The 72089-nt window shown below is 42.8% G+C and overlaps 3 protein-coding genes across 8 annotated transcripts; 2 read left to right on the top strand and 1 right to left on the bottom strand.

The window, feature by feature from the left end:
• The first annotated feature begins 27886 nt into the window (after positions 1-27886).
• On the top strand, positions 27887-35163 carry LOC125539025 (DEAD-box ATP-dependent RNA helicase 6). Of its 5 annotated transcripts, XM_048702384.1 has the most exons (12): positions 27890-28397; positions 29411-29471; positions 30141-30375; positions 30518-30756; positions 32201-32452; positions 32554-32734; positions 33237-33325; positions 33625-33698; positions 33779-33931; positions 34592-34759; positions 34833-34929; positions 35005-35042. In XM_048702384.1, the coding sequence occupies exons 1-9, from the start codon at positions 28096-28098 to the stop codon at positions 33855-33857; spliced, it is 1512 nt and encodes a 503-aa protein (XP_048558341.1). In that variant the 5' UTR covers positions 27890-28095; the 3' UTR covers positions 33858-33931; positions 34592-34759; positions 34833-34929; positions 35005-35042. The 5 variants fall into 5 exon arrangements, with proteins under 5 accessions (XP_048558342.1, XP_048558341.1, XP_048558339.1 ...); XM_048702382.1 differs by having other exon boundaries at positions 34592-34929; positions 35005-35163; XM_048702383.1 differs by having other exon boundaries at positions 34833-35042.
• Positions 35164-35294: 131 nt separating this feature from the next.
• LOC125539027 (putative germin-like protein 2-1) lies at positions 35295-36694 on the bottom strand. Of its 2 annotated transcripts, XM_048702388.1 has the most exons (3): positions 36531-36694; positions 36187-36414; positions 35295-36075 (listed from the first exon to the last, which is right to left on the bottom strand). In XM_048702388.1, exons 1-3 carry the CDS (start codon positions 36640-36642, stop codon positions 35879-35881), a joined length of 537 nt encoding a protein of 178 aa, XP_048558345.1. In that variant the 5' UTR covers positions 36643-36694; the 3' UTR covers positions 35295-35878. The 2 variants fall into 2 exon arrangements, with proteins under 2 accessions (XP_048558345.1, XP_048558344.1); XM_048702387.1 differs by having other exon boundaries at positions 35295-36414.
• A 7352-nt stretch (positions 36695-44046) lies between these two features.
• On the top strand, positions 44047-45791 carry LOC125533726 (transcription factor MYB17-like). The gene is made up of 3 exons (XM_048697089.1): positions 44047-44319; positions 44445-44574; positions 44803-45791. The coding sequence occupies exons 1-3, from the start codon at positions 44184-44186 to the stop codon at positions 45389-45391; spliced, it is 855 nt and encodes a 284-aa protein (XP_048553046.1). The 5' UTR covers positions 44047-44183; the 3' UTR covers positions 45392-45791.
• The last annotated feature ends 26298 nt before the right edge of the window (positions 45792-72089 follow it).

Genomic DNA, 72089 nt, shown 5'->3' with positions numbered 1-72089 from the left:
CATACTAGCACCAATCCCGGACTTGGAGACAAGAATTGGATACAAGAGATGAACTAGGGTTTTGAGATGAGATGGTGTTGATGAAGATGTTGATGGAGATTGCCCTCTCCCGATGAGAGGAGCGTTGGTGATGACGATGGCGATGATTTCCCCCTCCGGGAGGGAAGTTTCCCCGGCAGAACAGCTCTACCGGAGCTCTAGATTGGATACGCCAAGGTTTCGCCTCGTGGCGGCGGGGTTTCGTCCCGAAATGTTGCTTCTTATTTTTTTTCTCCATGAAAGACTTCATATAGCAGAAGATGGTCATCGAAGAGCCACCAGGGGGCCCACAAGGTAGGGGGCGCCCCCACCCTCATGGAAAGGGTGTGGGCCCCCTGGTCTTCATCTTTGGCGAGGATTTTTCATTATTTATTATAAGGTATTCCGTGGAGTTTTAGGACTTTTGGAGTTGTGCAGAATAGGTCTCTAATATTTGCTCCTTTTCCAGCCCAGAATTCCAGCTGCCAGCATTCTCCCTCCTTATGTAAACCTTGTAAAATAAGAGAGAATAGCCATAAGTATTGTGACATAATGTGAAATAACAGTCCATAATGCAATAAATATCAATATAAAAGCATGATGCAAAATGGACGTATCATACGTCCTCTGGCCGGTTCACACTTCAAGCCCCTACCGAGTCGTTTCCACCCTCACGGCTGTGTGTGGTTCATCTCTGTCACATGAGTCGCAGCCCTGATTTACTTCTGCTGGGAGTCATCGCCTCACCGCCACCTCCGAACAGCCGTCGTGGCTCGTTCATTTCTGTCGCGGGCCATGGGAGTAGGCCTTACACATTTTTAGTGTAAAAATATGATAGTATGGAGACGCATAAGTTGGATGATGCCAAATGTGTGATGGGTTCTAGGGAAAAATCCATGTGAAACTACACTGGCTCGGTTCCCCAAGAAAAAACAAAAATGAACATGGGCAAAACACGTTGTCGGATTGCATCAACATGCCAGATGGATCTATCACACGTTGCGTTACCCAAAAAATTATCCGGTGATATCTGTCCTAGTTCTTTTATGCAAACATATTTGATTCATCCGAGCATGATTACTCGGCCCTGTATTATTTCTATATGTGCAGGTTAAATTACCCACTACACATGTGAAATTATACTGCACCATGATGCCCAATGGACGTGCGCAAGACGCCGCCCTTGCGGCCCGGTCTGTATCAACTTGTTGGGATCACGCTTGATTGTTGCTCAATGGACGTGCGCCAGACGCCGCCCCTGCGGCCCAAACTACTCTGACTCACCCGAGATTGATCTCAGCTTCGCTAAAGTAATCATTAAGCTCCATGGCGAATAAATTCCGTCTTAACATATCCGGTGAAATCTATCCAATATTTTATATATTCCATGTTGCTTTCTTTAAAAGAGCAATTACTCCGGCTTGCAAAGTTATCTAATGCATGACCTTAAACCGTCATATTGGTGCAAATTTAAAGGCCGTCAGAAAATTGCCGGCTTAAAAAGAAGGATTTCGGTTTAAAATCTGGCTCAAGGGAAAGCTGTCTCCCACAAAGCTTTGAAGCTCTCAATATCCGATTTAAAAAATCCGGTTAAAAAGAATTCATCTCTCGCAAGTTTGAGTTCTCAGAAAAATTACAGGGACCAAAGAGAGTTTGTTGCACAGCATAACTCAAACATAGGCACCCGGCGAGCACAACTCAGAAATATATCACTTGGGGGCTTCCAGCTTATTGAGCTAGGCTATAATTACCCATTGATCCGGCTTATATGCCACATAAAAAATCACTTGGGGGCTTGGTCGTATTCGAACCATAGCTACACCTCTTGATCGGCGTAAGGCCACCAGGGAAATCACTTGGGGGCTAAAGAGAGTGTTGCAAAAGCACAACTCGAACATAGGCACCCACTGAGCACAACTCAAAATATTGCTCGGGGGCTCTTTGCTTCTCAAAGAACAAAGAGTCTACACCCTTGTAATAGGCTATCAAGCCAGGCTTGGAAGCCAGGTGTATTCACCTAAAACCCCGGGTTATCACGCCTTCTTTAAGTAAGCCACTCCGTCCAGGTAATCCTGGTATGACCCGCCGAACGTTTGGCAAGTCAATCTTATACAGACCCTGAACTTGTCAAATTTAAAACGACGATTGGTTAATGTGAGGTCCGTCTTAAAAGGCTTTGTAAAATGGTTTAACTCAGTGGCCTGCCAGCCCATGAAAAGCCTCGCATCTTCCCATGCTTGTATTCGACAAATTTTCTATTTTTGAGGTTTACAACACTTTATGATAAACCGGTGTTTATTAACCCGGCCTGGCCTTCGACTATAAGTCGCCAGTATATATTTGGATTGTGCCATTGGAATCATGCTCTTATAAATCATTGAGTATATTATTCAAATCTTTAAAATAGCCAACATGGCTGGATTTTTATTATGGTTATCAATAACCAATATTATGATTGAGGTTTTCAAAGTCGCTTTAGCGCAATGACTATTATTTTATCAATAGATATGATTCATTCTATAATGGAAGGAATAGTCCTGAGTCGCTGCAGGCTTACGACCTGGCACTTGGGGGATACATCATTCAAGTTAAGATCACATCAAATATGCAAGTCTCATGTCACTGCAAGCATGCACCATGACACTTGGGGGCTAATGCAAAGTCATTTTTACTAGTCTTATCGCAGACCCGACTCATCATATCATAATGAGCCGGCCCTTGGGGGCTACCAATTGCTCCTGTTAACAATTCAAGGTACACAAGTTTTCATCCATTATATTGAAGGATCCACTACTCAGTTGGTAAAGCACAAAGCTCTCAACCTTGTGGACGTGGGTTCAAGCCCCATGATGGGGGTTACATCATATAATGTTATTCTCAATGAAGTATATATAAAGTCCCAGCTCAATATTATCTTACTGAGCCGGCCCTTGGGGACTACATGTTGTTGTTCAAAGTCTACATGATTATATTTACAAAGTCCCTGCTCATTATTGCATAATGACCTGGTCCTTAGGGGCTACACTGGTTGAAGTTTTTATGAGCATAAAGCGATTTCAAGTCCCGGGTTGCTGCAAGCATGACAACCTGGCAGTTGGGGGCTACCTATGTGGAATACTCAGTTTATGACTAATGACGGAGATGAACAAATCGGTTTTCTTCAAGGCAGTGACATTTATATTGAAGCAAGTCTTAAGTTGTTGCTACGCTACCTTCTTACGACTTGGGGGCTACAAGTGATAGGCATATAAGAGTTATATTTTCAAGCTTGATGTTAACTAAAATTATGACCCGGTGCTATCAATATTTATAAAGCGGCAATTTTGGCAATGATAAACCGGCAAGTTCTACATCCTTAAACCGGCTGAAGATCAGATGGGTATTTGAAGGACCAATATTTTTGTTAAGCATTTGGAGCTGAGTCAATGAATTATTCTTCATAATATTTTTATGTGACAAACCAATGTCAGCAAATTGATTATGAAGCTGGTCTATTGACCCAGATTTTCTAGAAGAAGGAAATGACAAGGACTTAAGGATGATCAGGATCAGTTTAACATGGATAAATCCAAATTAAACTGGAGGCTAATGTCGGGGATATACCCCGCGGTATGACCCGGCCGGAGTTATAACCCGGCTGGGACCTGGTAAACCGGCAGGTGTTAAGTCAGATGATAACCCGGCAGGTGTTAAGTCAGATGATAACCCGGCAGGTGTTAAGTCAGATGATAACCCGACAGATGTTAAGTCAGATCATAAACCGGCAGGAAGTCATAACCCGGTAGACCATCATAAACCGGCAGACCATCATAAACCGGCAGACCATCATAAACCGGCAGACCATCATAAACCGGCAGACAGTCATAACCCGGCAGACAGTGATAATTGGTTGACAGTCATAACCCGGCAGATAGAGTCGCCTGGGGTTATGAAGCCCGAGACGTTATGAAGCCCATGAAGAGAAGTCAGAATAGTTTAAGTCTTAATCCGAGTTGGACTCTACATGTAACCATCCCCTTCAACATATATAAGGAGGGACAGGGCACCCCAAGAGAGAGGAGAAAATAATCTTAGGGCTAGACATAACTGGGAGAGCCGGTTTGCGGCAACTCCCTCGTGATGATAATGAGACCTAGCCACAAAACAGCATGTAGGGTTGTTACCGGATGATGTTTCCCGGGGCCCGAAGCTGTCTAAACCCTTGTCTTGTGTTGCGTCTCTTGATTCCGCTCAACCCCTCTCAAGCTACCACATAGATGCGTTGGCCTCACGACTAAGTCCTCACACAAGGACATCTGCTGTGACTAATCCACGACAATTAGTGTGCTATCAAACGTCACAATGTAACTGGGTGATTATAAAGATTCTCGACAGGTGTCTCCAATGGTGTTTGTTGAGTTGGCATAGATCAAGATTAGGATTTGTCACTCCGATTGTCGGATAGGTATCTCTGGGCCCTCTCGGTAATGCTCATCACTATAAGCCTTGCAAGCAATGTGACTAAAGAGTTAGTTACGGGATGATGCATTATGGAACGAGTAAAGAGACTTGCCGGTAACGAGATTGAACTAGGTACGAGGATACCGACGATCGAATCTCGGGCAAGTAACATACCGATGACAAAGGGAACAATGTATGTTGTTATGCGGTTTGACCGATAAAGATCTTCGTAGAATATGTAGGAGCCAATATGAGTGATACGTCTCCAACGTATCTATAATTTTTGTTTGTTCCATGCTATTATATTATCCATCTAGGATGTTTTATATGCCTTTATATACCATTTTATATGATTTTTGGGACTAACCTATTAACCTAGAGCCCAGTGCCAGTTTCTATTTTTTCCTTGTTTTTGAGTTTTACAGAAAAGGGATACCAAACAGAGTCCAATTGACGTGCCAATTTTTGATGATTTTTTTATGGACCAAAAGAAGCCCCTGGAGTAAAAGAGTTGGGCCAGGAGAGTCCCGGGCCATCCACGAGGGTGGGGGCGCACCCTACCCCCCGAGCACGCCGCCCTATCTTGTGGATGATTCGGAGACCCCCTAACTTGTTCCTGACGCCAAAAATTCCTATAAATACAAAAACCTCCAAAAAATAACCTAGATTAGGAGTTCCGCCACTGCAAGCCTCTGTAGCCATCGAAAACCAATCTAGGCCCGTTAGGGCACCCTGCCAGAGGGGGAATCCCTCTCCGGTGGCCATCTTCATCATCCCGGTGCTCTCCATGATGAGGAGGGAGTAGTTCACCCTCGGGGCTGAGGGTATGTACCAGTAGCTATGTGTTTGATCTCTCTCACGCGCGCGTTCTTGATTTGGCACGATCTTGATGTATTGCGATCTTTGCTATTATAGTTGGATCTTATGATGTTTCTCCCCCTCTACTCTCTTGTAATGGATTGAGTTTTCCCTTTGAAGTTATCTTATCGGATTGAGTCTTTAAGGATTTGATAACATTTGATGTATGTCTTGCATGTGCTTATCTGTGGTGACAATGGGATATTCACGTGATCTACTTGATGTATGTTTTGGTGATCAGCTTGCGGGTTCCGTGACCTTGTGAACTTATGTATAGGGGTTGGCACATGTTTTCGTCTTAACTCTCCGGTAGAAACTTTGGGGCACTCTTTGAAGTTCTTTGTGTTGGTTGAATAGATGAATCTGAGATTGTGTGATGCATATCGTATAATCATACCCACATATACTTGAGGTGACATTGGAGTATCTAGGTGACATTAGGGTTTTGGTTGATTTGTGTCTTAAGGTGTTATTCTAGTACGAACTCTATGATAGATTGAACTGAAAGAATAGCTTCGTGTTATTTTACTACGGACTCTTGAATAGATCGATCAGAAAGGATAACTTTAAGGTGGTTTCGTACCCTACAATAATCTCTTCGTTTGTTCTCCGCTATTAGTGACTTTGGAGTGACTCTTTGTTACATGTTGAGGGATAGTTATATGATCCAATTATGTTATCCTTGTTGAGAGAACTTGTGAAAGATCGTGGATGTCGCCTAGAGGGGGGGTGAATAGGCGTTTTAAAATAATTACGGTTTAGGCTTGAACAAATGCGGAATAAACCTAGCGGTTAATTTGCCAAGCACAAAGCCTAAAACAACTAGGCTCACCTAAGTGCACCAACAACTTATGCTAAGAAAGATAAGCAACTATGTGATAGCAAGATATATGACAAGAAACAATATGGCTATCACAAAGTAAAGTGCATAAGAAAAGGGCTCGGGTAAGAGATAACCGAGGCACGAGGAGACGATGATGTATCCCGAAGTTCACACCCTTGCGGATGCTAATCTCCGTTTGGAGCGGTGTGGAGGCACAATGCTCCCCAAGAAGCCACTAGGGCCACCGTAATCTCCTCACGCTCTCGCACAATGCAAGATGCCGTGATTCCACTAAGGGACCCTTGAGGGCGGTCACCGAACCCGTACAAATGGCAACCCTTGGGGGCGGTCACCGAACCCGTACACTTTGGCAACCCTTGGGGGCGGTCACCGGAACCCGTCAAATTGCTCGGGGCAATCTCCACAACCTAATTGGAGACCCCGACGCTTGCCTAGAGCTTTACACCACAATGATTGAGCTCCGAACAACAACAACCGTCTAGGGCGCCCAAGCACCCAAGAGGAACAAGCTCAAGGGTACCAAGCACCCAAGAGTAATAAGCTTCTCAACTTGTAACTTCCACGTATCACCGTGGAGAACTCAAACCAATGCACCAAATGCAATGGCAAGGGCACACGGAGTGCCCAAGTCCTTCTCTCTCAAATCCCACCGAAGCAACTAATGCTAGGGAGGAAAATGAGAGGAAGAACAAGAAAGAGAACATAAAGAACTCCAAGATCTAGATCCAAGGAGTTCCCCTCACATAGAGGAGAAAGTGATTGGTGGAAATGTGGATCTAGATCTCCTCTCTCTTTTCCCTCAAAAACTAGCAAGAAACCATGGAGGGATTGAGAGTTAGCAAGCTCGAAGAAGGTCAACAATGGGGGAAGAACACGAGCTCGAAGGATAAGGTTCATTGGGGAAGAAGACCCCCTTTTATAGGAGGGGGAAAATCCAACCGTTATGTGCTCAGCCCGCACACGAGCGGTACTATCGCTCAGGCAGAAGAAACAGGGAAAAGGAGCAACAAAACATGAACCTTGGGGCGGTAGTACCGCAGGAGACAGCGGTACTACCGCCGGGTTAAGCGGTACTACCGCTCCCTTTGGCGGTACTGCCGCGCAGAACAAAGGGGAAAGGGAAAGAGGGAACCGGGCGGTACTACCGCGGAGGACGGGCGGTACTGCCGCTAAGGAGCGGTACTGCCGCACTACTGCCACGGCGAGGTACCGCACAATCCGACACAGAAAAAGACCCCTCGAATCGACGCGGTAGGGACCTGGTAAGCCAGTGGTAGTACTGCTGCGGAGTCACCGCCGGTACTACTGCTGCAGAGCGATACTGCCGCTTGTGACCCCTCAGTGGTACTACCGCTGGGTACCACGGTACTACCGCTGGGACCCTGTCAAAAACCACACTCAAGAAAACAAGAACTGCCATAACTTCTGCATATGAGCTCCGAATTGAGCAAACTCAAGCTTGTTGGAAACAAGACGACAAGTAAGAAGAGGCAGGGGAGGTATGCCTAATAGAAAGAGGAGTGAAACCTCCAACCGAGAAGAACCGGCAAAACCTCCAACATCGAAAACATCATAGAAGATGCAAGCGAACTCCGTTTTCGATGAACTCAAGCTTATCAACAAGATGACCGTAAGCTCTAAGACTCACAAAGAGAACCAAACAAGAACCAAGAAAGATGATGCAAGGATGCAATGGTTTGAGCTCTCAACGAACGATACGATCAAGCTACTCATTGAGAGCCCCCCTTGATAGTATGGCAATCGATCCTATAACCCGGTCTCCCAACTACCATATGAGACCGATAAAATAGAAAACCTATCAAGGGCAAACCTTTGCCTTGCACATGGTCCACTTTGAAGGAAATATGCCCTAGAGGCAATAATAAAGTTATTGTTTATTTCCTTATTTCATGATAAATGTTTATTATTCATGCTAGAATTGTATTAACCGGAAACATAATACATGTGTGAATACATAGACAAACAGAGTGTCACTAGTATGCCTCTACTTGACTAGCTCGTTAATCAAAGATGGTTATGTTTCCTAACCATGGACAAAGAGTTGTTATTTGATTAACGGGATCACATCATTAGGTGAATGATCTGATTGACATGACCCATTACATTAGCTTAGCACCCGATCGTTTAGTATGTTGCTATTGCTTTCTTCATGACTTATACATGTTCCTATGACCATGAGATTATGCAACTCCCGTTTGCCGGAGGAACACTTTGTGTGCTACCAAACGTCACAACGTAACTGGGTGATTATAAAGGTGCTCTACAGGTGTCTCCAAAGGTACATGTTGGGTTGGCGTATTTTGAGATTAGGATTTGTCACTCCGATTGTCGGAGAGGTATCTCTGGGCCCTCTCGGTAATGCACATCACTTAAGCCTTGCAAGCATTGCAACTAATGAGTTAGTTGCGAGATGATGTATTACGGAATGAGTAAAGAGACTTGCCGGTAACGATATTGAACTAGGTATTGAGATACCGACGATCGAATCTCGGGCAAGTAACATACCGATGACAAAGGGAACAACGTATGTTGTTATGCGGTCTGACCGATAAAGATCTTCGTAGAATATGTAGGAGCCAATATGGGCATCCAGGTCCCGCTATTGGTTATTGACCGGAGACGTGTCTCGGTCATGTCTACATTGTTCTCGAACCGTAGGGTCCGCACGCTTAAGGTTTCGATGACAGTTATATTATGAGTTTATGAGTTTTGATGTACCGAAGGAGTTCGGAGTCCCGGATGAGATCGGGGACATGACGAGGAGTCTCGAAATGGTCGAGACATAAAGATCGATATATTGGACGACTATATTCGGACTTCGGAAAGGTTCCGAGTGATTCGGGTATTTTTCGGAGTATCGGAGAGTTACGGGAATTCGCCGGGAGAAGTATTGGGCCTTATTGGGCCATACGGGAAAGAGAGAGGGGCTGCCTAGGGCAGGCCGCGCGCCCCCCAAGGCCTAGTCCGAATTGGACTAGGGGGAGGGGCTGCACCCCTTCCTTGTTTCCTACTCCTACTACATGGAAGGACTCCTAGTTGGACTAGGAAAGGGGGAATCCTACTACCGGTGGGAGTAGGACTCCCCTAGGGCGCGCCATAGAGAGGGCCGGCCCTCCTCTCCTCCACTCCTTTATATACGGGGGCAGGGGGCACCCCATAGACACACAAGTTGATCTTCATGATCGTTCCTTAGCCGTGTGCGGTGCCCCCCTCCACCATATTCCACCTCGATCATATTGTTGCAGTGCTTAGGCGAAGCCCTGCGACGGTAGAACATCAAGATCGTCACCATGCCGTCGTGCTGACGGAACTCCTCCCCGACGCTTTGCTGGATCGGAGTCCGGGGATCGTCATCGAGCTGAACGTGTGCCAAGAACTCGGAGGTGCCGGAGTAACGGTGCTTGGATCGGTCGGATCGGGAAGACGTACGACTACTTCCTCTACGTTGTGTCAACGCTTCCGCTTCGGTCTACGAGGGTACGTAGACAACACTCTCCCCTCTCGTTGCTATGCATCACCATGATCTTGCGTGTGCGTAGGAATTTTTTTGAAATTACTAAGTTCCCCAACACACTTGAGCTAGATGATGACGATCTAGACTCCCTCAAGTTGAACCACCTTTCTTGATTGTGTTGGCTCGATGAAGACTAGTTGATTGCTCCCCCATACTCCACTATGGGTGAGCCTTTCTTCCGCACATCTTCACAAGTCCATTGTCACCACAATGGACGGCAAGCTTCAAGCATTTGATCTCTTCGTGATGCTCCACTTGAACTTGCACAGCAACCTTTCTTGATTGTGTTGAGTCGATGAAGACTAGTTGATTGCTCCCCCATACTCTACTATGGGCGAGCTACTCTTCCGCACATCTTCACAGGTCCATTATCACCACAAAGGACAACAAGCTTCAAGCATTTGATCTCTTCATGGTGCTCCACTTGAACTTGCACATCGCAACCTAACCCCACAAAGAACCCTCACGAAGATCATGGGTTAGTACACAAAGCGTAATTGACAATGCTTACCATACCATGGGATCACTTGATCCCTCTCGGTACATCTACGCTTTGTGGGTTGATCATCTTGATTCACTATTTAACTTAGTCTTGATCAACCTCTCACAAGACCAATCTTTAGGTAATTCCTTGAATAGCACCTTGGTCGACACAAACTCTCCTTGAAACCAACACATGTACTCCAAGAAAAGCATATGGACAAAACCTTCAAATATAACTCAAGGCAACCATTAGTCCATAGAGATTGTCATCAATTACCAAAACCAAACATGGGGGCACCGCATGTTCTTTCAACTTGCACTAGTGAAAGTATGAACCCTAGGCCTTGTTTCAACGCATTGCAATACCGTTTTCGCTCACTTTTATCATTAGTTACCTTGCTGTTTTTTATATTTTCAGATTACAAAAACATATATCTACCATCCATATTGCACTTGTATCACCATCTCTTCGCCGAACTAGTGCACCTATACAATTTACCATTGTATTGGATGTGTTGGGGACACAAGAGACTCTTTGCTATTTGGTGGCAGGGTTGTTTGAGAGAGACCATCTTCATCCTACGCCTCCCACAGATTGATAAACCTTAGGCCATCCACTTGAGGGAAATTTTCTACTGTCCTACAAACCTCTGCACTTGGAGGCCCAACAACGTCTACAAGAAGAAGGATGTGTAGTGGACATCAAGCTCATTTCTGGCGCCTTTGCCGGGGAGGTTAGCGCTTGAAGGTATATCTTTAGATCTTGCAATCGAATCTTTTAGTTTCTTGTTTTATCACTAGTTTAGTCTATAAAAGAAAAGTACAAAAAATGGAATTAAGGTTGCCTCATATGCTTCATCTTTTTAATGTCTTTTGTGAAAATAAGGATTCCAATAATTGTGCCAAAGTGTTAGAAGAAGAATGCATTAAAATGTTTGGCACTAAATCTTTGGATGACGAGCATGATTGCAATGTTGTTAGTATGAATTCTTTGAATATCCATGATGCTAATGATATGCAAAGCCACAAGCTTGGGGATGCTATGTTTGATGAAGATGATGTTTTTGTCCCCGAAGTTTTGATGAGAAAATTTATTATGATGAAAGCATCCCTCCTATCTATGATGATTATTGTGATGACACATATGCTATAAAGAATAATGATAACCATAACACTTGTCATCTTGATTTTAATTTTCAATTGGATTATGCCTCACATGATAGTTATATTGTTGAATTCATTCATGATGCCACTGAAAATTATTATGAGGGAGGAATATATGCTTGTAGGAATTGCAATAATATCAAGTTTCCTCTCGTGCTTAAAGTTTTGAAGTTATGTGTGTTTTGCTTTCCTATGCTAGTTGATTCTTGTTCCCATAAATTGTTTGCTCACAAAATCCCTATGCATAGGAAGTGGGTTAGAATTAAATGTGCTAGTCATATTCTTCATGATGCTCTCTTTATGTTTCAATTCTTATCTTTTATGTGAGCATCATTGAAATCATCATGCCTAGCTAGGGGCGTTAAACGATAGCACTTGTTGGGAGGAAACCCAATTTTATTTTTGTTCTTTGCTTTTTGTTCCTGTTTAGGAATAAATAATTCATATAGATTCTGTTATGATTGTGTTTTTTATGTTTTAATTAGTGTTTGTGCCAAGTAAATCCTTTAGGTTCTTCTTAGGTGATTGTTGTTTGATCTTGCTGATAAAAACAGAAAGTTTGCGCTCACGAAAATAGTTTTCATTTTTTACCAGAGAGCGATAAAATACCAATTCCAACTGCAGTAGATCAATATACAAATTATTTAGGTCTTCCTAAGTTTTCAGAATTTTTGGAGTTACAGAAGTATTCGAAACCTCCAGTTTGCTACAGACTGTTCTGTTTTTGACAGATTCTGTTTTCATTGTGTTGTTTGCTTATTTTGATGAATCTATGAGTAGTATCGGATGGTATGAACCATAGAGAAGTTGGGATACAGTAGATATTACACCAATATGAATTTATAATGAGTTCACAACAGTACCTAAATGGTGATTTATTTTCTTATACTAACGGAGCTTACAAGTTTTCTGTTAAGTTTTGTGTTGTGAAGTTTTCAAGTTTTGGGTAAAGATTCGATGGACTATGGAATCAGGAGTGGCAAGAGCCTAAGCTTGGGGATGCCCAAGGCACCCCAAGGTAATATTCAAGGACAACCAAGAGCCTAAGCGTGGGGATTCCCAAGATGGCATCCCCTCTTTCGTCTTCGTTCATCGGTAACTTTACTTGAGGCTATATTTTTATTTACCACATGATATGTGTTTTGCTTGGAGTGTCATTTTCTTTTCTTTTTTTGCTTGCTGTTTGAATAATATACCAAGATCTGAAATTCTTAAATGTTAGAGAGTCTTCACATAGTTGCATAATTATTCAACTACTCATTGATCTCCATTTATATCTTTCGGAGTAGTTTGTCTTTGCTCTAGTGCTTCACTTATATCTTTTAGAGAACGATGGTGGTTTTATTTTGAAGAAATTAATGAACTCTCATGCTTCACTTATATTATTTTGAGAGTCTTTAGAACATCATGGTAATTTGCTTTGGCTATAAAATTAGTCCTAATATAAATAGGCATCCAAGATGGGTATAATAAAAACTTTCATATAGAGTGCATTAAATACTATGAGAAGTTTGATACTTGATAGTTGTTTTGAGATATAAAGATGGTAATATTAGAGTCGTTCTAGTTGAGTAATTGTGGAATTGAGAAATACTTGTGTTGAATTTTGCAAGTCCCGTAGCATGCACGTATGGTAAACGTTGTGTGACAAATTTGAAGCATGAGGTGTTCTTTGATTGCTTTCCTTATGATTGGCGGTCGGGGATGAGCGATGGTCTTTTCCTACCAATCTATCCCCCTAGGAGCATGCGCTTAGTGCTTGGTTTTGACGACTTGTAGATTTTTGCAATAAGTATGTGAGTTCTTTATGACTAATGTTGAGTCCATGGATTATACGCACTCTCACCCTTCCATCATTGCTAGCCTCTTCGGTACCGTGCGTTGCCCTTTCTCACCTCGGGAGTTGGTGCAAACTTCGCCGGTGCATCCAAACCCCGTGATATGATACGCTCTATCACACATAAGCCTCATTATATCTTCCTCAAAACAGCCACCATACCTACCTATTATGGCATTTCCATAGCCATTCTGAGATATATTGCCATGCAACTTTCCACCGTTCCATTTATTATGACAACGCTCCATCATTGTCATAGTGCTTTGCATGATCATGAAGTTCACATCATATTTGTGGCAAAGCCACTGCTACCTCTTGAGCACTGCGTTGGGTTTCCCTTGAAGAGGAAAGGGTGATGCAGCAAAGTAGCGTAAGTATTTCCCTCCGTTTTTGAGAACTAAGGTATCAATCCAGTAGGAGACTACACGCAAGTCCCTCGTACCTACACAAACAAATAAGAACCTTGCAACCAACGTGATAAAGGGGTTGTCAATCCCTTCACAGTCACTTATGAGAGTGAGATCCGATAGAGATAATAATAATAAGATACATATTTTTGGTATTTTTATGATATAGATTGAAAGTAAAGATTGCAAAATAAACGGTGCCATAAATAGCTAGTTGATGGGAGATTAATATAATAGAGAATAGACCCAGGGGCCATCGGTTTCACTAGTGGCTTCTCTCAAGATAGCATAAGTATTACGGTGGGTGAACAAATTACTATCGAGCAATTGATAGAAAAGTGCATAATTATGAGAATATCTAGGCATGATCATGTACATAGGCATCACGTCCGCGACAAGTAGACCGAAACAATTCTGCATCTACTACTATTACTCCACACATCGACCGCTATCCAGCATTCATCTAGAGTATTAAGTTCATAAGAACAGAGTAACACATTAAGCAAGATGACATGATGTAGAGGGATAAACTCAAGCAATATGATATAAACCCCATCTTTTTATCCTCGATGGCAACAATACAATACGTGCCTTGTTGCCCCTGTTGTCACTGGGAAAGGACACCGCAAGATTGAACCCACAGCTAAGCACTTCTCCCATTGCATGAAAGATCAATCTAGTAGGCCAAACCAAACTGATAATTCTAAGAGACTTGCAAAGATAACAAATCATACATAAAAGATTTCAGAGAAGAATCAAATATTGTTCATAGATAATCTTGATCATAAACCCACAATTCATCGGATCTCAACAAACACACCGCAAAAAGAGTTACATTGAATAGATCTCCAAGAAGATCAAGGAGAACTTTGTATTGAGATCCAAAGAGAGAGAAGAAGCCATCTAGCTAATAACTATGGACCCGAAGGTCTGAGGTAAACTACTCACACATCATCGGAGAGGCTATGGTGTTGATGTAGAAGCCCTCCGTGATCGATTCCCCCTCCGGCGGAGCTCCGGAAAAGGCCCCAAGATGGGATCTCTTGGGTACAGAAGGTTGCGGCGGTGGAAAAAGGGTTTCGTGGTGCTCCTAGATGTTTTCGGGGTATGTGGACATATATAGGAGGAAGAAGTAGGTCGGTGGAGTCATGGGGGGCCCACGAGGGTGGGGGCGTGCCCATGGGGCAGGCGCGCCTCCCTGCCTCGTGGCCTCCTCGTTGATTTCTTGACGTCCACTCCAAGTCCTCTGGATCATGTTTGTTCCAAAAATAACTCTCCCAAAGGTTTCATTCCGTTTGGATTCCGTTTGATATTCCTTTTCCGCGAAACACTGAAATAGGCAAAAAAACAACAATTTGCACTGGGCCTTGGGTTGGTAGGTTAGTCCCAAAAATAATATAAAAGTGTATAAATAAGCCCATTAACATCCAAAACAGATAATATAATAGCATGAAACAATCAAAAATTATAGATACGTTGGAGACGTATCAGCCACCTTCATAATTCTTTCATACATGTCACTCTTGATTCATTGCACATCCCGGTACACCGTCGGAGGCATTCACATAGAGTCATATTTTGTTCTAAGTATCAAGTTGTAATTCTTGAGTTGTAAGTAAATAAAAGTGTGATGATTTTCATTATTAGAGCATTGTCCCATGTGAGGAAAGGATGTTCTAGACTATGATTCCCCCAGTCAGGATGAGATTTCGGACGAAATATATATATATATAGGACAACACTATTCTAATCCCAGGATTAGAATAGTTATTTGGATCACAGCGCCCTATATAGGAGCCGCAGTAGTGTTCCCAAACTCCATCGAAAAAAACGATCTTGTGTCCCGCACCTCCCGTGCCTGATCCCCACCTCGCTCGCCTCGATCCCCAACCGGCGACCCCTCCCCCACCCGTCGCCAGTGCTCCGCCCCGCCCCGGACCCCCCCCCCCGCTGTAGGTGCCCCGCCCCACCGCCGCCTGGCTCCCTGCGCGCCGCTGCCCCGACCACCCGCGCGTCGCTGCCTGGCTCCCTGAGTGCTGCCGCCACGACCACATGCCCGCCGCCGGCTTGGCTCCATGCGTGCCGCTGACTCCAACCATCTGCGCGGCGCCGCCCCGACCACCTGCACGCCGCCGCCTGTCTCCCTGTGCGCCGTCGGCGCTGACCACCTGAGCGCCGGTGCCACGCCAAGATCCAAGCTAGAGGTACACTACATGTCAGCGTCTGATCTCCCGTGCTCCTCCCCTCAAGTTCTTCTCTTCCTGTGTCGCCAGAAGCCAGCCATGGTGAGCATCGTCCCTCCCCATCAACTCTCTCCGACCTTCCCTGTCAACTCTCTCTGACCTTCCCCGCACCTCTCCTAGCTGCAGTGCACGATGCTTCGTGGCGTCCCAGGTTCCTCTCCGAAAACAGCCGTGAGTAGTGCTCCCATGAAAATCCTCTCGTGTGTGCAAAGCTATGCCATCCAACTAATATGGCTAAATTTGTTTAGCAGTTTTTTTCTCTTTGAACTAGATGACGAACATGCCCAAACTTATGGATGTGTTGCTCATGTGAAAAATGTGTTAACTGAACTTCACAATCTTGACCGAAGATGTTTTCAAAAATGTGTTAACCCCTGCTCCCATGCATCGGCGACCAGCCATCTCCAATCCTCGCACGCACGCCGTAGCACTTGCATTTCGATGCTCCAATGCCTACTGGCACTGCCTGCATCTTTGTCCTACAAAAAACTCTAGCAGTGTTTAATTCTTGTGATTTCTTGCAGCAGTTCAATATATATTATACAAGAAGAACAAACTAACAGTATGTTGCAGATGTTCTCTTTTGTGATTGTCGTAGACTTCCAACAGTTTAGATGTGGGCAAGTCAAACAGAGCTCTCTTTGCTTCCGTCTCACCACCACAACCACGGCAGCAAGGCGCACTACGTCCATGGCGGGAGACCGGCACCAAGGTGGCCTGCCAGGGTCATGGACGGGTTCAAGAAGATGCTGGTGGGCCTATTCGCCTTCCCGCCACGGCCGCCCAACGTCACCTTCTCCGCCAACTCCAGGGGCGATGGCGAGGACGCTGTGGCTGTGGCACCCAAGAGGCCATCGTGCAGCAACTCCAACCTGCAGCCGGTGAACAAGGAGCACTACGACGAGGCCATCTCCGACCGCGTCGAGTTCTTCCACCGATTCGCCAGGGTGGATGTCAGGTCACGGCCGTCGTCGTTGTCCCACTTCTGAATTCCCATCGTCGACAACTTTGTGCTAGCTTCAAGCATATCCCACTGTGTGTGGGCATGTGTATGTGTGTATGTCATGTTACTGTGTTCTTTCTTTTGACATCTGCCATGTTAGTATGTTACTGTGTTAGTAAAATGGATAGCGAGCCAACTGCTGCAGGTCAATGGTAACAAGTATCAAAAGAGTTTTGGATGCGAGGATGTTGCAAAGTCCTAGTCGGCTAGTGATAACTGTGCTATAACTTTATGGTAGGCCGATCATAGCTTGGATTAGTGTATTTCATTTCATAGCTTGAATTTTGTAACTTGTTAAGTTTATTGTGCAGAACCTTCAGAAAAGATACCAAAAAAGTATGTCATGGACCTTGTAACTCCTTCCCCTTTTTCCATTCATGCATGTTCTTTCACGTGATTTGATGTAAGGAAGTTTGTGTAAACCATATTGTTTACATACACCTAAAGCAGTATGTATTTTTTAAAGTAATCTGGAAGTTCAAATATTATTGTATAGAGAGTTCAATCATTGTATTTTAGGAAGAATGCATCTTATTGTTAAAAAATGCTTAGAGGAAAAGCATTCATAAAAAAAGTAGCAAGCCGATTTTTGGGAGGTTCAAAATGTTAAATTCACACAAAAAAAGAGTGTAGAAAAAGATGGGCGCCGCAAAAAATGATACTAAACAAACAAATAATTTGAAGTACAAATTCGCGGAGTTGGGTGGTTCAATAAATAAAAAATACAAAACAAAAGACTAGTCTTTAGGTTGCACGGGCCCATGACAAGCTCGTAAATTTAAAAATTGTTTTTTATGGTGGAAAATATCCTTTGATTTCAATTTTTACGTAGAGAAACAGTGAGCAAAAAAGACCACAATAAAAAATGATGTCATTTTCCGTGATTTTACCCGTTTTATGTGGAGAAAGAGTTAGCAAAAAAAGACTAGTCTCCAGGTTGTTCAACATAATGTTATTATTCACCAATGCACCGCTTTCTCTCTGGGAGCAGAAAAAGAGAGAAGTTCATCCTGGCAGCCCAATGTGGTTCAATTTGTATCTTAAAAGAAGACCCTAAAAGTTCAAAATTAAATAATGATATGGTTCAATTTTTATTTAGTCAGAAACGATTTCCCTTGAGACTAAATAATCAAGCCACCAAGTTCACATTAATAATAACAAAGCAGTTCAATATATACAAAAAACTCAAGTTCTTCTTGTTTTCTATAAAAAGAAAAGTATGAAGTTCAATTTAAAAACTAAAAATACAAAAGGATTTTCACCATTTCTAAATAAAAAAACTCTCGAAGTTCAAAGTAAAATAATGGAGCGGTTCGATGTTTACTAAAACTAATAGGATATTTTCCATTACGAAAAAACAAGAAGTCCAAATTTTAAAAATGGAGAAGTTCGATGTGAAGAAAAAACTTAGATTTTTTTTCTCGTTGCTAAAGAATAAAATGAAGAAGTTCAAATTAAAATAATGGAACATATCAAAAAGGTTTATAAAAAATGATTTCCCTATTTTCTAAAAATACCCGAGAAGCCCATATTAAAACAACATCATGGCTCAATCTTTACAAAAAATAGAGCGCTTCAAAATTTCATAAAAAAGATTAAGAAAAAACCAGGAAGTCCATATTAAAAAGATGGAGAAGTTCGATGATTATAGAAAACTCAGATTTTCCTCATTATTAAATAATGGAAACAAGAAGTTCAAAAAAAATAAGAAGTTCAAATTTTAAAAATAGAGCGCTTCAAAATTTCATAAAAAAAGATTAAGAAATAAACCAGGAAGTTCATAATTAAAAAGATGGAGAAGTTCGATGATTATAGTGAACTCAGATTTTCCTCGTTATTAAAGAATGGAAACAAGAAGTTCAAAAAAATAAGAAGTTCAACTTTTAAAAATAGAGCGCTTCAAAATTCATAAAAAAAGATTAAGAAACTTAGATTAAAAATTCATTAAAAAACTCACATATTTCCCCGTAACCGAGTAATGCAAGGAATGCATTTCAGGTAACATTTAAAAGTATAGAAAATAAAATCTTAAAAGGTTTGTTGAAAGAAGTTCAAGTGCTCTGTCCGGAGAAGTTCAAAAATTGTTGCGAGAGAGGTTCACCTTGTATTCCATGTTTGATTTTTCCGTATAAAAATCTAATACAATTCTTTACTCAAAATATAAATAGGTGAAGTTCATATTGAAAAAAGAGAGAAGTTCGAAGTATATTAAAACCTAGGATTTACCTGTTCAAAAAATAAAAAACACAACGCCATTTTTTGCACTTTTAAAAACAACTCATAAACGAAAAAATGGTTGCTAGAAGTTCAAGTGCTCGGTGAGGAAAAGTTCAAAAAATTCTTGTGAGAGGTTAACCTTGTATTTAGATGTCCAAAATACGTAAAAAAATATGTTGTTTTTTGTGTTTTAAAATAATTCTCTCAAACCAGAGAGAAGTTCAAAGTGATAATAACCAGAAGTTCACGTACTACATGGTGTGTATTTCATACAAGAAAAAAACAATAAAGTGAAACAGAATGAAGTTCAAATAGACATGCCCCAGAAGTTCAACTACTTCAGCGGTGCAAAAAACAGCACGTCAAAAACAAAGTGATGTTCAAACAGACATACCCCGAGAAGTTCAACTACTTCACGCAGTGCGTTTCCATTCGCAATGAACATAGAAATCATGATCTCGTCATTTCTCTAATTTTCTTCAAAACGACAGGAATATCATCTGTGTAAGTTCAAGTCCTCGGTTGGAGAAAGTTAAAAAAATATTGTGAGAGAGGTTTGTACAAAAAGAATATCATTTGTGTAACACTGACGAAATGGATGAGAAAATTACAAACGAAAATATGTCACAGAAGTTCAACGTGAAAATAGCAGGAAGTTCATCAACTACACTGAATGAATTTTAGATGAATAACTTTTAAAATTATCGCGATTATGAAAAGATGATCAACACGGGAAACTTGCGTGCTTACAGCAGCTTTCCATCGCTATATCACCTGCTCAATTCCGGTGAATGGATGGAGAGTTACGAGCAAGTGGATGGAGACCTGCGAGCAAAAAAAACACGTGAAAAACAGAGTGAAGTTCAGGTACACGCGCCGAGAAGTTCATGTTCTTCACGCGGTGCATTTTCGAAGAATCTGTTTCACGATAAAGGCAGAACGCATGATCCCGCCGTTTTCGAAATTACTTGAAAACGGCTAGGAATCGGAGAAAAACATCAACATGAAAAAGTTTTGCATTTTCCGTAGCTTTCCATCGGTATATTATTTGCCCCATTCCAATGAAGTTTGTAGAAATTACGGTGAAAATACGTTTTTCGCCATTTTCGAAACTGACTTAAAACCGTAAAGAATTGGGAGAAGCAATACATACCAAAAAGTTTCATATTTGTTCAAGCTTTCCAACGCCATATCATTTGCTGCATTCGTATACACGGTTAAAAAATTAGCTCGAAAATACGAACTCGGTAGGACTTGGATCATTTTCTAAATTACTCTTAAACCGTTCAAAATTAGAAAAAAACTTTCAAGATGAAAAAGTAGTGCATTTTCATAAGCTTTACAACGCCGTATCATATGCCTCCATTGGATTAGCCGTTTAGAAATGACATCGAAAAAACGAACTCAGTTGTTTGGTTTACGAAATTTTACATTTTTTTCAAATTACTCTTTAACCATAGGGAATTAGAGAAAACTTTCAACATGTAGAAGGAGCGGTTTTGCAGCAGATTTCCAACGCCATATTATATGCCTCATTCCGATAAACGGTTTAGAAATGCGAACGAAAATACGATTCACATTTTTTGTACGAAGAAAAAACGGTTTTCAAAAATGCTCTTAAACCGCTTATATTTTGCCAAAAATTTAAGTTGGGTCATGATATTGGTGTCCATAGCTTTCCAACGGTATATCGCAAGCCCCATTTGGGCAATGTTGGCGGAAGTTCAACCTAGTTCACAGGGAAGTTCAACGTACTACTAGCGGGGCAGGTCAGGTTGTGATCAGAATATTATTTTGATCCCGTGATCAGAATAGTGTTTATATATATATATATAGTGTTACTATTCATCATCCAGGGGGCAGAATAAGGCCAAAGAAGCCAAAAAAAGAGGCCATAAAAAAGAGAAAAAATGCCCAGATAAAAAATGAGAGAAAAAGAGAGAAGGGGCAATGTTACTATCCTTTTTCCACACTTGTGCTTCAAGGTAGCACCATGATCTTCATGATAGAGAGTCTCTTATTTTGTCACTTTCATATACTAGTGGGAATTTTTCATTATAGAACTTGGCTTGTATATTCCAATGATGGGCTTCCTCAAAATGCCCTAGGTCTTCGTGAGCAAGCAAGTTGGACCCACTTAGTTTATTTTGTTGAGCTTTCATAGCTCTAGTGCATCCGTTGCATGGCAATCCCTACTCCTTGCATTAACATCAATTGATGGGCATCTTCATAGCCCGTTGATTAGTCGCGTCAGTGTGAGACCTTTTTTTGTCTTCTCACACAACCTCCATCATCATATTCTATTCCACCCATAGTGCTATGTCCATGGCTCACGCTCATATATTGCGTGAAAGTTGAAAGAGATTGAAAAGGCTAAGTATGAAACAATTGTTTGTCTTGTCATCGGGGTTGTGCATGATGGGAGCATTTTGTGTGACGAAAATGAAGCATGGCCAAACTATATGATTTTGTAGGGATAAGCTTTCTTTGGCTATGTTATTTTGATAAGACATAATTGCTTGGTTAGCATGCTTGAAGTATTATTATTTTTATGTCAATATTAAACTTTTGTCTAGAATCTTTTGAATCTAAACATTCATGCTGCAATAAAGGGAATTACAATGAAAATTATGTTAGGTAGCATTCCACATCAAAAATTCTGTTTTTATCATTTACCTACTCAAGGACGAGCAGGAATTAAGCTTGGGATGCTTGATACGTCTCCAACGTATCTATAATTTTTGATTGTTCAATGCTATTATATTATCCATCTAGGATGTTTTATATGCATTTATATGCTATTTTATATGATTTTTGGGACTAACCTATTAACCTAGAGCCCAGTGCCAGTTTCTGTTTTTTTCTTGTTTTTGAGTTTTACAGAAAAGGAATACTAAACAGAGTCCAATTGACGTGCCAATTTTAGATGATTTTTTTTGGACCAAAAGAAGCCCCCGGAGTAAAAGAGTTGGGATAGAAGAGTCCCGGGCCGTCCACGAGGGTGGGGGCGCGCCCTACCCCCCGGGCGCGCCGCCCTATCTCGTGGACAACTCGGGGACCCCCTGACTTGTTCCTGACGCCAAAAATTCCTATAAATATAGAAACCTCCAGAAAATAACCTAGATCGGGAGTTCCGCCGCTGCAAGCCTTTGTAGCCACTGAAAACCAATCTAGACCCGTTCCGGCACCCTGCCAGAGGGGGGAATCCCTCTCCAATGGCCATCTTCATCATCCCAGAGCTCTCCATGACGAGGAGGGAGTAGTTCACCCTCAGGGCTGAGGGTATGTACCAGTAGCTATGTGTTTGATCTCTCTCTCTCTCCCGCGTTCTTGATTTGGCACGATCTTAATGTATCACGAGCTTTGCTATTATAGTTGGATCTTATGATGTTTCTCCCCCCTACTCTCTTGTAATGGATTGAGTTTTCCCTTTGAAGTTATCTTATCGGATTGAGTCTTTAAGGATTTGAGAACATTTGATGTATGTCTTGCATGTGCTTATTTGTGGTGACAATGGGATATTCACGTGATCTATTTGATGTATGTTTTGGTGATCAGCTTGCGGGTTCCATAACCTCGTGAACTTATGCATAGGGGTTGGCACACGTTTTCGTCTTGACTCTCCGGTAGAAACTTTGGGGCACTCTGTGAAGTTCTTTGTGTTGGTAGAATAGATGAATCTGAGATTGTGTGATGCATATCGTATAATCATACCCACGGATACTTGAGGTGACATTGGAGTATCTAGGTGACATTGGGGTTTTGGTTGATTTGTGTCTTAAGGTGTTATTCTAGTACGAACTCTAGGATAGATTGAACAGAAAGAATAGCTTCGTGTTATTTTACTACAGACTCTTGAATAGATTGATCAGAAAGGGCAACTTTGAGGTGGTTTCGTACCCTACAATAATCTCTTTGTTTGTTCTCCGCTATTAGTAACTTTGGTGTGACTCTTTGTTGCATGTTGAGGGATAGTTATATGATCCAATTATGTTATCCTTGTTGAGAGAACTTGCACTAGTGAAAGTATGAACCCTAGGCCTTGTTTCAACGCATTGCAATACCGTTTTTGCTCACTTTTATCATTAGTTACCTTGCTGTCTTTATATTTTCATATTACAAAAACCTATATCTGCGTACCATCCATATTGCACTTGTATCACCATCTCTTCGCCGAACTAGTGCACCTATACAATTTACCATTGTATTGGGTGTGTTGGGGACACAAGAGACTCTTTGCTATTTGGTTGCAGGGTTGTTTGAGAGAGACCATCTTCATCCTACGCCTCCCATGGATTGGTAAACCTTAGGTCATCCACTTGAGGGAAATTTGCTACTGTCCTACAAACCTCTGCACTTGAAGGCCCAACAACGTCTACAATAAGAAGGTTGTGTAGTAGGCATCAATGAGCATCCAGGTTCCGCTATTGGTTATTGACCGGAGATGTGTCTCGGTCATGTCTACATAGTTCTCGAACCCGTTGGGTCCGCACGCTTAACGTTCGATGATGATTTGTTTTATGAGTTATGTGATTTGATGTACCGAAGGTTGTTTGGAGTCCCGGATGAGATCACGGACATGACTAGGAGTCTCCAAATGGTCGAGACGTAAAGATCGATATATTGGAAGGCTATATTCAGACATCGGAAAGGTTCCGAGTGATTCGGGTATTTTTCGGAGTACCGGAGAATTGCGGGAATTCACCGGGGGAAGTAGTGGGCCTTAATGGGCCATACAGGAAAGGAGAGAAGGGCCTCAAGGGGTGGCTGCGCGCCCCCCCATGGCAAGTCCGAATTGAACTAGGGAGGGGGCGGCGCCCCCTCTCTTTCCTTCTCCCTCTGCTACTCCTTCCCTCTCTCCCCTCTTGGAAAAGGAAGGGGGCTCCAACTAGGATCGGGAATCCTAGTTGGATTCCCCCTATAGGCGCGCCCCTCCTAGGCCGGCCTCCTCTTCCCCCCTCCTTTATGTACGTGGGCAGGGACCACCCCAAAGGCACTCCAAGATTTGTCTTAGCCGTGTGCGGTGCCCCCCTCCATAGTTTCCCACCTCGGTCATATTGTCGTAGTGTTTAGGCGAAGCCCTGCATCAATAACTTCATCATCGCTGTAACCACGCCATCGTGCTAACGAAACTCCCCCTCAATCTCAACTGGATCAACAGTTCGAGGGACGTCACCGAGCTGAACGTGTGCAGATCGCGGAGGTGTCGTGCGTTCAGTACTTGGATCGGTTGGATCGCGAAGACGTTCGACTACATCGACCACGTTACTAAACGCTTCCACTTTTGTTCTATGAGGGTACGTGGATACACTCTGCCCGCTCTTTTCTATGCTTCTCATAGATAGATCTTGCGTGATCGTAGGAATTTTTTTTGAAATACTATGTTGCCCAATAGTGGCATCCAAGCTAGGTCTATGCGTAGATGTTATATGCACGAGTAGAACACAAAGAGTTGAGGGCGATAATAGTCATACTGCTTACCAGCATGTCATACTTTGATTCAGCGGTATTGTTGGATGAAGCAGCCCAAACCGACATTACATGATCGCGTTCATGAGACTGGTTCTACCGCCGTGCTTCGCACACAGGTGGCTAGTGGGTGTCCGTTTCTCCAGCTTTAGTTGAATCGAGTGTGACTACACCCGGTCCTTGTTGAAGGTTAAAACAGCACACTTGACGAAAAATCATTGTGGTTTTGATGCGTAGGTAAGAACGGTTCTTGCTAGAAGCCCGTAGCAGCCACGTAAAACTTGCAACAACAAAGTAAAGGACGTCTAACTTGTTTTTACAGGGCATGTTGTGATGTGATATGGTCAAGACATGATATAACATAATTTGTTGTATGAGATAATCATGTTTTGTTAAAGTTATCAGCAACTGGCAGGAGCCTTATGGTTGTCTCTTTATTGCATAAAGATGCAAGCGCCATAAAAATGCTTTACTTTATCGCTATGCGATAGCAACAGTTGCAAAAGCAATAGCTGGTGAGACGACCATGTGACGACACGTTGATAGAGATCAAGATGATGGAGATCATGGTGTCATGCCGGTGATGATGGAGATCATGACAATACTTTGGAGATGGAGATCAAAGGCACAAGATGATAATGGCCATATCATGTGACATGTTTTGATTGCATATGATGTTTATCTTTTATGCATCTTATTTTGCTTAGTACAACGGTAGCATTATAAGATGATCCTTCACTAAATTTCAAGGTATAAGTGTTCTCCCTGAGTATGCACCGTTGCGACAGTTCGTCGTGCCGAGACACCATGTGATGATCAGGTGTGATAAGCTCTACGTTCACGTGATGATCTGAATACTCTGGTTAAACTTGACGAGCCTAGCATATGCAGATATAGCCTCGGAACACTGAGACCGAAAGGTCGAGCGTGAATCATATATAAGATATGATCAACATAGTGATGTTCACCATTGAAAACTACTCCATCTCACGTGATGATCGGACATGGTTTAGCTGACGAAACTCTCCCTCGGCCTCAACTGGATCAAGAGTTCGAGGGACGTCACCGAGCTAAACGTGTGCAGATCGCGGAGGTGCGTGCGTTTGGTACTTGGATCGGTTGGATCGCGAAGACGTTCGACTACATCAACCACGTTACTAAACGCTTCCGCTTTCGGTCTACGAGGGTACGTGGACACACTCTCCCCGCTCATTGCTATGCTTCTCCTAGATAGATCTTGCGTGATCGTAGGATTTTTTTTGAAATACTGCATTCCCCAACACATAGTGCTAAGCTAACGGATGGATCAAGTTAATCACATCATTCTTTAATGATGTGATCCCGTTCATCAAATGACCAATGCATGTCTATGGTTAGAAAACTTAACCATCTTTGATTAATGATCTAGTCAAGTAGAGGCATACTAGTGACACTCTGTCTGTCCATGTATTCACACATGTACTAAGTTTCAAGTTAATACAGTTCTAGCATGAATAATAAACATTTATCATGATATAAGGAAATATAAATAACAATTTTATTATTGCCTCTAGAGCATATTTCCTTCATTTGGATCCTCTTAAGCCCTTAGATGAAAGGGAGGAGGCTAGATCATCGGAGGACACCCAAGGAGGACTCCTATATGAAGACCTCCAACCCTAGCCGCCGCATCATCCATCTCCATCATCCACAAGTCTCATCTACAGCCACCACACCTCCATTGCAGTAACTCCACCAAAGAGAGAAGGGCCAAGCAAGGGAAGAAGGAAGAGAGGAGGCGTCTCCACGTCGGCGTCGGCCGGAGGGCCAACGCCCTCTTCATCACCACACCATGTCTCTCTCCATCTCCAACTTCGTGTTGGCTTGTAACTCATCCCTCATCTCTATGTACTCCATCGCCATGTTTGATTAATTTAATTAGTTCTTGAGGGAATAAGATGAACTCTAGTTTGTGATAGTACCGATTGTCTTGCGCGATATGACAACCTCTTTGCATGTTTATGTTAATAGTCTTCTTGGTGTTGGGTGAAGTCGACCATCCAACATATGCCAATTTTGGACGGAAGGTTACTACTGTTGGCGATCCGGCTGGTTGCGGAGGTGGGTGGTGTGATAGGTCCTATCTCCCTTCGTTCCAGATTGTTGCAGCAGGGGGTAAAATGGAGACCACTTTGGTTGCGGCCACGGGGACCCTTTTCCCCTTAATCACTGTTTGATAATCAGAGTGGGGAAGAAGGGTGGTGGCGTATGTGATACACGGCTGCCGCGTGTATGCACATATTTGTACCGGCTCCGCCCACAAAGAGAAACATGCAAAGTCGCTTAGTATTTGTAGAACGTACGGGTAGTGATGACTACTAACACCTCGAGAACGCTCTTATTACTCAAGCGACGCTTCTTTATTCTATCTGTTGTTTTATTTATATTTTTACCTCCACATAGTTGTTTAGTCAAAACTATTATTGTTTCTGCTAGCAACTAACGAATAGACTATTTCCAGATAACGCTCTAGGTGTGAACGTAGCCATGTAAGTGACGACGTAGCTGCGGGGTTGGTAGTTACCTGTGCAACACCACTCCCTATGGAATCAACATACTCTACCTACCGTGAATTGCATAGCCCTGTGCCCCTCGCAAGTCATGAAGCTTTTCTGGCTCCGTTGCCGGGAAGTAAAAGCGCTCGGTTATTACTTTCCCACTAACACATAGTTTATTTTGTTAGTTGTTATTTATCTTTCGGTTTTCCCCTTAATTCAAAAAGGCCTCATTTGATTTATACGATAGGAATATCATGTGAATAAAAAACCATAAGAAGCGAGGTAATATGCATCTCAGATCCTATAGAGAAAGGGATGTCGTTTGATTCAGGATTTAATTATCTTTCATTGGGTCTATGCTAAGTTTTTCTTTTCTTTGAAATGTGAAGGAATAAGATTCCTATCCTTTAGCATTCTTACAAATCCATGTAAACCAATGGAGGCCTTAGTTAGTAGAGAAACTCTTTATGATTTCTATTAATGGAAATCAGGTGCAAACCCTTTTGCTTAAAATATTTTTTTGAACATCGATGCGACCCTATTTCTATTTCCGATGGACCATAATCAACATTTCTTCCCCCCTGTTCCGAGAATTTTAGCCTGCAATGTAGTACCAGCACTAAATACAGAAAAGGTAAAAATCAAAGCCATGTGATGAAAGAACTAAAGAAGCAAGGGAAACGTGTAAAAATAACAAAAATGTCAACGGAAAACGTGTAAATATAAGGAAAATGCCAACAACAAAAAACGTGTAAAATGGCCGGGCACTGTCAAGGTCAGTCTCGTAATTTTAGCTCCCCACCAATCCCAATTCGCCGTCATCCTACCCTGTCCCACCCTCTCCCTCGCCTCGCCAGAACGGAGGGACAAAGTTTGGAAATCGCCCCCCGCAAATTCCCCAATTCTACCGACCAACGCCCCTCGAGTCGTCGCTCCAAATCATAGCATTCCGGCCGGATCTATCCGACGAGCGAAGGGTCTTCGCTCTGCCCAACCATTTTTGGCTCGATTCCGGAGAAGGTCCGGGGCTCCTTGAAGCGATGGATCAGCGGGCGAGGTACCCTCCCGGCGTCGGCAACGGCCGCGGCGGGAATCCTAACTACCACGGCCGTGGCCCGCCGCCGACGCAGCAGCATCAGCATCAGCAGCAGCCGCCGCAGCAGCAGCAGCAGGCGCAGGGGCACCAGCAGCAGCACATGGAGCGGCAGTCGCAGCGCTCGCAGCACCACAACCAGCAGCTTCAGCATCAGCAGTGGCTTCGGCGGAATCAGACCGCTAGCGAGGCCGCCGCGGGCGCCAGCGAGCACCACGCGCCGGCTGCCGCCGATGACGCCGATTTGAGGTAAGAGAGGCGCGGAAAGGCTTTGCCTATTGCTTGGTATTGGTTCAAAATGCTCATGTATTGATTTGATTCGTTGACTTGGAATAGTTGTGTACTAGTACTGGTTAGGACCCGGGGTTTAGATAGCCTGAAAGTGCAGCATGGGTGAAACTCGTGTACTTTTGGTTGTAAGGCTGTGAGTGTTTCTGTGTTTTTAGTGGACTAGTGCTGCTGGATAAGGTGATTACAGTCTCCAAGCATGAATTATGTGTACAGTGTTACACACGACGCTTGCCCCTGGGCATTCTGTATTAATCCGTGGGGCCAAGCATGGCATCTTCTGGGATTCTCTTGGAGTAGTTCAGTGTTAATTGACTGTTTTCAGATAAGTGCTGAGCAACTAACAGGACGTGCTCGTGAGCATGTTTTGGAGGCTATGTGTAGCTGTGGATGTTGTGTACTGAATATGTGGTAGGGCTACTGCATTGGGCGAATTAATGGCTATTTTGTGGTTCATGATGACGGCCACACGGATGATTGATGTGTCTAATTAGTTTCTTCGATCGATGCTAAGTCCCTGTTTGGAACAGAGGGAAAATGTTGGAATTTTAGAGGATATCATTTCTATATATAGGAAAAATTCCTTTGGTACCATTTGGAACAGGAATTGCAATCCTACACTCCTTTGAAATTCTTCTGGAATGAGGCATTCCATAGGAATTTTGAAGGAAACCAAACATGAGGTCCTATCTCATGTTTTCTTCTCTTTGTGTCTACAGTCCTGCATTCTTTTCCTGCATCACATCCAAACAATAGTCGGATGTGGCATTTTGTGATTTGGTGGTTGGAAATATAAAGTGGCCTGTTGAAGTGAATATCCTGGATGTAAATTTTCAGGAGGTTCCTCACATAGTTGTCCACAAATATGGTTCCCCTAAGTAGAAAAGAACCACTGTTGAACTGTTCTTCCAACGTAGATGATATATCCTAGATATTGGTAGTAGCTAGTAAGGGATTAAGTTCTACTTTTGCAGTCCGCAAGACTGGAAGGCCCAATTGAAGCTTCCACCTCCAGATACACGCTACCAGACCGAGGTATTTTTTATGCTAATATTTTCTTTTTTCTTGTCAAGTGCTGCTCCCATTCTTATAAAGATTTGGCATGCAATGTTATATTTTTGCATGAGCCATTGTCTTGCTTTACATGTTTTCTTTTAATGTTCTGGTTGTCATAAGTTAGAAATAGAACTAGGTTGTAGGTTCCAATAATAAATTTTAACGTCCAGGCACATTGCAGTCAGATATCAGTATTAGAAGATTACTATTCGGTATTGCTCGTGGAAGGAAAAGGCATATGATGCTGATAGTGTTCTTGGTTTGGAGAACAAGCCAGTCGTACACTCCTACTTGATCATTCTTGGGAGGCTACCCTGTTCCACTTTATGTTCTACAGTGATTCAACACAAAGGAAAATCATCATATTTAATAGTTATTATTTGCTAAATCTTGCTGTAGATTTGAATCTATCATGCGGCATTTGAGTTCATCATATGGTTTGCCCTCAATAGTCACACAACAGCACAATCCATGTAGCAAAATAAGTTCTCTTTTAGAGTGTTCAACTTGTCAAGACTCCTCTACCTTCTTTCCGAAATACCTGGTTGGACGAGTTAAATGTCAAGTTTAGCTTATCTTGTAGCATTATTATTGTTGCTTATGTTCTCATTCTCCTGCTAAGTTAGTGTCTTCTTTTTATCCACACAGGATGTCACTGCAACTAAAGGAAATGAATTTGAAGACTATTTTCTGAAGCGTGAACTTCTTATGGGCATATATGAGAAAGGATTTGAAAAACCGTCTCCTATCCAAGAAGAAAGCATTCCTATTGCATTAACCGGCAGCGACATTCTCGCAAGAGCAAAAAATGGAACAGGCAAGACTGCTGCATTTTGTATACCTGCGCTAGAGAAGATTGATCAAGACAAAAATGCTATTCAAGGTTTCTTCTGGACTAGTAACTGTTATTTTGCACATGGAATTCGTGAAATTACGTACATGGAGTTCCTCAAATTATGCAACGATCAAACATAAGCATATTCAAAATGATCATATCACCCTTACCATTTGTTTCTTATATTCAGTTGTTATTTTGGTCCCCACGAGGGAATTGGCTTTACAAACATCACAAGTCTGCAAGGAACTTGGGAAACACTTGAAGATTCAAGTCATGGTCACTACTGGAGGAACAAGCCTAAAGGATGATATTGTCCGTCTTTATCAACCTGTGCATTTACTTGTGGGGACGCCTGGTCGTGTTTTGGACCTTACAAAGAAAGGCATTTGCATTCTGAAGGACTGTTCAATGCTTATTATGGATGAGGTATTTGAAGGCTTGTTGTAGTTGGCATTGCTTGTGTTTTAAATTAATACACACTTTGTCTTTCAAAGACCTTTTCTAAAGAACCTTTTTGGCATGGCATTCTACCACTGCTTCTTTTATTATCTATTTTACCAAACACTGCATTTCACAGAAGGAAAATGAAATAGGAATGTATATCAGCAGATGCGTTCTTCAGAGATAGATTATCACTTCTCCATTCCAGACTAACTGGCTTAAGAAATTTCCTTTTTACGCGGAGAGAATCGACGTAAACAATATGTCCTGAAGTTGGGTTGGCCTTTGATAATATACCCTAACTTGGTCTGCATTTGATCGTGCCCTTAAGTTGGTTGTCCACCTGGTGATTTGTCCTACATGCCCTAGAGATTTTTTTTACAAAGACCAATTTAGTTATCCATTTAAGGTGCATATGAGAAGATACAGTTTGCCCCTTTTTAGCTTTGCTCCCTGCCAGGCACTGCTGAAAGACGTGAGTGCGCTCTCTTGAGGGTTTGCTCTGTCCAGATATCTCCCAGGTCGTCTCTGTCACCCCTTCCTCTAAATCTGCTCCAACCTATATGAATCTATTTCTCTATTGATTGGTCAAAGACCAAAGTTGAATCAAGGAAGGAGGAGGCAGCATGAACTTTTAGAAGCAGCTGAGCACAAAGGTAAGCAGCACGAAGCCGTAGTATGGAGCCGACGAGGGAAAGGGATGTGGCACTGGCCTGACGCAGGGGAGAGCCGCGGGTCTAGTTCTGGTTTGCCTCTTTGGATTTGTAGTATTTAGTGAGTAGGCAATGGTGCGTAGTCTTGTCACTCCCTCGTGACACTTGACATGGTACGCTGACGTGACCTGCCCATGCATAATCTTTGTGGCATGCTCTACAGCAGAAAGTCCGGATCGCTGCCTCTAGGTGTTTGCTGGTGCGCGGTTCTGTCTTGAGGGAGTGAGCAAGATAGAAGGCGAGGGTTGCGCGCACAAGAGCCAGTGGTGGTAGTTGCTCGCTGTGTGGGCTTGCTTCCTGGTGGGGAGGACTTGCTGGGTAAGCAGCGTTTGTGAAGGGCCTAAGCGATTTCCAGAGGGGTTTAAGGGTAACTTCCTCTCTGTTTTTAATGAGAGGGGCCTAGCCAGTTATTTTTATATTGAATAAAAAAAATCCTGTGGGGCTTATGATCAAAGGCAGATCAATTTATGTTGTATAATCAAAGGCTTCCTGACTATAGTTCCCTGGGTAAACACTCTTAGAAAGCTCACATAGATAGAAAATGGAAAAAATATGATCAGTGGGAGTATATTTAATCTCATTTTGTACTATTATATATGGTGTATGGATTCGTGAAATAAACAACTTCAGAAGGTTAATTTAAATTGGTGGTGCAGCTGTAGATTTATCCTTTAATAAGAACGTGTTCTTACAAGAAATATTGGTTTTTCCTGTAGGCAGACAAGCTTCTTTCTCCTGAGTTCCAACCTTCCGTGGAGCACTTAATTCGATACCTTCCATCGAGTCGACAGATTCTAATGTTCTCTGCAACATTCCCTGTGACTGTCAAGGCTTTCAAGGACAAATATCTGCCTAAACCCTATGTTATTAATCTTATGGACGAACTTACACTGAAGGGAATTACCCAGTTCTACGCCTTTGTTGAAGAAAGGCAGAAAGTCCATTGTCTGAACACTCTTTTTTCCAAGGTTTTTCCCATGAAATCTTTTAGTTGATTCCTACATTTTAGTCACGTTTTGTGACTGGTCGCAATCTGTAACTAATTTCTCCAATTTCCATCTCAATACAGCTGCAAATTAATCAGTCTATAATATTCTGTAACTCCGTAAATCGTGTTGAACTACTGGCGAAGAAGATCACAGAGCTTGGTTACTCTTGCTTCTACATCCATGCTAAAATGCTGCAGGATCATCGTAATAGAGTATTCCATGATTTCCGTAATGGTGCCTGCAGGAACCTTGTGTGTACAGGCATGGAACTATACCTTTTACCTTCTTAGGTGCTGCCTTTCTTTTTTGGCCGAAGGACATTATTCTGTGGCTATTTATTTATTTATTTATTTATTTATTTAGTACTCTATACCTTTCCAAACTGTAGGCCTTATTTATTGCCTTACTGGCATTGAAGTTTAGGCTATCCACAACTTGCTTGCTTGTGGTCCAAATACAATGCAGTTTCTACAGTGAAGAAATAATAGGTTTATGAAATGTTTTTTCTCATGGAGAGTCAGCACATGTAGTTAGTATCTGACTTGGTCAATTCACATTACATTCAGTAGACCTTACAATTGGCATGTGGTTTACAAATCAATAGTATTCTACTAGCTTTTAGAATAAACTTGAAGTTTCACTGCTCTTTCATTATTATTTAATCATTATTCTGGTTAATGATTTATTAGTTTTGACTTTTTTTATCAAGCTGGATGGGTCATTTGGTCTCCTTTTTCTAACCTTTTGTATTTTTCCTTTGCAGATCTTTTTACAAGGGGAATAGATATCCAAGCTGTTAATGTTGTCATCAATTTTGATTTCCCCAAGACCGCTGAAACCTATCTCCACAGGGTATGCAATTTAATGAATTGCCATTTATATTTTGGTGTTCAGGCTATGACTAGTTCTAATGATTCATATAGTTGTTAGCTGAATAATCCTCTACTAAGATGATGTGAAAGACATTTTCATTTTAGTAGATATATGGAAATCGGAAAATGAATACATCTTGCCTATCAGGAGTTCAGAAGTGTAATGTTATATCCTATTAGCAATTTTTTTACCATGGTGATTTTCGATGGCAAATTGGTAAGATGGCGACTTGTTTCTGTGTTTAAAATTGCATTGAAAAATGTATTTTTCACTTGCAGGTTGGTAGATCTGGGAGATTTGGCCACCTTGGCCTGGCTGTGAATCTGATCACCTATGAGGATCGGTTTAACTTGTATGCAATTATTTGCAGGAGTGCTATAGCTTTTTCCTATCACCCCTTTTTTCTGCCATGACTTTTTTTGCTGTGCACAGGTATCGGATTGAGCAGGAGCTTGGAACTGAGATAAAACCCATACCTCCTCAGATAGACCGGACGATATACTGCCAATAGTTATCTGGCTGATTAATCTTGTATGCCCCACCCTGGAAGTTATAAGACAACTTGTGTAAATAGCAGCTCATCAGGTACGTTTGCTTATTTTTTATTTCTTTTGCATCATTGCATGTAGTGCATCTCTCTGCCTCATGTGGACTGCTCCCTCCGTTCATAAATATAAGATGTTCCAACTCTTTTCTGAATTGGATGTATATAGACACGTCTTATTGTGTTTGTTCACTCATTTCAGTCCGTATGTAGTCCATATTGAAATATCCAAAACATATTATATTTGTGAACGGAGGGAAGTATCATTTTTCTCTTCAAAATAAGGATTGTGGCTGTTGATATTTTTGCGATCACGATCCACTTCGTATAGCAGATATAGGGACTGAAACACAGGATCACGTTCTTCATAGTTACACAATTTTCCAAAATTTATTGGGGGAGCATTAAGAGTACTGTTTCAACATGCACTTGGACACTATAAAATATTACCCTATTAAGAATGTTTTACCATTGTACTTTGATTTACCACAGTATTGGTGCGAATACTCCTGATAATTTATCATTCTGTTTTATCATACCTGATAATTTATGTTTTATCATTCTGTTTTGTCAACTGATCTCGATTGATGTTGCAACGGGATTCCGGGCACTGATTGTACCGTAACTTCAGCCTTGTGTTTGCAACAGCTTGCTCTACTTTATCGAGTTCTCCAGTTGATTGCCTTCTATTTACGATGCAGGTTTCATTTACGTGATCTTTATGGTGTATCTTAAGTTGTTTTGGGGCGCTCTGGGACAGGTGAAAGTGTAGCTAGCTCGTCTAATTTCCAGCGGACCATGTGTGTGGATGTATCATGGCTAAGCTAAAACTTCCCGTCACTCTGACAATAGTTAATGTTGCTAACCAGGTGCCTGTTCTGAGACTGTTCTCTCTAAAACTGAAAGACCTCCTTTTCTTTTGACAATGTATTGGCTGGCTAGCTTTTTCTACAGGACATTTTGACCCTGGTATTTCTGTGAGTTGCGTGACCTTGGCGTGCACAGATGGATCACTCCACCTGGGCCAAGCTGTCGCGACGTATGTGTATGGACCACACATTTTGATTATTTTGTATTTGTATCCATTCTGATGTGCCATATTTGTAACTGCTAGATTGGAATTGGTGTGCAAGGAGTGTTTGTTCGGTTCAAGATTTTTCTTTGCTTCAGTCTCTACATGAGAACGTGCCATGCGATGTTTTCTGGCCGCTTGTTCTCAAGCAGAGGCGGATGTACTGGCAATTTAAGTTGAACCTTCAATGTTCTGTGGAAATATATATGTGCCAATGCTTCTCCAATGATCATATTTCAGCAATTCTTTTTGGGCAAGAGTACCATAACTCGTTGCTACTATGTCTTGCGGGATGCATTTGTGATCTACTCCCTTTGTAAACTTTTATAAGAGCATTTAGATCATTAAAGTAGTGATCTAAACACTCTTAATACTTCTTTACAGAGGGAGTATCAAAATATGACAAGTGGGAGATGGCTGATTGATTATGTATGAAGTTTTGTCTGCCATCCAAGCAAACAAATTCTCGATGTTCGCTGCTTTTCCTTAATTCTGACAAAATATCTACTATAATCTTTGCCCATGCCTTAGTGTAATCCTGATAAAAGGAGACAGGGCATGTAGTATTCAATTCATACTCCAACCAATTAATCCAAAAGTCTGTCTCATGAAAAAGGTGGACAAATAATCTCAACGTATGTTACATAACCAAGGTTGCTTAGGGCAAGAAAATCAAGGAGGGGAAGTATCACCATTGTGGCGAGGATGGCCACAAACTCCCCTTTATAATATTTTTAAGATAGTGGAGAGTAGCAAAATGATAATCATTAAGACAATTGAGTACATAATTGCTTTTCTTCCACAAAAGCTTGATTAACATAAATCATACAATGGAAATACATTATAAGGAAACACACAAACATGATCTTTAATCAAACGACAAATGAGTCAAATAAACATATCACCGGATGTGTGTCTAGAATTGAGCTTGGATATGCTCAACAATCTTCTTGTCCACCTGAAAGGCTTTGGCAACGATATCATCTGAGATGGAGGGCTTGGATGCAAACACCGCATTGGCTATGGTGATCACTCCAGGGTTCTTGCTGCTCAGCGCTGCAATGGCTATAGCTTCTTTGGTTCCACAGTTGTATTGAAAGTGAATTAGCCCTTGCGGAAACACAAAAACATCCCCTTTGTTAAGAACTTTTGAGAATAACTTATTGTCGGGGTTTGACGTGACGAAACCAACATAGAGCGAGCCTTCCACCACCGTCAAAATCTCGGATGCACGGGGGTGGATGTGGGGTGGGTTTTGACCATATTGAACATAATCAACCCGAGCCAAGGAGATGCCCAAAGTGTTGAGCCCAGCAATATGCGCCACATTAACCGCCGTCACAGCGGAGCCTTGCTTGTTGCTCGCGTTCCCGGCCATGTGAAGGCCAGAGAAGTGAAAGTCTTCTACCACGGCAGTCTTCGGGTCCTTGCATGCAAATCCATTGACAAAAACTGCACGTACATATACAAGATTATAAAGAGTTAACAACTATGCATTGGCACCGATAATTAACACAAACGTTTCACCACACAAGTATCGCATGCGTTGCATGTGTGGTTATACATACCTTGGGATGTCCTGTCAGCGACACAGAAATCCTGGAGCTGGCTCGGGTCCGAGGCACGGGCACGGGAAAACGACAGAGCCAGAAGGGCAAGGAGGAAGAACTTTGCCGCCATTTGAATGCGAGCGAGCGTTGATTCTCACTGAATCGGGTGTGCTTAATCTCTAGGGAAAGTGCTAGTGATTGTGCTGCTGCTGCTGCACGGTGATGCCTCGAAGGGTTGGAGGAGGCTCTTATATATAGCGATTGGAGAAAAGGAGGATCGAAGAGCATTTGTATTTGTTGTGTCGGGGAGCATGTGTGTATGAAGGAACTGTTCTTCACTAGTTCCCAAGTGAGCAACGAGGAAGCAGTCTAAAACGTGTTCCTAGCAGGCCTGCCTGCGACGGCAAACTAATCGATTGATTAGTTCTTTTCATTTGTACTTAGAGAGATATACATGATTTGATCAAGTCACGTTCGTGTTTCTGTTGTCGTAGCTCTATCGTCCGGGCCATGCTGCCATCAACCTTAGGCTTAAACACGTTATTTAAGTGCTCGGTTTTGCTAACTGGCAAACACTACTCTGATTAAGAGAAAACATCTGCGCACGGAAGCGCCCCGTCATGCTTGCGATCTGGTACTCTCTCTCTCCCCCCCCCCGAAAGAGGTTCAATCTTAACCTGAATTCCATGCACCCAAACGGCGCCAGTCTTTCCGCCCCCAACCCATACAAAACGGCGAGTGGAGCGTTCCCCGAGCAAGCTCCTCCAGGCTCCAGCTGCGGTGAAAAGACAAGAGCTTCCTGTTCATTTACTACCCCACGCGTGACATCCGCCGAGGACGGGACGGGCTGCATCGCCGATCTCGCGGGTCACGAAGCCGGTGCACGGCGACCGACGACGACGGAGCCAGCCCCGCCGATGCCGACGGGACAAAACGGAGACGAGACGCGGAGGGTCTCATCACGGGGCTCGTAGCCCAAAACAAAAGCCTCCACCGATCCCGTCCCTGCCCGTCGCCCCGTTCAATCACGATTCACGCCGGCCAAATGCTCGCCGTCCTGGCCACTCCACCGCAGACGCATTTATGAGCACTCCGCGTCTGCCTCTGCGACGCTCGATCGCCCCCACACTCCCAGTCCCAGCGCAGGACCTCTGCCCTGCCCTTGCCAGTGTGTTTTTTGGAGCACCCCTCGTCGCAGCCTGCGCCAAAATCCGAGCCGGCCGCGCCCGTGTGGCAGAGGACCGACTAGTGCGAGAGCAGCAGCGGCCACCCTCATTTATGGCGGCCACCCTCCGGTGTCGTCGGGCCTGGCCTTGCCTTCCTCCTCCCGTCCCGGCCAGGCTTGGCTTACGTGTTCTCATCAACCACCGGTCCTGCCCATCACTGGCGCTGTTGCCTGCGTCGTTGGCGCGGACTGTGCATGATCGCCAGGAGCGGCGACGTAACCGGGCTCGGCCATCCGAGCCGCATCCGGGGTCACTGTTCGTTCCCATCAGAGTGCGAGACACATCTCCCTCTCTTGTTCGGTGAACACTGCGTTTGACCCGCCCCGGCCCGCCCTTTCCTGTCTCAAGAAGGAAGGAAAAATGGTGGACAGGTCAAACGGGATGTTGAAAGGAACTGTGCCGTTCTTTCACGAGAGGTGTTTCGGTTTGTTGCATTTGATCTGCATCATGGTCTGCTGCAGAGACGATTGCAGGGATGTCTTTGGGTAGGTTCAGAGAGTTCCTTAACTGTCGAGGTCTTGTTTGGGCAGTTGGGACAAAGGGGTAAAGAACATGAACCCTGCATGATTTACTTTGGGCTATAACACTGGATTTTTTTTGCCACAAGAACTTCCGATCTATTCATCATCTGTCAAAATAATACAAAGAACATCAAAAGTAAAAATTACAGCCAGATCCGTAGACCACCTAGAGACGACTACAAGCACTGGAGCGAGCCGGCGGCATTGCCACCGTCATTGCCCCTCTTCCACCGGAGCCGGGCAAACTCTATTGTAGTAGACAGTTGGAAAGTTGTCGTGCTAAGGCTCAATAAGACCAATGCACCAAACTGTCACCAATAAAGAAACACATAGATCAAAAGAATCCAACCTGAGGAGATATGAACACAGATGAATGAAGACCGAATCCAATTGGATCCATCGAAAACAAATGTCGACCGAATTCCGTGAAATTCGACGGAGACAAACCTCCACGCGCCATCCGATGGTGCTAGATGCATTGTTAGAACAAGGGCTAGGCAGGAGAATCTTATTCTAACTTCAGGGAGTCATCGTCGTCGTCTTGTCTTCCTGACAGAAGACCTAAACAAACTCAAAAGAACACTGGAAAAATGAACCAGAAGCCCTCCCATCAGCAAGGGTTGGGATCCACCGCACCTCTATTGTAGGGCCGTAGGAGACAAGACAGATCGGTGGCGGCGCTGGCAGGAGAGGGGGAAACCCTAGATGAGTAGCTCGTGTGGGGGTTGAGCTGAAAGAACGTCTCATAATTATTTTTTCTAATGGTATAACAGAGGATCTCATAACAAAACCAATGGTTGGATGTACGGGAAGAGTAAATTGTGGCTAGAAAATGGATTGCCTAAGATGCTCCAACGCGTGATGTCCATGCAAAATTTAAGGGTGTTTGGACATTCGAAGAGCTCGCGGCAAAAGAGACAAATTCAGATGCAAATAGTGTTGTTTTCAAAAGTTTCTCAGACATCTGAAAATTGTCTTTTTTTCCCACGAGCTCCTTCAATGTCCAAACTTCCCCAAATTTCACACAAGCACCACACCCTTGAGCAACTTGCACCACAAGTAATTTTGATTTTGATTTTTTTTATGTTTTCTACTATTTAAAATGATTTTACTGCTCATATCCGGGCTCATCTGAGCATTTTCTATTTAAAACGATTTTACTGTTCACCCCTGGCTCATCTGACCCCGGGTTCAGAATAGCTGCATCCGTCACTCTTGCACTTTTTTTATCCGAGACTGGCTTGGAACAAGTTGTGTGAAAACATAATTTGGGCAAGTCGATTTTCTCTCATAATTAACTTGCACCAATTGGGGTTAGTCGGTTTTTTCTCTTCTGGATCAAATTGATGGACGCGATGGTTGCTCTCCATCGATACACGACAGGTATGAGCATATTGCATGGCTGTGAATCGACCGGCCCTTCATAGCCAATGCGTAGTATTCAAAGTGTTTTGGTGTTTGCATCCAACCACGTACAGGCCTCGCGAGCAGTGGCAGAGCTATGTTGGGGGGGGGGGGGGGCGCTGCCCCAGCCTTTGACCAATTTCTGAAGAATCTTTTGTAAGGAGACTTAGATTAGAACATTTTTAGCATTTGACCCCCTCAGACACTGATGATTTGTGTTTCGCCCTCTCAGAGTTTTTCGGCTAGCTCCGCCACTGCTCGCAAGTGCATCCATACAGCATAGTCACATTGAGTTTGACTATTTCGCTGCTTGGCTAAATAAATAGTCGTCCCTTAGCCCATAACATGCATCAAGTAGCACCCACGTACGTGTGCACTTGCATGACATGTTCTTTGGATCATTTACTTATTTTAGAGCAACATTCAATCCTTTGCAACCACAAAACAGAAACCCACAAGACATATAGGCTTGGTCTAAACATAACATAAACTGATCTGATACATCGTAAGACAAAGACAAAAACAAAAACAAATGAACAAAAAAACAATAAAGAAAAACAAAAAAAATGTAGTTTTCTAAGAAATGATGAATTTGGAATTTCTGCCAGTCACTATTTTTCTTTGACCAAGGGGCACATGTACGTACTAGCCTGCCTCGCCAGAGAGCACAAGCTAGCTAGTTATAGCAGTACACACAAGTGTTGAACTTCATAAATATATCTTATGTGTAAGTTTTGCTCGATAGATCCACTAAAGCTTAATTACGATACGAGGTATGTGTACATATATGAAGACATGAACTTGGTGTTTATTTAATCTTCGCATGAGGATAATGAGTAAAGGCGTAGGCATGCCTATAATTCATGTAGTTTTTATATGAAGAAAATAAAAAAAATAAAAACAATGAAGTTTCTAACCAAGAATCAATTAGTGACATTGGTATTACCCTTTAGGAAACAATTTGAAATGAACAATGAAAAAATATGCTCACAGTTAAGCATAAATTGCATTGTTTTTAATATGCAAGAATAAATTTCTAAAAAGGAAGTTTCCTAAAATGAAAAGAATAAGTGGCACCCTTAAAGAAAAAATAAAATAAAATGAAACAACAACATAAACAAAGTAATGAGGTTTTCTAAGGAAGAATGAGTTAGTGGCATTGGTATCACCGTTTAAGCAGAAAGAAAATGAAAACACTAAAACAAATAATGACAAAATTTGTACACAATTTACACACAAATTGCCTTTTTTTTGTAATACGCAAGAATAAGCATATAATAGTGGAATTTTTTCCAAAAAAGAATTTTCCTAAGTACACATTAATTAGTGGCAAAATTGGCATTACCCTTATGGAAGAAAGAAAATGAAAGAAAAACTAAAACAAAATCAAAAAATAAAGTTTTCTAAGGAAGAATGAATTAGTGGCATTGTTATTACCCTTTAAGGAAAAAGAAAATAGAAAAATAAATAAATAAATAAATAACAAAGTAATGAAGTTTCTAAGAGAAATGAATTAGTGGCTTTGGCATTACCCTTTAAGAAAAACAAAATAAAAAATAACAAAATTTACATATAAATTGCACATTTTATAACATGCAAGAATAAACTAATAACAGTCGGATTTTTACAAAAAGAAGAAGTTTCCTAAGAAGAAATGAACTAGTGGCATTGGTTGCCATTAAATAATAAAGACACTGAAATAAAAACTAAATCAAAAACATAATAATGAAGTTTTCTAAGAAAAAATGGATTAGTGGTTTTGTTATTACAATTTAAGAAGAAATAAATGAAATAAAAATATCAAATTAGTGAAGTTTCGAGAAAAGAATGAATTAGTGGCATTTGTAATACACTTTAGGTCAAAAGAAAAGGAAATAAGAAAAACATAATGACAAAATTTGCACACAATTTACACAGAAATTGTGCTTTTATATAATATGCAAAAATAAGCATATACTGTAGTTTTCTTTTAAAAGGAGGATTCTTAAGAATGAATGAGTTAGTGACATTGGTATTACCCTTAAATAAGAAAGAAACTGAAATAAAACTAAATCAAAATCAAATAATGAAGTTTTCTAAGAAATACTCCCTCCTTTCCGGTTTATAAGGCTCAATTCAAAAATCTCACCAACCAAGATAGATGATGAGTGGTGGAATATTTTTTGTAGTTTGCAAAAGCTTCCAATTAATGCTTTTGTTTTCCTCAAAAAATTATGTTTACGAATGCATTAATTGCAATGCATGCATTGGTCAGTTTTCTCTTAATACTTGCATGCAATGATTTAATGCACCTTGAAGTCTGAACATGTGATGGGGAATAATCAAATTGAGCCTTATAAAATGGAAAAACTAAAATTTTGAGATACTACCTCCGTTTCAGTTTATAAGTCCTATGCGTATACCTAGGTTGCCAATTTTATCACCTTAATATAAATTATATAACACAAAAATTATACGGTTTGAAAATAGAGCATCTGAAGTTTATATTGGTATATTTTTTATAATATATGACTTGTATTAAGTTGGTCAAATTAACGACCTAGGGGTACGCGCACGCCCTGTAAACTGAGAGAGAGGTAGTAAGCCCTATAAACCGGAAAGGAGAGAGTAATAAATTAGTGGCTTTGACATTACCCTTATAGAACAAAGAAAATGGAATAAAAACTACAAGAAAATAGAATTAATGAAGTTTTATAAGGAAGAATGAATTAGTGGCATTGTTACGATCCTTTAAGAAGATTTTTTTATAAAAAAACAAACAATGGCAATTTTTGTGCACAATAAACAAAAAAGTGAGCTTTTTTAAAATATGCAAGAATATGATAGTGGAATTTTCACGAAAAAGAATTTCCTAAGAAGGAACGAACTAGTTACATTTCTATTACCCTTAAAGAAGAAATAAAATAAATAATAACTAAACTAAATTAAAATAAAAATATGGAAAAACGAATTACTTATATTGGTACTAACCTTTAAGAAGAAAGAAAATAAAATATAAACTAAACCAAAATCAGAATAATGGGGCTTTCTATGGAAGAATGAATTGGTTGTATTGGTATTACCTTTTAAGAAAACAAAAATTAAAATAATAAAACAAATAATGAAATTTTTTGCAGACAATATACAAAAAAATGCGTTTTTCAAAATATGTAAGAATAAGCATATAATTGTGGAATTTTTGAAGAAAAAATTGTAAGAAGAAATGAATTATTGGAATTCATACTAACCTTAAAGAAGAAATAGAATAAGTTAATTATCAATTTTTATAAGGAAAAATGAATTGGTGCCATTGGTATTAATCTTAAGAAGAAGGATAATTTAAAAAGAAAGTAAATAAAACTTGTACACAACTTAGCTTTATAGATCATATAATAGTGTAATTTTCGCACAGGTTGCGTAGTATTTGTGTGTATACATTTACACTTACCCAACATCCCAAAAGTACCTGCTATATGAAACAAGAACTAACTAATAAAAAAAAGGAGAAACGCATAAAAACAAAAATACATGAAAAACAAAAGAGAGAGGGGAGGGCTGGGCTGTATAGATAACGGGCTGTAGCCCATGAGCAAATCGACTGACCAAAATATGTGGTCAGTCAAAAAAAAGTATTTTTTCTGGTTAGTCTATTCCTGCCCTGGTATTAGTATTTTTTTTCTTTTTATTTAAAAAACTATTTTCACTAAATACGGAGCCAAAGTCAATTTTCAGGCTAAATTGATTCTATCGACCTAGTAGCATCTTGAAAAAACGGAGGGCGACTATGAATGATGCCACGCGAGCAAGAAACCCAAGCCTGACATGCCCACCTTACTACATTAGGATATGACACATGGGCAAGACGTGTCAGCGCGGCACATTTCTGAAATTACAGGTCGCGAGTTGATTCCTGGGCAAGACGTGTCACTCGCGATCAAAGCGGAGTGATCGCGAGTTGATTCTTTCTTTCTTTCTTTCTTTCTGATGACTATAGATCGCGAGTTGATTTTTACCACTCCACTCCACTCCTACTACACAGGTCGTCCAGTTGAGAACGCGCACTGCACTGCACTGCCCTCTGCTGCAGTGGCGCAGTTGTAGCACATCGTGCAACAGCAGACAACGGGTCGTCCCCTACCCAAGGCATTGAATTCCCCCTGGCCCTCTCGTGCGTGTACTTGCAAGAAAGAACGCAGCGCATCATGCGTCTTCAATGCGGCGCCCTCCCTCTGCCCGTCAGCTCCACCACTTATTATCGACGCCCCTCCCGTCGCCCCCCCCGCCCCCCCCACCACACACTCCGTTGATTCGCACAGCAGGTGAAATCCGGGGCATTTATGACCGGCCCCCCCCCCCCCCCTCGGCCTATAAATCCGCCCCCGCATTGATTGCCCACGTCCCGTCTTGCTGCTCTCCCTGTCTGACCGCCCAGGCTCACTCTCCGCTGCCTGCCACTTCACCTACTCCGGTGGTGGATACGTCGAGGATCTGGTCGGCGGTGAGCGTGTACATTTCGTCGGTGCTGGTGGTGCGCCGGCGCCATGGGGAGGACGCCCTGCTGCGAGAGCAGGCAGGGGCTGAAGAAAGGGCCCTGGACGCCGGAGGAGGACAAGCTCCTCGTCGACTACGTCCAGGCCAACGCCCCCGGCAACTGGCGCATGCTCCCCAAGCTCGCCGGTACGTGCCGGCCAACAGCCATCCCCATGCATGCATCGCTCTTAGTTTTCTCCCTCCTTTGAAATCGTGTAGCGAAGCGAAGGCATGATTTCCTTGGGCGATTTTGCTGAGGCGCGTGCTTGCAGGGCTGAACCGGTGCGGCAAGAGCTGCCGGCTGCGGTGGACGAACTACCTCCGGCCGGACATCAAGCGCGGGCCCTTCACCGCCGAGGAGCACAAGTCCATCCTCCAGCTCCACGCCATCGTCGGCAACAAGTCAGTGCTCCTCCTACTCCTACTACCATTAACACATTTCGTGCTACTACAGTATAGTACGTACGTACGTACGTGCGTATCTTTGCACGTACTGAATGAGGATGCTCATTGAATGATCGACGAACGATGCCATTTATTAAGCCATCTGCGTCTCGCTGACCATGTGCATCCAAAGCCGACGCTCTGACGCCGTTCTATCGTGGTGCTCGATCTTCTCTTCTCAACCAGGTGGTCCATGATCGCGGCGCAGCTGCCCGGCCGGACGGACAACGAGATCAAGAACTACTGGAACACCAACCTCAAGAAGCAGCTCCGCCAGGCGGCGCTCGTCGGCGAGCAGCACCCCGCCCTGGCCAGCCCGGGTGCGTCTGTCGGCGCCGGCTGCCTCGCCGCGCGTCACACGGCCCAGTGGGAGACAGCCCGCCTCGAGGCCGAGGCGCGCCTCTCCATGCTCTCCACCTCCGCCGCGACCACCAGCGTGACCGCCTCCTCGTCCTCCTCCACCGCCGCGGCCGGGGGCGAGCACGGGGCCGACGCGCCGTCCGACGTCTTCCTGCGGCTCTGGAACTCCGAGGTCGGGGACACATTCCGCCGCAAGTCGGCGGGCTCGGCGCCGCGCGAAGGGTCGGCGCAGCCAGCAGCGGCACCGTTGCCCCCGCCCGGGGACGACTCGTCGGCAGCGTCCAACGTGACGACGGCCGTGACGGCGGAGGAGTACCAGGTGTTCCTGGACATGGCGGCCGAGGAGCTGGGCCTGTTCCACGGCGGGTTCTCGCTGTACCCGCCGGCGGACGGCCTGTTCGCCGAGTTCCAGTGAGGCTAAGCTAGAGGTTTGTTTGTAGCTCGCCTAGCTAGCAAAGCTAGGGGTTTCGTAGCTAGCTAACGTAACGTACGAAGCGCGCTATGCATGCGTCCGCGTACGTACATACGTGTGTGTGTGATGCACATGACTGTGCATGTCCCATGTCGTGTGTTGCCGTGGCGTGTGTACGTATATGTACCGTGCAGTGTAGCAAATGTGCGCGTCAGTGTGTACGACTGTACGTGGGTGATGGCAGGGTTCTCTAGGGCAAGTGTTTTTTATTTGACTGCTCTAGCTAGCTGTAGAAGTCTAGGACAGGACACGGCAGGACGTCTGCCGATGCTTGCCGTGGACTTCTCGAGCCCTCTTTGGTTTATTGTGTTCGTGTACGTTTGCTTACTTTTCAAGTGGTGTTAAATCTGCAAGGGTACAACTGCGAAGGCCTCACACAGCACGCCCAGCTTCGACAACATTTCTCAACACCCGCCACGATCCAAGCAAGTACACACCCTACCATACCGTGGGTGTACATAATCCATACACGGTCCCTGAAAAAAGTTGCACCGTCCGATCTTCGTCCAACAGTTGAAAATAGGTCTGGCGCTGTTCATCTTCAGTCTCCAGCTTCTTCATCACGTAGCCGTTGGCCTCCACCCCACCGGCGGCTATCGCCACCACGGCCGTACTAGTCATCGTCCTGGCCATCCCTCTAAGCACCGCACCAGCGATGAACAACTCCGGCGATCCCCTGCACCCCACCCGTAAGATAGATAATGGGTCCGTTGCTCCCCCACAAAATAGATCATTGGGCTGTTGCTTCCTCCTAAGAGGATTCTTCTTCTCTGGTGAGGTCTGACACGCCCCAAAAAAGTGGCTGACGCATGCAAAATATTCAGCCACATGAGGAATAGCAAAACCAATAAATCTATAGGTCGTCATATGTGATGCCCGTGTCTTTACTTAGAGCATCTTCAACCCAAACCCCACTCTCCCAGTACATCCGGCGGACAATGTTCGGACCAAAATACGCCATTCAAGCAAGTCCTATAACGTCAGAGTCATCAAACGTTCGTCCTTGTCCGGCCTCTTCCATTTGACAAATTAAGATGAACAACAATTTAACCATTCATTTAAATAGTTACCAACAAAAGCACGTGATGTTCATCGAGTTTTATACATCCATCAATCTAAAAAACCCAGTTTAGTTGTCAGTTTCAAAGACCTCAAGTTTCAGCCTCCTTTTCATCATCGTTTTGAGTAAAAGTGTTTGTGCATGCTAGCATGGAACTCTTTCTCGCATTGAGATTCAAGTTCGCTGCCTTCACGAATAGCATCTTTCATGCCTCGGCTTCGGCCTTGATAGCAATCTTTGTCTTCTCGAGTTTGAACATGTTATTTTGCATGTCCATGAACATGTCGAACCTCTCCGCCTTTGTGTCCTTCTTTGCTTCCTTCCTTTTTACCACGATGATCTTGAACTTCTCCATCATCTTGGCCGCCATCCCTTCCCGCTTCTCTTTCCCCACCTCCCACTTTCTCCCACGGTTCATAGGCACATGGGTGTCTGGAGCATGCCCTTCTTTTGTTGGATCACCACCTTTATCTTCATTGACCACGGCAGTCTTTAGGGAGTTGGAAATGGTGTCAAGCCACTTGCTTTGCACATTCAACTTCGTCCAACAATGCCAAAATACAAAGTGCTTCTTCTCTGTCGTCTTGTGCTACAATGTGCACGCTCGTGTGGGCTATCAAAGGAAGAAAAGGACATGGTCAACAAGTTACAACATTGAGTAAATCAATCAAATGACCAACACATAGAGAAATAAGCCAAATATTACGAGCTCGAGGAATGACGCGCCACTTGGACAGTGGGTTTGCACTTGTTTGTATGAGACGCAAAGCTTGTTAGCGGCCTCTTGAATTATGTACCATCGATGGGCTAGTGAGTTCATATAGTGATTATGGATCATGCCCTTGTCTTCCTTTGCTAGCTAGCTCGTGGTTCCCCTCTTCTTCTTTGGGACAGCACCCATGGCCAGTGGCCGTCCGGCTCAAAGTCCGCCTCCTTGGTGTATCACTATGACTCTTGCTCCGGCCGTGAATCATCGGCTTGCTTGTCTTCGTAGCCGCTTCCATCATGGATGATGTTCATCATTGACTCATTGTTTGCCGCCACCACGCGCGCTTTATTGAGGCATTCCGGCAAACAGTGAATGTGCATCATCAGACGAGCAGCTCCACAGTAGGAATCCATGACCAGACAAGGATCAGCGAGTCCATAAAGGCATAGTCGCTGATGAGGCCGTCGATGAACGAAGATCGATGGACGAAGGTGAAGGAGGATGCAGACTGTTGCAGAGATTGTTGTCGCTGGTGGAAGCATCAAGTCAGACCACGACGGCTAGGACGCGATGAAGAAAGAAGAAGCATGGCCTCTAACATAAACTTATATCCCGGCTAGAATTTATGATAGAGGCCCCGGATATATTGAAAGTAGCGGTCAAAATGTATCAGTGGACTTTGTTAAAAATTTAAATCTTAAGTTGAACGTTGATGATGGGGTTGCAGATGAAATCATTAGTAGGAGAAAAGGCTGACACCAACGGTCCTTCGACTTGCCGGGTGACTTCTTGCTGAGGGCAGGAAGTTGGTGCTTGGCAGTCTACTAGTTAGTTTTGTTTCGGTAGAGGAGGAGTGATTGTTTTATCAGAAAACAGTAATAAGTGTTGCTTTACTTTTGTAAGGCTATTCTTTATGATGGTGTTTCACAAATCTAAGGCACGGTTAGGCTTAGAATACTCATGTTAGGAGTAGCATGGTTAGTAACATGCATGCCACATAGACAAAAAAAGAAGATAATGTCGCAAGTAATTAAAAAGAAGACAGACAAGTGGAGTAACTTACTATGTTACCATCAGATAGCACTTCCAGATAAAAAATGATTGTACAAAGTAATAAATAAATGTCTATGTTATCACACATACAACACTACCCACTATGAAAGTGGTAATAAGACATGCACATTACCAGTCTAAGTTACTCACCATCATGACCATCGTGCCTAATAGTGTTGAGATTGTTTTGTTGCCCTGTCATGGAGGCGGTTGTGATAAGTTTTACTCTGTCGGAACCGGTTAGTGACACAACATGCTTTCAATTAAATTGTTTTTGAAAAGAAGACCATTTTGGTATATCTCGAGCAACTAGAAATAATTATATCAAAATCGATGCTAAAACTACCCAGTATTGTGATTGAGGATCCTATATGTACAAAAGAAGAGAAAAATTGCTTATTAGGCAATAACTATAGTCTGACCAATTGTCACTCCTGCTGACAAGAGCAATGGATTTTCTCCGATTGGTATAGGTACCACTACCAGCAGTGAAACCTCTCCTGATAGGGCACCCATCCATGTATAAGTCTTCGTATGGCTCGCTATCCAGGATAAATGTTGGACAGCCTACCGCCTGGCCGTCGAGGTCTTCCCCGTGAGGTTGTTTGTGCCATGTATGATCAGCCCCCCAAGGACTTCCAACACTTGCCCCCCCACCCACCACACACACACACACACACACTGGCACAACGTAAGGGACTCTCCTCCATCATCATCCTCACTGCTTGCTGGCTATGGAAACACCACAAATGGGTGCATCTTCGATGGACAGTGATCCTCGTAGAACATTGGACGACAGTAAAATAAAGATTTGTGTGTCGGTTTGACGGTCAAACGACAGGTTATTCTTTTTTGGTGGTTTTTCCTAACGGTCACCTTCATGAAAACTGTCTAGGGTCCGGTTACTACAAAGCGTTAAAGTGATGTGGTCAGGCAAGTATTTGCACCATTGGGAGATTACGTAGTCGGTGGAAACGTCTTCATCCACTAAACGAACATCGTTGAAAAGTCTAAAATAAATTCAAAAGAATAATACTTCCTTCATTCCACAATGTAGTGCTTCCTCTATCCCCGTGCTTCAACTTTGACTGTAAATTTAACTATCAAGACCGATTGTGGTGGGAACAAAAATTATATCAGTGAATTCGTATTCGAAAGAAGTTTTTAATTATGTAACTTTTTCTCCCGCCGCAGTCGGTCTTGTACGTTAAATTTATGGTCAAAGTTCGACCTCGGAAAGCGCGGGCACACTATATTTTGAAATGGAGGGAGTAGCACCAGTGCCAAGTTTAGGATTTAAACCCTCATTGCTCCAATTCCACCATAAAGAACCTAGAGGGTGCTTGGATCCAATGGACTATTTTTAGTCTGATTAAAAATAGTCTCTTTTAGAGGCTAAAGTTTCAAGCACCCCTGACTAAAGAGAGACTATGACTAGTCTTGAGGCTAAAAAATTTTAGTCATAGGAAACCTATTAAAATATGTATTAACCCTCTCTCTCATCATTTAATGCCTCTCCTTTAACACATGCGAGTTCTGGATTGGAGGGTTTGGAGGATAATAAATGCTCAATAACTTGATTTTAGTCTCTTTAGTATTTGTATTCAAGCATGAGTGAAACTAGCAAGTTTTAGTCCCACTACTCTTAATCATGGGACTAAAACGTATCAAGCACCCTCCTAATCATCTTAACTAAGCTCATTCAACGAGAATTGTTTTAGTATAGTCAAGAAAAAAGTTTGATGATCCGTCAAGATTATTGTACTATTCCCAGTCGGTCAACCAGCATAAAGGTTCCTTGATGTTTTACTGTGGGTGCCTCGAGATGATCTAGGCCATTCCCTCGCTTTACTTTGCATAGTCGCACGATCTAATAGTCGGTTGCTGCAGCGTGTCGTAGCTGCCGGCAAGCACAAGAGCCGATGAGTCGTTGCGTGCATGCATGCATGCATGGGTAGGTCCCGGTCCGCCGTCCAAGCGGTGGCGCCCATTGCAAGCACACCGAGTCACCGAGAACGACAAGCATACCATGATACGTACGATGCGTATGGCGCGGGCTTGGACCATGTACAAGATCCGGTCTGTTCATGTCGGTGACCACACTTGCATGGTTTCTCCCGTCCGTCCGTCGATCGCTAACGACCAGACGCCGTTGCTTAAACTAGTTGCACGATGGTTCCGAATTTTACCGCCGCGGTCGCACGTTCATTAGGCCTAGTGACCAGAGCAAAATTCGTAGTTACCCCCCGTTCCCTTTTGCAAACAGATTATATTTAGTACGTGTTCGATGGGCAAAAGGATAATATAATAACCGTATGAGCAAACATGATCTCTTCAAAAAAAAAAGTAAGTAATTTGGGCGGTGCATGTACTGGTCCAGTGTTGCACCCATATGCCCACCTATATGCACGCACGACGTGGAGCTGTCCGATGATTAAGGATCTATGCCGTGGGGGCTGTTTTGCTCTTTTTACGGCTATCAAGCTATGGTAGTTCCACCGGCCAAACCGTGTGTTGCGGAAATGCAAAGTTGTCGCTGTACTTTTGCTTCCAAGGAGTGTTGCAGTACTCCCTCCGTTCCATAATATAAAAGCGTTTTCGACACTACTCGAATATCAATTATCTCTTTTGTCGACGTTGGCTGTTTTGTCAACACCAGTATTTTTCAGTCACTTTTGACCGTTAAATTAGAGATAATTATTTTTTTAAACAAGGAAAATACTACTATTAGAGAGCAACGTACTCCTATATTCCGTCAGCACGCACTAAAGCTCGAGATCAACCACACCAAGGACAAAGTTTTCACTCCTAAATGCACTGGGCCGTGGATAGGCGGGACCTGCACAACGAGGAGACCTACATTTATTGCCCGTCGACTGACACAAAGGGAAACTTTTCATTGCCAGTCTCAGCCTGCGTGGCTTCATCATCGTTGCTGCGCTACTCGACCATCCTCTAGGCCTAATCATGCCCTCACTCACACATCTTAAATGCCATGTCAGGCCAGTAGTTGCCTGAGTCACCTAAGACTGTTCCTCTGAGTTCACAGAAAATGTTACACTGTTCAGTACGTACGTCATACTATTATCCAAAATATTTTAAATTTCCGGCTTCTTCAAAGTATGTGAATAAGTTTACAGAAAAATTTACTAATACCCACAACACAAAATACATAGAGTATAAAAAATACTTTAAGATGAGTCTAATAAAAATAATTTGGAATCATAGATGTTGATATATTTTGTTATTATAGACTAGAGTAAATCCTAAAAAGGTTCGCTCGGGTGAGGACAAGGGATGGGGACAGGGGAGCAAGAACAACGGGAGGTGTGTCTCCGGCGGATTTGCTCGGATCTTGTCGTTGTTCGTCTATGTTTTGTGTGTCTTTGAGTTGGATCCTTCTGATCTATGTTATTCTTCATCTACGGCGACGACTTCCCGCTGTTCCTACGGGGCCTTAGCACGACGACTTCTTGATTGTCTACTACAATAAGTTGTGCCCGACTCCGGCGATGGAGGGCGATGATGGCGGCGCGCCTTCGGCTCGCTTCAGTGCTCGTAGTCGTCGCTGGGTGGTCTACGGGTCTGGATGTATTTTTTTTATTATTTCTGGTATTCGTTGTACTGCCATGATTGAAGATGAATAGATTGGAAATTTTCTCGCAAAATAGGGAGGAGTGTCGAGCCGCCGGGGCCCGGGGTAGTCGTGGAGGCGGGAGGCAGGGCATCCAGTGGTGAGGGAGAGGCGCGAGGTGGAGAGCCAGTGGTGGAGACGGCGGCGGAGGGGGGCGGCGGAGGCCACTTCATTCAACGGGGCACAGTGACGGCCTGACAACTACGCCGGCCCATTAGTGTGGTTATTCGCTCTGCTTCCCTAAAAAAATCGCTCTGCTCCGTTTTTCTTCGGTTTTATTTGTTTTCTCACCAGATTTCCTTCCCTTTTTTTTCTTCATTTTACTTGGTTTTCTTTATTTTCTCATCGTTTTTTAATTTTTCCTTCTTCACTTTATTTTGTTTTTTGTACTTTCATGGTTTTCTTCATTTCTTTTATTTTGTTTCTTTGTCGGTTTTTATCGGCTTCTTTTCTTAAGCATATGTCTACTTTAATTCAGAACACAATGTACATTTTCAGAGCACATGTGAAACGTTTTTCTGATAAACGTTGGACATTTTGCAAATACATTATATACTTTAAAAAACACAGGTTTTGAACACTTTTTCTAATTGAGGGCAACATTTTCTAAATACACATTGCACAATTATTTAATGGTAATAAAAAATTTCACTGTGCAAACTTTTTTTCACATAGTATAAATATTTTTAAAAGTTTATAGACATTTTTTTGGGAACACGCAATTATTTCTTTAAAATTCCACGTACATTTTTAATGGAAATAAAAAATAACCTTCATATTTTTTCTACATTCTTTATATTATTACTTTCAAATTTCATGAACATTTTTTGAAATACAAAAATATTTCCGTTAAATTCACGTGCATTTTTTTATTGGACAGACATTTTTTTACATGAAGCAAAAAAATACATTGTGTAAACATTTTTTTAATAGCATAGACGTTTTTATAATGCAGGAACATTGTTTCATTGTCACCAATGTTTTTTTAAGTTATCAACATTTATTTTAAACTGCACTAACAATTTTTAATACTATGTTAACATTTAAGAAATGGTGATTTTAAATTTCATAAGTAAATTTATTTTTAAATATATGCATTTAAAATATAAAACTATAAAAAATATAAAAGAATTTGAGTAACGTCGGCATGACGAGCCCACTGTCGTCGCCCTGTACGCGAGGCAATCGTGCACCTCGCAGCAAGCGGCACATTGTCGCGCCCCTAACTAGCTAGAACATGGCGATCCATGTTGGGTTGTAAGCCTGTAATGGGATTTTTATTTTATTTTGTTATATAATTTAGGAAAAAACACAAAAAATCTGGGTCAAGCCTATGAAACCCTCTTTCATATAAAAGCCAGCTAAAATCCTTGGAGGCGATTTGTAGCACGTAGGTGCGGCCGCGCGGGGGAACGCAGCCCCCTTTTTCTTTTGGCTTTCGATTTTTAATCTTTCATATATTTGAATCAAAGTCCAAATTAAGTTTCATTTACATATTCGTATTTCTGTTAATGATGGCTTTCAAATGATATCCATTTTGAATATTTTTGATGATTTGTTAAAAAAATTAAGTTTCTTCTGAAACTTCGTTTGAGCGTCCGACAAAGTCGTATGTTTCTGAATATGCGACCAACAAAATCGTAAGTTTCAGTTTCAATTCATAAACTTTGTATGAGCGACGGGCAAGAACGCAACTTTTAGAAGCTGCGACCGACAAAATTGTAAGTTTCAGAAACTAAAACTTAAAACTTGTTGTGCCCTCATGTGGGATTCAATGACTTTGAGGATCGCGAGATTATAGGGCGGCTGCCACGGATGGATTGGTGCATGCCTCTATGTATTTCTGCTAATCCTGAAAGGGTATGGATGAGAAACAATCATGCTATTTTCCTTTTTTCATTAGAAGATCCAAATATATTATAGAAGTTCATCAAAATTACAAATAACTCAAACATAATGCCATGTCACATCGAGGTCTGTAGACCACCGAATGAACACTACCGTCCCCAGAAGAAGCCGTCGGCATGTCGTTCTCGCCGCTAGGGATGAAAACGGAGTGGACTGTTTTTCCGGAGGAAAAATAGAAACGGAGAGGAAATACGAAAACGGAAACGGAAATTTGCAAAACGTGAATGGAAATGGAATTTTTTATGTGGAAACGGAAACAAAAACGGACCGGTATTTTCCGGTGGAACAGGCATGAAAACGGAACTTTCCGTTTCCGTGAATATGGAATTTCTGTTTTTATTATAGACCTATGACTGCTTTGTAGTCCAACCACCAAATAACACACAATTATACAATAAGTAAAATGGATCATTTGAGCACAAATTCTACTATCACACATGTACTCAGCTTGACCCTATACGCAATTGTCCTGTACTACTACAATACTATGCTAAGTTGCTAACATAATATTATTTTGAAGCTATGTTGACAATTCATTAATTTTATTTGTATTTTGTGTGTATTTCTCTATGATTCAAGGGTTTTTTTAAGTTCCGGTAAATGCACACTTCTGTTTTCGTGTCTGCTTTGTATTCGCTTCGTGTCCGTTTTTTATTATATCTGTTTCCGTATTCATTTTCGGGTTTTTGTATTCATTTCCGCTTCTACAAAAATATATAAAAACAAATGTGGTAGCACTCAGTTCCGTCTGTTTCCGCTCTGTTTTCATCCCTACTCGCCGCTCCCCTATCGGAGCCGGCTTGACGTTGTTAATCACAATCAGGAAGTCTTCACGCGCGCGCGCCTGAGAACCAATGCCCTGGAGCCACAATCGTCGTCATTGAGCCCTTAAATAAATCTATTGCAACTGGCATGAAATATTGTCTTGCGCATGCACGACAAGAACTTCTAACCTCACCATCCCAAGGGGATAGACAAATCTACGCCAGAGCTCTGCGGCCTACCGTACAAATGGACGAAGTCAAGGACATTTTTTAAATAATGGAAAAAAAGGAATTCATACTTTCTACAAATTCGTGAACATTTTTATAATCATGAAAATTTTACGAATTTGTACTTGTTACAAATTCGTGAACATTTTCTAAAACTTTTGAACTTTTTTGAACTACGTGAACATCTTTTGAATCGGTGAACAAAATTTGAAATTCATGAACATTTTTTTAATGCATGAACATTTTTGGAACTGGTGAATTTTGTTTGAAAGTTTGCAACATTTTTTAAATTCATGAACATTTTTTATTTTTGTGAACAAGTTTTAGAAAAATGTTATCATTTTTTCATTTTACAATAATTTGGTCAAATCAAGAACATTATTTGAATATGCAATCTTTTTCCAAATCATGAACTTTTTAAATTTAATATTTAAAAAAAGCATGAACATTTTTATAATATCTGAATATTTAAAAAATCTTGAACATTTTGTTAATCCTTGAACAGTTTATGATTTCTCGAACATTTGTCGAATCATGATTTTTTTAATTAACAAATATTTTATTATTTCTTGAACATTGTTTTAAAAATTCACAATTTTTTAGAATTTCCTTACTTTAAAAAATATTTTGAATAATAAAAACAAAAAAGAAATAAAAAACAAGGGGCGTCCGACATGCGCACTGCACCAAATGGGAGCACCCACCATGGGTGCTTGGGGGGGGGGGGGGCAGCTCCGCGCCTGACACTAACACTAGTGTGTACATCCAGTTAACATTAAAACTTGTCTCACCGGAAGTCGCCAAGTTCGAAGTCACGCACCGGCGAGTCCGTGGGCCGCGACTGAGCGAGGGTGAGGACCAGTCGAGGACGGGGGGTGGGGACAGGGTAGCAGGAGCAAGTGGAGGCGTGTCGAGGGCCGGGACAGTCGGGGAGGCGGGAGGCGGGGCTGCAAGTAGCAAGGAGAGGCGAGATGACGAGTGGTGGAGGACGCGGCGGCGAGGGCAGCATTTGCTTCGTTCGATGGGGCACGACGACACGAGTGGTGGCGGGCTAGAACGAAGGTCAGGATATAAAAAACCTTTCCAACGGCTCGGCCCGGGCACGACACGACATGACCCACCCTTAAACAGGTCTAACACGGTCCATGGCGCGATCACTATATCTTGCTTGTGGCAAGAATAGCTGTCGTCTAGGCCTAGTGAAGGTTTTTCCTCCTCTGCCGCCATCTGGGCCTGGAACAGAATCTGGTTTCATGCTTTTCATCACCTTGTCTATCTCTTCACTCATGAAGTTAATACAAGTGAGAGGAACGATTTTCATCATTCATATAATTCAGAAGAAGAAGGTCGGTTGAGTGCTTTTCGTGTATGACTATTGAGTTTCGTTTCTAGGCTGGCCAGTTTGTTGTATTTTTTTACGTTCGCTCAATCGGTCGTGTGTGTTCCTTGGTTCTCGTCTAGTTTTCTTCATCTTTCTCTGTTTCATGATGATTTCTTTGTTTCTTTCGTTTTCATTCTATATTTTTCATATGCATTTTTTTTCAGCAAACACAGTGGGGCAATCTCTACTGCAACTCTTTTTCATTAATATGGGTGGAACATGTACAAGGTTTTCACAATGAGGGTTCTATATTGCATCTAGTTCACAAGTAGTCTAGCCATGATTGCATTCCTTCCTTCAGACTTGGTTTTGCCTTCTTGATGATGGTATTAAAGTGCTCTTTGAAGCAAGCAATGCAGTAGGCTAAGATTTTGGTTTTATTATAAAAATGATGTTATTTATATGCTTCCATAAGCTCCAGCATCCAACATTCAAGCATTCCTTGTAAAAACATGTGTTGTTCCTTCTCTTTCCGTCCATCAGCATCTCTGTCGGATCATAATCAGTATTCCATTGGAAACCTAAAGCAAGCCAGAAATTTTGGCTGAAATCACAACTGAAAAACAAATGTATCAGGTGTTTATTGGGTTCATCATTACATAGCTCACATTTATTGCTTTCAATGTGGAGATTTTTCCTTGCTACTAGGTCTGTGGTGTTAAGCCTATCTTGAATAAGTAGCCAGAAAAAGAATTTCTGTTTGGGTAGGTTGCAAGACTTCCAAATCCATTGGTATGGTTCTAGTGCATAAGCGGGGGGGGGGGGGGGGGGGGGGGGGGTCCCAATAAATTCGTGTGTATCAATATCTACTTGAGCTCCAGTAGAACTACCAAGAATATCTGTCGCTGATGCTTGCGTTTGAAGGAAATATACCCTAGAGGAAATAATAAAGTTGTTATTTATATTTCCTTATATCATGATAAATGTTTATTATTCATGCTAGAATTGTATTAACCGGAAACTTGATACATGTGTGGATACATAGACAAAACACAGTGTCCCTAGTAAGCCTCTACTAAACTAGCTCGTTAATCAAAGATGGTTAAGTTTCCTAACCATAGACATGTGTTGTCATTTGATGAACGGGATCACATCATTAGCTTAGCATAATGATCTTTAAGTTTTATTGCTATTGCTTTCTTCATGGCATATACATATTCCTTTGACTATGAGATTATGCAACTCCCGGATACCGGAGGAATACCTTGTGTACTATCAAACGTCACAATGTAACTGGGTGATTATAAAGATGCTATACAGGTATCTCCGAAGGTGTTTGTTGGGTTGGCATAGATCGAGATTAGGATTTGTCACTCCGAGTGTCGGAGAGGTATCTCTGGGCCCTCTCGGTAATACACATCATAGGAAGTCTTGTAAGCAATGTGACTAATGAGTTAGTTGTGGGATGATGTATTACGGAACGAGTAAAGAGACTTGCCGGTAACAAGATTGAACTAGGTATGAAGATACCTACGATTGAATCTCGGGAAAGTAACATACCGATGATAAAGGGAATAACATATGTTGTCATTACGGTACGACCGATAAAGATCTTCGTAGAATATGTAGGAACCAATATGAGCATCCAGGTTCCGCTGTTGGTTATTGACCGGCGAGGTGTCTCGGTCATGTCTACATAGTTCTCGAACCCGTAGGGTCCGCACGCTTAATGTTCGATGATGATTTTGTATTATATGAGTTATGTGATTTGGTGACCGAATGTTGTTCGGAGCCCAGATGGGATCACAGACATGACGAGGAGTATCGAAATGGTCGAGAGGTAAAGATTCATATATAGGACGACAATATCCGGACACCGGGAGTGTTCCGGGGGGTACCGGGTACATATCGGGTCACCGGAAGGGGTTCTGGGCATCCCCCCGGCAACTACATGGGCCTAATGGGCCAAGAAGGGGACATGCCATCCCCTAGGAGGCTGGTGCGCCCCATGTAGGCCAAAATAAGGAGGAAGGAAAGAGGGGAAGAGAGAAAGGAAGGGGAGGGATTCGGCCTCCCCTTCCTTCTCTCCTCACTCCTCCTTCCTTCCCCCTCCAGATGAATATGGAAGGGGGGAGGCCGAATTGGGAGGCGCCCAAGTAGGATTCCTCCTACTTGGGGCGCCCCTTGGCTACCTCTCCTCCCCTCCAACCTATATATATGAGGGAAGGGCACCGCTAGAACACACAACATTGATTCCTAGGCGTGTGCGGCGCCCCCCTCCACAGTTTACGCCTCCGGCATATTCACGTAGTGTTAGGCGAAGCCCTGCACGGATCACTTCACCATCACCGTCATCACGCCGTCGTGTTGACAGAACTCTCCCTCGACACTTTGCTAGATCAAGAGTTTGAGGGACGTCATCGAGCTGAACGTGTGCAGAACTCGGAGGTGTCGTACGTTCGGTGCTTGATCGGTCAGAATGAGAAGAAGTTCGATTACATCAACCACGTTGTCAGACGCTTCCGCTTTCAGTCTACGAGGGTACGTGGACACACTCTCCCCCTCTCGTTGCTATGCATCTCCTAGATAGATCTTGCGTGAGCGTAGGATTTTTTTTTTGAAATTGCATGCTACTTTCCCAATAGTGCTGTCATTTATAGTGTCTGTTAATAGTTGGCTCTATTGTACAACAATGGATGACATAGGTGTGTGGAACATCTCATAGAATCTGTCTTGCTCAATGTTGGCCATCATGGCATATGTGGTGTCTTTATTTCTTGCATAGGAATATAGTTGTGGCATTTGGTCCATCATGGGATTTCCATTCCATTTTTCATACCATATTTTGACAGTATCCTCCTTTTTAGGTGTGCAGATAGTCATATCTCTGAAGTCATCTAGTATGGAGCAGTTGTTTCTCCACCAGAAAGAACCCACGTTGGTAGGATCATTAGGAACTCTCCCATCATTATAGTATGTGTTCCATATTAGATGAACCCATGGTATATCATGTTTATTGAAGAATTTGTACACACGTTTAGTAAGTAGTGCTTTGTTCCGCATTTTGAGATCAAGGACTCTTAAAACCTCCTGCACTTTTGGGTAGGCACACCTTCTTCCATTTAACCAAATAGTTGCCATGTTTGTTTATTCCTTTTCCATACCAAATAAAGCCACTAGCAAATTTTCTCAAAATTATCAAGAATAGTAAATGGTACTTGCTACTTGTGAGTTGCATTGGGATTTCCTCGAAGAGGAGATGATGATGTAGTACAGTAGAGATAAGTATTTCCCTTAGTTAAGAACCAAGTTATCAATCCAGTAGGAGAACCACGCGACACCTCGTGAATAGCACCTACACACAAAATAACAAATACTTGCACCCAACGCAAACAAGGGGTTGTCAATCCCTTGGCGGTTAATTGCATGGATAAAATCTCGTAGTGATAGATAGATAAATAAAACACAAAATAAAATAAAAGTAAATAAACCGCAGCAAGGCATTTTTTGATTTTTAATATATGATAAAGATAGACCCGGGGCCATAGTTTTCACTAGAGGCTTCTCTCTCGAACAAAAAGCATACAGTGGGTAAACAAATTACTATTGGGCAATTGATAGAAAAGTGAATAATCATGACGATATCCAAGGAAATGATCATGTATATAGGCATCACGTCCGAGACAAGTAGACCGACTCCTGCTTGCATCTACTACTATTACTCCATACATCGACCGCTATCCAGCATGCACCTAGAGTATTAAGTTCATAAAGAACGGAGTAACGCCTTAAGTAAGATGACATGATGTAGACAAAGTAAATACAATTAATATGAATAAACCCCATCATTTCATCCTCCGTGGCAACAATACAAATACATGTATTGTCCCTTTCTGTCACTGGGATATAGAGCATCACAAGATTGAACTCATCACAAAGCACCTCTCCCATTGCAAGATAAATCAATCTAGTTGGCCAAACCAAACAGATAGATCGGAGAGAAATACAAAGCTATAACAATCATGCATAAAAGAGTTCAGGGAAGACTCAAATAATATTCATTGATAATCTGATCATAAACTCATAATCCATCGGATCCCAACAAACACACCGCAAAAGAGGATTACATCGAATAGATCTCCAAGAACATTGAGGATAACATTGTATTGAAGACCAAAGAGATGGAAGAAGCCATCTAGCTACTATATATGGACCCATAGGTCTGTGGTAAACTACCCACACATCATTGGAGGGGCAGCAAGGTTGATGGAGAAGCCCTCCGTGGTCGATTCATACCGGGAAAGGCCTACGGATGGGATCTCGCGAGAACAAAGACTTGCAGTGGCGGAAAAAGTATTTTTGGTAGCTCTTTGTTGGTTTCCCAATTTTAGAGAATTTATAGAGTTGGAATTAGGTCAACAGAGGAACAAGGGGCCCACGAGGCACATGGGCGCGCCTACCCCTGGGTACGCCCATGTGGATCGTGGCCACCTCCTTCGCCTTCTGGCCTCCTCCCAAAGCTTCTAGTGTCTCTTATGTTCAGGAAAAAACCGTCAAAAATTTTCATCGCATTTGGACTTCATTTGGTACAGTATTCCTGGAAAACCAAAAAACAGGCAAAAAAACAGCAACTGGCACTAGGCACTAAGTTAATAGGTTAGTCCCAAAAAATGATATACAATTGCATATCAAACATCCAAGATTGATACAGCAACTGGAACTTGGCACTAAGTTAATAGGTTAGTTCCAAAAAAATATATACAGTTGCATATAAAACATAAAAAGATTGATACTATAATTGTTGGGGAACGTAGTATTTCAAAAAAATTCTTACAATCACGCAAGATCTATCTAGGAGAAGCATAGCAACGAGCGGGGAGAGTGTGTCCATGTACCCTAGTAGACCGAAAGCGGAAGCGTTTCTCACCGCGGTTGATGTAGTCGTATGTCTTCATGATACGACCGATCCTAGCACCGAACGTACGGCACCTCCGTGTTCAGCACACGTTCAGCTCAATGACATCCCTCGTACTCTTGATCCAGTTGAGGCCGAGGGAGAGTTCTGTTAGCATGATGCCTGGCGACGGTGATGATGAATTTACCGACGCAGGGCTTCGGCTAAGCACTACGACAATATGACCGAGATGTGTAACTGTGGAAGGGGGCACCACACACGGCTAACAGAAACTTTGATGTGCTATTGGGGTGCCCTCTGGACACGTATATAAAGGAGGGAAGGGAAGAGGTGGTCGGCCCAAGGAGGCGCGCCAGGTGTGGGGAATCCTACTCGGACTCCCCAGTCCAAGTAGGATTCCCCTCCTCTTTTCTATTCCTGGTAGGAGAAGGAGGGAAGGAGGAGGAGGAGAGAAGGAAAGGGGGGCCACCCCTAAACCTAGTACAATTCGGTTTGGGATAGGGGTCGCGCGCCACTCCCTGGTCGGCCTCCTCTCTTCCACCACTAGGCCCATGATTCCCAATAACTTCCCGGGGGGGGGGGGGGGGGGGTCCGGTAACCCTCGGTACTCCGAAACGACCCGAACCGTTCCGGTGTCCAAATGTAACCTTCCAATATATGAATCTTTATGTCTCGACCATTTCGAGACTCCTCGTCATGTCTTTGATCTCATCCAGGACTCCGAACAAACTTTGGTCATCAAATCACACAACTCATAATACAAATCGTCATCGAATGTTAAGCGTGCGGACCCTACGGGTTTGAGAACTATGTATACATGACCGAGACACATCTCCGGTCAATAACCAATAGCGGAACCTGGATGCTCATATTGGATCCTACATATTCTACGAAGATCTTTATCGGTCAAACCGCATAACAACATACGTTGTTCCCTTTGTCATCGGTATGTTACTTGCCCGAGATTCGATCGTCGGTATCATCATACCTAGTTCAATCTCGTTATTGGCAAGTCTCTTTACTCGTTCTGTAATGCATCATCCCGCAACTAACTCATTAGTCACATTGCTTGCAAGGCTTATAGTGATGTGCATTACCGAGAGGGCCCAGAGATACCTCTCCGATACTCGGAGTGACAAATCCTAATCTCGATCTATGCCAACCCAACAAACACCTTTGGAGACACCTCTAGAGCATCTTTATAATCACCCAGTTACATTGTGACGTTTGATAGCACACAAGGTGTTCCTCCGGTATTCGGGAGTTGCATAATCTCATAGTCAAAGGAATATGTATAAGTCATGAAGAAAGCAATAGCAATAAAACTGAACGATCAACATGCTAAGCTAACGGATGGGTCTTGTCCATCACATCATTCTCCTAATGATGTGATCCCGTTCATCAAATGACAACACATGTCTATGGTGAGGAAACTTAACCATCTTTGATTAACGAGCTAGTCAAGTAGAGGCATACTAGGGACACTTTGTTTTGTCTATGTATTCACACATGTATCAAGTTTCCGGTTAATAAAATTCTAGCATGAATAATAAACATTTATCATGATATAAGGAAATATAAATAACATCTTTATTATTGCCTCTAGGGCATATTTCCTTCAGTCTCACACTTGCTCTAGAGTCAATAATCTAGTTCACATCGCCATGTGATTTAACACCAATAGTTCACATCGCCATGTGACCAATACCCAAAGGGTTTACTAGAGTCAATAATCTAGTTCACATCACCATGTGATTAACACCCAAAGAGTACTAAGGTGTGATCATGTTTTGCTTGTGAGAGAAGTTTAGTCAACGGGCCTGCCACATTTAGATCTGTATGTATTTGCAAGTTTCTATGTCTACAATGCTCTGCATGGAGCTACTCTAGCTAATTGCTCCCACTTTCAATATGTATCCAGATTGAGACTTAGAGTCATCTGGATCAGTGTCAAAGCTTGCATCGACGTAACCTTTTACGGCGAACTTTTTGTCACCTCCATAACCGAAAAACATATCCTTATTCCACTAAGGATAATTTTGACCGTTGTCCAGTGATCCACTCCTGGATCACTATTGTACCCTCTTGCCAAACTCATGGTGAGGTACACAATAGGTCTGGTACACAGCATAGCATACTTTATAGAACCTATGACAGCGGCATAGGGAATGACTTTTCATTCTCTTTCTAATTTCCGCCGTGGTCGGGTTTTGAGTCTTTACTCAACTTCACACCTTGCAACACAGGCAAGAACTCCTTCTTTGACGGTTCCATTTTGAACTACTTCAAAATCTTGTCAAGGTATGTACTCATTGAAAAAACTTATCAAGCGTCTTGATCTATCTCTATAGATCTTGATGCTCAACATGTAAGTAGCTTCACCGAGGTCTTTCTTTGAAAATCTCCTTTCAAACACTCTTTTATGCTTTCCAGAAAATTCTACCTTATTTCTGATCAACAATATGTCATTCACATATACTTATCAGAAATGTTGTAGTGCTCCCACTCACTTTCTTGTAAATACAGGCTTCACCGCAAGTCTGTATGGAACTGTATGCTTTGATCAACTCATCAAAGTGTATATTCCAACTCTGAGATGCTTGCACCAGTCCATAGATGGATCGCTGGAGCTTGCACACTTCATTAGCACCTTTAGGACTGACAAAACCTTCTTCTTGCATTATATACAACTCTTCTTTAAGAAATCCATTAAGGAATGCGTTTTTGACATCCATTTGCCAGATTTCATAAAATGTGGCAATTGCTAACATGATTCGGACAGACTTAAGCATCGCTACGAGTGAGAAAATCTCATTGTAGTCAACACCTTGAACTTGTCGAAAACCTTTTGTGACAATTCGAGCTTTGTAGATAGTAACACTACTATCAGCATCTGTCTTCCTCTTGAAGATCCATTTATTCTCGATGGCTTTACCGATCATCGGGCAAGTCAACCAAAATCCACACTTTGTTCTCATACATGGATCCCATCTCAGATTTCATGGCCTCAAGCCATTTTGCGAAATCTGGGCTCATCATCGCTTCCCCATAGTTCATAGGTTCGTCATGGTCTAGTAACATGACTTCTAGAACACGATTACCATACTACTCTGGCGCGGAACGTACTCTGGTTGACCTACGAGGTTTGGTACTAACTTGATCTGAAGTTTCATGATCATCATCATTAGCTTCCTCACTAATTGGTATAGGAATCACTAGAACTGATTTCTGTGATGAACTACTTTCCAATTCGGGAGAAGGTACAATTACCTCATCAAGTTCTACTTTCCTCCCACCCACTTCTTTCGAGAGAAACTCCTTCTCTAGAAAGGATCCATTCTTAGCAAAGAATATCTTGCCTTCGGATCTATGATAGAAGGTGTACCCAACAGTTTCCTTTGGGTATCCTATGAAGACACATTTCTCTGATTTGGGTTCGAGCTTATCAGGTTGAAGCTTTTTCACATAAGCATCGCAACCCCAAAGTTTAAGAGACGACAACTTAGGCTTCTTGCTAAACCACAGTTCATATGGTGTCGTCTCAACAGATTTAGATGGTGCCCTATTTAACGTGAATGCAGCTGTCTCTAATGCATAACCCCAAAACAATAGAGGTAAATCGGTAAGAGATATCATAGATCGCACCATCTCTAATAAAGTACGGTTACGATGTTCGGACACACCTGCTGGAAATATGCCCTAGAGGCAATAATAAAATGGTTATTATTATATTTATTTGTTCATGATAATTGTCTATTGTTCATGCTATAATTGTGTTATCCGAAAATCGTAATACATGTGTGAATACATAGACCACAACACGTCCCTAGTGAGCCTCTAGTTGACTAGCTCGTTGATCAAAAGATAGTCATGGTTTCCTGACTATGGACATTGGATGTCATTGATAATGGGATCACATCATTAGGAGAATGATGTGATGGACAAGACCCAATCCTAAGCATAGCTCAAAGATCGTGTAGTTCGTTTGCTATAGCTTTTCCAAATGTCAAGTATCATTTCCTTAGACCATGAGATTGTGCAACTCCCGGATACCGTAGGAGTGCTTTGGGTGTGCCAAATGTCACAACATAACTGGGTGACTATAAAGGTACACTACAGGTATCTCCGAAAGTGTCTGTTGGGTTGGCACGAATCGAGACTGGGATTTGTCACTCTGTATGAGGGAGAGGTATCTCTGGGCCCACTCGGTAATGCATCATCATAATGAGCTCAATGTGACCAAGTGGTTGATAACGGGATCATGCATTACGGTACGAGTAAAGTGACTTGCCGATAACGAGATTGAATGAGGTATTGGGATACCGACGATCGAGTCTCGGGCAAGTAACGTACCGACTGACAAAGGGAATTGTATACGGATTGATTGAATCCTCGACATCGTGGTTCATCCGATGATATCATCGAAGAGCATGTGGGAGCCAACATGGGTATCCAGATCCCGCTGTTGGTTATTGACCGGAGAGTCGTCTCGGTCATGTCTGCGTGTCTCCTGAACCCGTAGGGTCTACACACTTAAGGTTCGGTGACGCTAGGGTTGTTGGGATATTAGTATACGGTAACCCGAAAGTTGTTCGGAGTCCCGGATGAGATCCCGGACGTCACGAGGAGTTCCGGAATGGTCCATAGGTGAAGATTTATATATAGGAAGTCAAGTTTCGGCCATCGGGAAAGTTTCGGGGGTAATCGGTATCGTACCGGGACCACCGAAAGGGTCATGGGGGTCCACCGGGTGGGGCCACCTATCCCGGAGGGCCCCATGGGCTGAAGTGGGAGGGGAACTAGCCCATAGTGGGCTGGTGCGCCCCCCTTGGGCCTCCCCCTGCGCCTAGGGTTGGAAACCCTAGGGGTGGGGGGCGCCCCACTTGGCTTGGGGGGCAAGCCACTCCCTTGGCCGCCTCCCCCTTGGAGATTGGATCTCCTAGGGCCGGCGCCCCCCTAGGGACCCTATATATAGTGGGGGGGGGAGGGAGGGCAGCCGCACCCTAGCCCCTGGCGCCTCCCTCTCCCTCCCGTGACACTCCTCCCTCTTCCTGAGCTTGGCGAAGCCCTGCCGAGATCACCGTTGCTTCCACCACCACGCCGTCGTGCTGCTGGATCTTCATCAACCTATCCTTCCCCCTTGCTGGATCAAGTAGGAGGAGACGTCTTCCCAATCGTACGTGTGTTGAACGCGGAGGTGCCGTCCGTTTGGCGCTAGGTCATCGGTGATTTGGATCACGACGAGTACGACTCCATCAACCCCGTTCTCTTGAACGCTTCCGCGCGCGATCCACAAGGGTATGTAGATGCACTCCTCTCTCCCTCGTTGCTAGATGACTCCATAGATTGATCTTGGTGATGCGTAGAAAATTTTAAAATTCTGCTGCGTTCCCCAACAGTGGCATCATGAGCTAGGTCTATGCGTAGTTTCTATGCACGAGTAGAACACAAAGCAGTTGTGGGCATCAATATTGTCAATTTGCTTGTCGTTACTATTCTTATCTTGATTCGGCGGCATCGTGGGATGAAGCGGCCCAGACCGACCTTACACGTACGCTTACGTGAGACTGGTTCCACCGATTGACATGCACTAGTTGCATAAGGTGGCTGGCGGGTGTCTGTCTCTCCCACTTTAGTCGGATCGGATTCGATGAAAAGGGTCCTTATGAAGGGTAAATAGAAATTGGTATATCACGTTATGGTTTTGGCGTAGGTAAGAAACGTTCTTGCTAGAAACCTATAGCAGCCACGTAAAAACTTGCAACAACAATTAGAGAACGTCTAACTTGTTTGCAGCATGTGCCGTGTGATGTGATATGGCCAAAAGGATGTGATGAATGATATATGTGATGTATGAGATTGATCATGTTCTTGTAATAGGAATCACGACTTGCATGTCGATGAGTATGACAACCGGTAGGAGCCATAGGAGTTGTCTTTATTTATTTATGACCTGCATGTCAACATAAACGTCATGTAATTACTTTACTTTATTGCTAAAGTGTTAGCCATAGTAGTAGAAGTAATAGATGACGAGACAACTTCAATAAGACACGATGATGGAGATCATGATGATGGAGATCATGGTGTCATGCCGGTGACAACAATGATCATGAAGCCCCGAAGATGGAGATCAAAAGGAGCAAATGATATTGGCCATATCATGTCACTATTTGATTGCATGTGATGTTTATCATGTTTTACATCTTATTTGCTTAGAACGACGGTAGCTTAAATAAGATGATCCCTCGTAATAATTTCAAGAAAGTGTTCCCCCTAACTGTGCACCGTTGCGAAGGTTCGTTGTTTCGAAGCACCACGTGATGATCGGGTGTGATAGATTCTAACGTTCGAATACAACGGGTGTAAGCCAGATTTACACAAGCAATACACTTAGGTTGACTTGACGAGCCTAGCATGTACAGACATGGCCTCAAAACACGGAAGACCGAAAGGTCGAGCATGAGTCATATAGAAGATACGATCAACATGAAGATGTTCACCGATGTTGACTAGTCCGTCTCACGTGATGATCGGACACGGCCTAGTTAACTCGGATCATGTTTCACTTAGATGACTAGAGGGATGTCTATCTGAGTGGGAGTTCATTGAATAATTTGATTAGATGAACTTAATTATCATGAACTTAGTCTAAAATCTTTACACTATGTCTTGTATATCAAATGGCCCACGCTAATGTTGCCCTCAACTTCAACGTGTTCCTAGAGAAAACCAAGCTGAAAGATGATGGCAGCAACTATACGGTCTGGGTCCGGAACCTGAGGATCATCCTCATAGCTGCCAAGAAAGATTATGTCCTAGAAGCACCGCTAGGTGACGCACCCATCCCAGAGAACCAAGACGTTATGAACGCTTGGCAGTCACGTGCTGATGATTACTCCCTCGTTCAGTGCGGCATGCTCTACAGCTTAGAACCGGGGCTCCAAAAGCGTTTTGAGAGACACGGAGCATATGAGATGTTCGAAGAGCTGAAAATGGTTTTCCAAGCTCATGCCTGGGTCAAGAGATATGAAGTCTCTGACAAGTTCTTCAATTGTAAGATGGAGGAAAACAGTTCTGTCAGTGAGCACATACTCAAAATGTCTGGGTTGCATAACCGCTTGACTCAGCTCGGAGTTAATCTCCCGGATGACGTGGTCATTGACAGAATCCTTCAGTCGCTTCCACCGAGCTACAAGAGCTTTGTGATGAACTTCAATATGCAGGGGATGGAAAAGACCATTCCTGAGGTTTATTCAATGCTGAAATCAGCGGAGGTGGAAATCAAAAAGGAACATCAAGTGTTGATGGTGAATAAAACCACTAAGTTCAAGAAAGGCAAGGGTAAAAAGAACTTCAAGAAGGACGACAAGGGAGTTGCCGCGCCCGATAAGCAAGCTGCCGGGAAGAAGTCAAAGAATGGACCCAAGCCTGAGACTGAGTGTTTTTATTGCAAGGGAAGTGGTCACTGGAAGCGGAACTGCCCCAAATACTTAGCGGACAAGAAGGCCGGCAACACTAAAGGTATACGTGATATACATGTAATTGATGTGTACCTTACCAGTACTCGTAGTAGCTCCTGGGTATTTGATACCGGTGTGGTTGCTCACATTTGTAACTCAAAGCAGGAGCTGCGGAATAAGAGGAGACTGGCGAAGGACGAGGTGACGATGCACGTCGGGAATGGTTCCAAGGTCGATGTGATCCCCGTCGGCACGCTGCCTCTACATTTACCTACGGGATTAGTTTTAAAACTCAATAATTGTCATTTAGTGCCAGCTTTGAGCATGAACATTGCATCAGGATCTCGTTTAATTCGAGATGGCTACTCATTTAAATCCGAGAATAATGGTTGTTCTATTTATATGAGAGATATGTTTTATGGTCATGCTCCGCTGGTGAATGGTTTATTCTTAATGAATCTCGAGTGTAATGTTACACATATTCATAGTGTGAATACCAAAAGATGTAAGGTTGATAATGATAGTCCCACATACTTGTGGCACTGCTGCCTTGGTCACATAGGTGTCAAACGCATGAAGAAGCTCCATGCAGATGGAATTTTGGAGTCTCTTGATTACGAATCATTTGACACGTGCGAACCATGCCTCATGGGTAAAATGACCAAGACTCCGTTCTCAGGAACAATGGAGCGAGCAACCAACTTATTGGAAATCATACATACTGATGTGTGCGGTCCAATGAGTGTTGAGGCTCGCGGTGGCTATCGTTATGTTCTCACCCTCACTAATGACTTGAGTAGATATGGGTATGTCTACTTAATGAAACACAAATCTGAGACCTTTGAAAAGTTCAAGGAATTTCAAAGTGAGGTTGAGAATCAACGTGACAGGAAAATCAAGTTCTTGCGATCAGATCGTGGGGGAGAATACTTGAGTCACGAATTTGGCACACACTTAAGGAAATGTGGAATAGTTTCACAACTCACGCCGCCTGGAACACCTCAGCGTAATGGTGTGTCCGAACGTCGTAATCGCACTCTATTGGATATGGTGCGACCTATGATGTCTCTTACCGATTTACCGCTGTCATTTTGGGGCTATGCTTTAGAGACTGCCGCATTCACTTTAAATAGGGCTCCGTCGAAATCCATTGAGACGACACCGTATGAATTATGGTTTGGGAAGAAACCTAAGCTGTCGTTTCTAAAAGTTTGGGGATGCGATGCTTATGTCAAGAAACTTCAACCTGAAAAGCTCGAACCCAAGTCGAAAAAATGCATCTTCATATGATACCCTAAAGAAACTATTGGGTATACCTTCTACCTCAGATCCGAAGGCAAGATCTTTGTTGCCAAGAATAGATCCTTTCTAGAGAAAGAGTTTCTCTCGAAAGAAATAAGTGGGAGGAAAGTAGAACTCGATGAAGTATTACCTCTTGAACCGGTAAGTGGCGCAGCTCAAGAAATTGTTCCTGAGGTGCCTGCACCGACTAGAGAGGAAGTTAATGATGATGATCATGAAACTTCAGATCAAGTTGCTACTGAACTTCGTAGGTCCACAAGGACACGTTCCGCACCAGAGTGGTACGGCAACCCTGTCCTGGAAATAATGTTGTTAGACAACGGTGAACCTTCAAACTATGAAGAAGCGATGGCGGGCCCAGATTCCGACAAATGGCTGGAAGCCATGAAATCCGAGATAGGATCCATGTATGAAAACAAAGTATGGACTTTGACTGACTTGCCCGATGATCGGCGAGCCATAGAAAATAAATGGATCTTTAAGAAGAAGACAGACGCGGATGATAATGTAACCATCTATAAAGCTCGGCTTGTCGCTAAGGGTTATTGACAAGTTCAAGGGGTCGACTACGATGAGACTTTCTCACCCGTAGCGAAGCTGAAGTCCGTCCGAATCATGTTAGCAATTGCCGCATTCTATGATTATGAGATATGGCAAATGGACGTCAAAACGACATTCCTTAATGGTTTCCTTAAGGAAGAATTGTATATGATGCAGCCGGAAGGTTTTGTCGATCCTAAGAATGCTGACAAGGTGTGCAAGCTCCAACGCTCGATTTATGGGCTGGTGCAAGCATCTCGGAGTTGGAACATTCGTTTTGATGAGATGATCAAAGCGTTTGGGTTCACGCAGACTTATGGAGAAGCCTGCATTTACAAGAAAGTGAGTGGGAGCTCTGTAGCATTTCTCATATTGTATGTGGATGACATACTGTTGATGGGAAATGATATAGAATTCTTGGAAAGCATAAAGGCCTACTTGAAGAAGTGTTTTTCAATGAAGGATCTTGGAGAAGATGCTTATATATTAGGCATCAAGATCTATAGAAATAGATCGAGACGCCTCATTGGTCTTTCACAGAGTACGTACCTTGACAAGATATTGAAGAAGTTCAAAATGGATCAGTCAAAGAAGGGGTTCTTGCCTGTATTGCAAGGTACGAGATTGAGCACGGCTCAATGCCCGACCACGGCAGAATATAGAGAAAAGATGAGTGTCGTCCCCTATGCCTCAGCCATAGGGTCTATCATGTATGCTATGCTGTGTACCAGACCTGATGTAAACCTTGCCGTAAGTTTGGTAGGAAGGTACCAAAGTAATCCTGGCATGGAACGCTGGACAGCGGTCAAGAATATCCTGAAGTACCTGAAGAGGACTAAGGATATGTTTCTCGTTTATGGAGGTGACGAAGAGCTCGTCGTAAAGGGTTACGTCGATGCTAGCTTCGACACAGATCTGGATGACTCTAAGTCACAAACCGGATACGTGTATATTTTGAATGGTGGGGCAGTAAGCTGGTGCAGTTGCAAGCAAAGCGTTGTGGCGGGATCTACATGTGAAGCGGAGTACATGGCAGCCTCGGAGGCAGCACAAGAGGCAATCTGGGTGAAGGAGTTTATTACCGACCTAGGAGTCATACCCAATGCGTCGGGCCCGATGACTCTCTTTTGTGACAACACTGGAGCTATTGCCCTTGCCAAGGAGCCCAGCTTTCACAGGAATACCAGGCATATCAAGCGTCGCTTCAACTCCATTCGTGAAAGTGTTCAAAATGGAGACATAGATATTTGTAAAGTACATACGGACTTGAATGTGGAAGATCCATTGACTAAACCTCTCCCTAGAGCAAAACATGATCAACACCAGAACTGCATGGGTTTCGATTCATCACAATGTAACTAGACTATTGACTCTAGTGCAAGTGGGAGACTGTTGGAAATATGCCCGAGAGGCAATAATAAAATGGTTATTATTATATTTCTTTGTTCATGATAATTGTCTATTGTTCATGCTATAATTGTGTTATCCGGAAATCGTAATACATGTGTGAATACGTAGACCACAACACGTCCCTAGTGAGCCTCTAGTTGACTAGCTCGTTGATCAAAAGATAGTCATGGTTTCCTGACTATGGACATTGGATGTCATTGATAATGGGATCACATCATTAGGAGAATGATGTGATGGACAAGACCCAATCCTAAGCATAGCTCAAAGATCGTGTAGTTCGTTTGCTATAGCTTTTCCGAATGTCAAGTATCATTTCCTTAGACCATGAGATTGT

Source organism: Triticum urartu, chromosome 2 (genome assembly GCF_003073215.2).
Source record: "Triticum urartu cultivar G1812 chromosome 2, Tu2.1, whole genome shotgun sequence".
Taxonomy (NCBI): domain Eukaryota; kingdom Viridiplantae; phylum Streptophyta; class Magnoliopsida; order Poales; family Poaceae; genus Triticum; species Triticum urartu.
The sequence above is the reverse complement of the archived record's forward strand: the minus strand, read 5'-3'. Positions and strand labels throughout refer to the sequence as shown.

What these genes read in the sequence shown, in the direction of transcription:
- LOC125539025 (XM_048702382.1), top strand. Translation starts at nt 28,096, where the DNA reads ATGGATCAGCGGGCGAGGTACCCTCCCGGCGTCGGCAACGGCCGCGGC. An exon ending in CTGAAACCTATCTCCACAGG is followed by an intron (nt 33,326 to 33,624) that starts GTATGCAATTTA and finishes TTTCACTTGCAG; the next exon opens with GTTGGTAGATCTGGGAGATT. An exon ending in TATGAGGATCGGTTTAACTT is followed by an intron (nt 33,699 to 33,778) that starts GTATGCAATTAT and finishes TGCTGTGCACAG; the next exon opens with GTATCGGATTGAGCAGGAGC.
- LOC125539027 (XM_048702387.1), bottom strand. Translation starts at nt 36,642, where the DNA reads ATGGCGGCAAAGTTCTTCCTCCTTGCCCTTCTGGCTCTGTCGTTTTCC. An exon ending in CGCTGACAGGACATCCCAAG is followed by an intron (nt 36,415 to 36,530) that starts GTATGTATAACC and finishes ATGTACGTGCAG; the next exon opens with TTTTTGTCAATGGATTTGCA.
- LOC125533726 (XM_048697089.1), top strand. Translation starts at nt 44,184, where the DNA reads ATGGGGAGGACGCCCTGCTGCGAGAGCAGGCAGGGGCTGAAGAAAGGG. An exon ending in CATGCTCCCCAAGCTCGCCG is followed by an intron (nt 44,320 to 44,444) that starts GTACGTGCCGGC and finishes GCGTGCTTGCAG; the next exon opens with GGCTGAACCGGTGCGGCAAG. An exon ending in CACGCCATCGTCGGCAACAA is followed by an intron (nt 44,575 to 44,802) that starts GTCAGTGCTCCT and finishes CTTCTCAACCAG; the next exon opens with GTGGTCCATGATCGCGGCGC.